Here is a 72,089-nt window from a genome sequence, read left to right as displayed (position 1 = left end):
TAAATAAATTAAAAAAGAGCACTTATAGGATGATCTAACTCTTTTACCAAAAAATATCAATAATCTATACAAAAGAATGCAAAAATTTGACATCAAAATCTTACAAAACAGTCAATAATTAGAGATTTATTAAAGATTAAAAAGATTTCAAAGAAGATCCAGTTAATCTATAAACTGTTTAATTCATACAGAGAAATTCATTTTTTAAATGAAGTTATATAATAATTCGATTAAGTCTTTTTATGCAATTTAATTTAGTACTATTTTGATTAAATGCAAGTTTTCTTTCTTTTTTTTTTTTTTTGGAGAACCTTACTTTTTAATGGCTGTGGACTTTGTTATTATAAAAGTAAATAAAAATGTTAGTTTCAGTTTAAATTTAACATTTTGTTAGATAGATGGAGATCACAAAAGTAGATTGAATCACACTTTACTAAAACAACCTCGATAAATAGGATAAATATCTCTTTATTTTGAGATGGGCTTAAATACTTTTTTGGTCATCATTTTTGTAGTGTTTGTTGCGGATGGTCCTCATTTTAACAGAATGTTTAAAATGGTCATCATTTTTACCGAATGTTTAGAATGGTCCTCATTTCGCAATTCGTGTTTTATTTGGTCCTTTTCTGTGGCACAGTTTCTATTAAGGTGTGTTACGTGTACTGTACAGGTGGCTAATTAACGTTAATTTTTCAATTTAGGGGAAATTTTGCAATTAGGGAAATTTTGTTATCTTCGTCTTTCTTGAGTTCAGATTTGTAGAGGAAGCAGCTAATACTTGTCATTTCATCATTGGATTGCAGTTGCACTCTTCATTTCAATTTTTTAATTAATCATCATCAACGAGGTAAGTGGGTTCAGGATTTTCTGGGTTGTGTTTGCTCGTGGGTTAGGGTTTTCATAATTCTATTTTTGGGTTTGTTTATCTTTCGATTGTTGTGATGTTCTGCATGGTTTCTAAATTACTTCCATGATTTTGTGTAGTTTGTGTCTGTAGGTGGGGTTCAGTGGGGTATTATTTTAGTTGGTTTGTTTGTCGGTTGTCGATGTTGGTGTAATGGTTCCCATTATTTTATTTGTAATTGATTGTAGCAGTGGTCCCCCATTGCGTTAAAGTAGGCTTAATAATACATCTTTTTTATCTGTTTAATTTACTTTAGGGCAATGAGTGATGATAGGTTCAATGTTATTGTCCACCATTGTGGTGAAGTAGAGGCCCATGAAGAGGCTGCTGAAGTAGAGATTGGGGATGCCAGTGGTCTGAATAGTGATGTTGAAGTGGAAGGTGAAATTGAAGTGGAAACTATGCCTGAAAGTGATGATTTTAGCAGAGGTAGATTTGAAAATAGAGCACGTCATTTAATCAAGTTATCTGATGATGAATAGCATTCAGAAGAATTACTTAGTGGGCCAGATAGCGAGAGTGAAACAGCTGGGGATGAAGAAAATAATGATGAAAGGACAGGATGTGGTCCATTCCAGACATTTGTAATGCCAAAAAGTATGGCGGATTACAAATGGGAAGTAAGAACTGTTTTTCTAGACAACAACCACTTCAACAACCCCTAAATTGAAAAATTAACGTTAATTAGCCACCTGTACAGTACACGTAACACACCCTAATACAAACCGTGCCACCTATACAATGTTTCGTTAATGATTTAAACGGCGTTACAGTAAATGACCAAATAAAACACGAATTGCGAAAATGAGGATCATTCTAAACATTCGGTAAAAATGAGGACCATTTTAAACATTATGTGAAAATGATGATCATTCGCAATAAACACTACGAAAATGAGGACCAAAGAGATATTTAAGCCTTTGAGATGAATTCAAGAGAGTTTGTCTTTACATAATTTAATAGAAAACAACTATCAATACTATATGAATAAATATAGATTTTTAAAAGAATTGTAAAAGAAAAAATCTTTCGGTAAGATAATTAGTTTCGGTATATATTATTTATTTTGACTTAGAGTTATTGGCGAGTTATTTTAGTTTGTTTATAAACTTGTTTGAAAAACAACATATATCACTATCAGCTACCTGATCAATTTTTAGTAGGAAAAATTATTATACTGCATGTATTAGGTAAAATTAATTGCTCAATTAACTGAGAGATATAAATTAAAATAACTTAAAACGATTTAAATATTATAAATGTTTATAATATATTCTATTTTGACAATAATATATTTATAACTAGTTAAATTTTAAGTCTTTTTAGTTCATTTTGAACTCTTCTCATTTTTCTTATAATGTGATTTTTGTGAAGATAAAATCTGTCATTAAAACTTAAAATAATTAATGTAATTATTAGTACTAAATGATTTTTTTTATTAAATAATGTAATATTAAATGAGGTCAAATAACGAATTTTATTTAAATATTAAAGACAAAATAGTCAAAAAGTAGTAAACAATACCCGACTTAATAGTATCGTATACAAAACCTTATATATAAAGATAAAACTATTTACCAATATTTTTTTTTTTGGAACAAATTAGTTTGTAATCCAGTAAAATAAATATAATCAATTTCAAATAATTTGCCAAACATAGCGGTTTGATAGACATTATACTTGGTGTAAAAAAAGAGTACGCATGATATTTAGTTAATAAAAACTAACATAACCCTATGTGTATACATTTTTTAAGTATGCGTGTTATTATATTAGTAGGTGATAATATTGTAATGTTATTAAGTTAATATATAAATTAAAATTATATTTATTAAAAATGAAGTGAAATATATGATAACAGATGAAAGAATAATCATTAATAAATAAAGATGAAGAGAAGAAGCATAGACATCCAATTTTATAAAAATCTTGTAAGAGTAACGGTCAATTCTTAAAAATTTAATAAATTATTATATTTAAAGGATAAAATAGATATTTTAAAATATGGATACAGAAAGGAGAATCTCCTTTATATATGATATAGATAATCTACAAATTAAAAAGTTGTTAGATGTAAATTGTTTGTTGATCTTGAAAGCTATAAAGCTAAGTATATTAGAAGTATTAGATAATACTTGTTCAAGAAATTCATAACTAAAAAGTCATATAAAACAATATATTTATGACTTTTTTTATATAATTTTTTATTTCATAAATGGAAATATAGTTGTAGGTAGTGACGTCAAGTAAGTTTGACCAACAAATTGAACTAAAAAGTTTGTAAATCAAATTAGATCAGAATAAAAAATGGTGGTTTTAAGGTTATTTTTTGTGCTGTCCATCTTGATTGCAACTTAAACGAATCAAGACTGAATTGACTCGTTATGTATAATAATAATATTATTTTAAAAATAAAGATAATACTATTTAAGAAAAATACATATGTTATAATTTATATATTAAATTATTATACCTAAAATTAAAATCTGAATTCAATAATTTATGTTAATTTTTAAAATATGTTTATAGTTAAAGCGAATCAAAATATTTTCTTGATCCAACGCAGAGTTCAACTAGTAAAAAAAGGTTATCAGCTTAGAATTTTAAAATCAAAGTATGCAAATTTAAAATTTTAATTATCCTTATCTTGTAGGATTTTATTAGGTTTGGGAGAAATTCATTATAATTTTCCACTTTTATGTGTGGAGTGTCAATGTGAACACCCGAAAAATAATTTTAGACTATAAGTTTAAGTAATATTAAGTACAAATTCTCCTTGAAATTAAAGTTAATTTTTGTAATCATATTTTATTAATATTTTGTCTCGCTAGTTATTATTTTTTAAATATTTTGTTGGGTTATATTTCATATTGGAATTAGTCAAAGATTGTGGTTATATATATATATAATATAGGTCTTACAGATATAAATCATGTGACATAGTTTTTCAAAAAAAATTTTAAGACAGTGAGTTATGAATCTTTTATTTTATATAGTGTTTAACTTTGTCTTTCTCGTCTAATGTGAGACTTTGACTCAAATTATAATTATTCTCAACAAATTTATTATTGTATTTAGTTTTTATTGTCTTAGTGGTTGAATTGAATCTTTCGTGATTATTCTTTAAAAGACCCATAAATTGTATATTAAATTAAAAGTAAATATTTTAAAATTTTTTAGAATATGCTATTTATTATTATGATTATTTCACTCTTAAAATGATTTTTTATAATTTTAAAAATCAAATATTATTAAATCAGAAAGTATACAATAATTTTACGAAATATGTGAATGTTAAATAATTTTAATGCTAATTATTCATGTTATATGGTTCAAATTTCTTCATGTTAATCTTATGAAGTAACGAATCTTCAACAAATATATTAAAATATCAATTTTTAAAAATATATACAAATTTGAAGAAACCAAATATATAAAATATTATAAAATAAAAAATATTTTATATGTATAATAACTTGTGTGTATAAAAACAGAAAGTTTGATAATACTCTTTTTATCATTCTATTTATAATCGTTTCCGTTTCATGTTTCACAATAATTAGAGATAAGACAATTTTATACTATATAAGGGGAGTGTAAAATTTACTTTACAAACCACTTTTCTGGGATTTAAATTAGGTTTTATAATAATTATTTTTTAATCTATTTTTTATAAGATTAAAACTAATTAAGTATAAATATTTGTACAAAATTAAGTACTAATATTTATATTAAAATTTAGTGGTAAAATTCATTTTATTAAGTCATTTTTACTAAAAAAATATTAGTATAACATTCATACAAATAATAAATTTGGTCTCAAATTGGAGAGAGACAATATTATTTTTTATTCTAAAAAATAATAATAATTAACAAAACATGTATTAATAATATACAATAATGTAATATGTTAAAAAGTCATTTTTTAATAAAAAAATTTAGTATAATATTTATATAAATAAAAAATTTGGTCTGAAATTGAAGAGAGACAATATTAATCTATTTTAAAAAAAGAAAGAAAGAATGATTATATTGCTCTATTAGTATAATATTTTTTTAACACTAAATTGTAATATAAATATAAGTATTTAATTTTGTAAAATAATTTATACTTAATTAGTTTTAATCTTATAAAAATGGATTGACAAAATATTTTAATTATTATAAAATGTTGTAAACAAAATTGAATCAAATACATGTAAATATGAACGAGATTGAATCAATGAAACATATATGAGAATTAAATTGAAATCAAGACAGTGATATCTGATAGTGACACTCACATGTGACATTGTCCCTCTCACGTGGCATTGCCCTGCCACGTAACATTGACAATGTCACATGACACATTAGGAACCTGACCTGTGTCAACAATTTTTTATGCAAATTTTTTTTTTTAAAAAAGACTATATATAAATTGACTTATGATATGTCGTTAATAACATTAGTAATTCTTGTCAAAAAGGATTCCACCTTTTTAAAAATTAGATACAATTGATATATTTTTAAAAGTAAAAACTAAATTGACACACCTCTACTCTACCAAAATAGAAACCATTCGAGTAATTAAATCACAAAATTACGATAAAATATTTTAACAAGTAAAACAAATAATATGTAAAATGTGATCATCGTAACTATGTCGGTGTAAGTGAGCTTAAAACATAAATAATGTAACTCTATTTATCTAAAGCATTTGATAATCTGTATGAGAAAGGAAGTTCCTTATCAGGTTAAAAGGTTATTTTCATGATTTTTCTCATTTAAAAAACATTTAAATGTATTTTAAATAACAAAGTTATTTTATACGAAATAAAATATATCAAAATGGTGTGGTTAAAGAAGCTATCTCACCAAAGAGTATTTTTTGTAGAAAAAAAATGTTCAATTGACAGAAATAAAACGATAACTTTAATTATAAAAACACGAGTAAACCAAGCATAGTATTTATAATTAACGATAACTGTGATTTTTTTTTCTCGACATTTCTTTGACTTCATGTAATTCGTATAATTGCATGCAAAATATATTATATATGTGTTAAAGAGAATGAAATATAGCATATATTAGTATATAAATTCGAAAAAAATAGAATGAAAAATATATAAAATAGAGTTATTATAAAGTTATTGTCTGGTTTTGTTGTGTTGGTTCTTACAAAATTTACAGAAGCTACGACAGCAGTTAGGTATAGAAAGTAAAACTTTGAAGGGACAACCTAACAACACAACAGATACTCTCCAATGAATTGTCATTTGTCGGCACACACTCAGATTATTCACTCCTTTGACTATCAATTCACATCAGTTAACGATCTTCTTGTTTCCTTGCGTAAAAAGAGTCATCCTTTGATAGTGAAAGAAGGTAACATTATTTTCACTATATAATTTCACATTACTTATTTCATTTTCTATTTTACTCTCTCTCTTCACTGTAAAATATTTATTACAACATACTAAATTCACTTATATTTATCCATCATGTACTAAATTTACCTCAATTTATCCATGATATTCAAATAATATTATTGTTCAGTTCAGAAATATATATGTTCATTTATTCTTCCGTTCCACTCAAAAAATTTATGTAGGTTTCAAAAAGTGAATAACCTTGTAACTATAAATAATCGTTCTTCATAAATCGTACATGAGATTAGTTCGTCGTGCACACCCTTTGGTGTGTTACATCAAAGAAAGAAATAGGACAATTTGAACATTCTGATTTCTAAATTTCTGATCCAATGTTTAAGAAATATTAAGGGTGTGTTCCTTTGTGTAGATAGATATGGGGAGAGTGTGAAGATGGATTTGTGTAGATTTAGGTGAATGGATATTTGTGTTTTTTTGAGTGGATTTAGAGGGTAAAGTGAGTGGATTTGGAGATAATTTTTATGAAAGTTAGTGAAAGATTTGATTGATGTGATAAATAAAATTATATGTTAAAATAGATATATTTATTAAGTTACCATAATACCCTTGTGTAAAAAAAGATAATGATTTTGTAATTTGATGTTATAAAAATAATTATAATTAATTAATACGAATTAAAAAAATATTAAAATTATATAAAATTTTAAAATAAAAAAAAATTAAATTTTTATGAATGTAAAAAAAAAATTACACAATTAAATTTTAAACAAAATTATATAATTAATTTTTAAACTAAAGTTAAATAATGTTAAAAAAAGTTAAAAAAATAAAAAAAAAAAGTCAAAAGAAGTCAACAAAAAGGTAAAAAAAAAAACCAACGACACCGATGTCGTAACCGGTGTCGCCCCCTTTGAAAACAAGACACCGGTTACGTAACCGGTGCCGTCCCTCTCTCTTCTCAGCACAACACCGGTGCCCACACCGGTGCCATCCCAACCTCATGCAACAACACAACACCTCACCACCCTCACCTGCTAGTGCCATCCACTCACCACCCCAGCACCTGCCACACCCCCTGCAACACCACTCACAACACCGGTGTCCACACCGGTGCCACCCCAACCTCACGCAACAATGACACCGGTGCCTCGCTCACCACCCCTCACCTGCCAGTGCCACCTATCACCACCCCAACCCCGCAACACCAATCACAGCCCGACCGCAACACCTCTCATGCAATATTGTACTGCGTGTGAAATGAAAAGCGAGGGCAAATATGGTAATGTGCTCATAATACTCTCTAATCTGCTCATTCTATGGTGGATGAAAAAAATTGTGGATCCCTCAAATCCGCAGTCACTTATCCGTCCAAATCCATGCAATTGAACACAACTGTATTCATTCATCAATCTGCGCTCGCTAATTTCTTTGAACAGTATAATCAATAACAGGCCTTAAGTATTATTTATTAAGAATGACAATAGCTCAAGTACACATACTATTTATTCATTACATGTCTCATTTATAAAAAAACATGTTTTTTTTGGGTATCCGTGAAAAAATATTTTTAAATTTTTCTTATAATTACAAATCTATGGATATCCATCCGGTGATGCTTTTACATTTTACACATTTTAATTTTTAATAAAATTATTTAAAAACAAATATTAAAAATATAAATTTATTAAAAAATTGATTTTGAAATACAATTCAAATCAAACTACTCACTAAATATTAATGAAAATAAATTTAAATTTTCTAAAAAATAAGATTAAATGAGTAGTACAAAAATGTATATTTAAAACATTATTTTTGTTTAAAAATAATTTCAATTTAATAGGTTTAACTAAAAAAATTGAAATATAAAAAGTCAAATTTTAGATAATTTTTCAATGATTAATATGTATTTCATTAATAATTTTATTTTGATAACTTGTTTTTTTTTTAAAAAAAAAGGTTATATATGTTTTTGATCCCTTAACTTTCAGTGAATTTTGAAATTAGTCAATTTTGAAACTTTGAATCAATTTAGTCCTTTATCTTTCTAAATAGGTGAATTTAGTCATTTTAATCAATTTTTGTCAAGTTTATTTGAATTTATTTGACATTTCAAACGCGTTTCAAAATAATAGTTGACTTAACATTAAAGCAAAAATGTGTCAAATAGTATAAATAACTCAAATACAATATTGAAATGCTTACGAAACATCAAATAAACCCAATAAAGTTTGATTAAAAGGACTAAATCCACATATTTTGAAAGATGAAGGATTAAATTGGACTAAAGTTTTGAAATAGACTAATTTCAAAATTCACTGCAAGTTAAAGGACAAAAAAACATATTTAACCCTTTTAAAAATAATCAAATAAAATTTATTAATAATTATTAATATTTGTAACCGTTATATGCTGAATTCATTAAAAAATATTTATTTGTTATCCATCATAATTTTTTCCTGTAGATATTAGCATATATGATTTTTTTTTGTTATACTATTGCTGACAAATCATATATTTGATTTAAAATATTCTCATTTAAAATCTGCAACTTCAAAAAGTAATTGCTAGTAGAATGTTAATTATTAATTGGAACACCAACCTTAATATGATGTAAAGACATGGAGTGAAGGAGTTAAGAGTATAGGAGAAGCTGTGAGTGTGGTTTCACCATTCATGATGGGGTGTTGGCAATGGTATAAATATAAATATAAAAATAATAATAATAATTAGGTATGGTCCATTAAAGTTGCTTTGGTTTGTGGTGCATCTAACAGTGGAGGTAGCTCCATAATCTTAAAGTCAGTTTCCCTAGGGCCGTATCAAATGCAATTAATAATATCAGCAGAAGAAAGTAAAAGCAGATAGATATATCCCCATAACCTCTTTCAACACAAATAGGATCACTACTTAAGCTTTAATTCCAAACTCATTAAACAATTTTAACTCCAAATTGGAAAACCATCATTGACGGGACACTTATTTTAAGGACATGTCCCACATTTTAAGGCCTTCTACCCTTTAAAAACACTCCTTAGCGAGAAGGATCTTATCTATACATGGCTTTAAATAAAATCTAATTTAAATTCAGTTATGTTAATAATGATTGTATTGAAAATATTTTATTAGGTGTAATATTTAGAGGAAACTCACATTTGACTGGTGATTACGAGAAATTCAAGTATAAAATAAGAGGTCTAATTGCTTAAGATGGTAGGTGGAAAACTTGTCTCAGTTCGGAAAAACAAAACTTCAGAGATACTTCTTAAAGTTTTCAACAATTCAAAAAATCTTAATTGGAGTGATTACTTAAAAAAAAGGTTAAATTGAGTTGAGACCAGTTTACTAAGTAATTAATGCCTTCCATAGGATAATTCATTAAGTATTGTTACTCTAAAAAGCTGTATCGGAAAAACCACATTCAAAGTTGTTTATTTATTAAATTAAAGGGAGAAAATTAAAGAAATAAATTGCCAGTTTATTTACAGTTGTAATGCTTTTCGTGGTTAAGTGGAAAAATTCAGTGGAATTAAATAACAAAAAAGAAAAACGCTAAACGACAACTTGAATTTTGATCACATAGCTTGAAACAGAAGATATCGTAGTTTGCAGTAGAAAGAAAGTTTGGGTCTATATTCTTATTCTGATGAATTGGGTGGCTAACGCGGCATATTAATTAGCAGAAAACCTGTGTTCAGCGTGGAATGAAGAAGAAGAAGAAGCATGACATAAATGTTGGGTCATAATTATTTGTTTCTCTGCTTAGGTATTCCACAGTGTTGTGTGTGTACACAGTCCTTTGTGAGGTAAAAGTAAATTTGGAAAATGCGACCCCACCTATTCGGGGTCTGGGTCTATTTTTTGTGCTGGTGCTAGTTTTGATGGTATGGTGAGGGAGCATAAAATTAAAATCACTATACTCTCTCTCCTCTCTCCTCTCTCTGTGGCTATGAGCAGTGGGAGGAGTTGTTTATAATTTGAAAACTTGAAGGCAGGTAACAAAGTAGGGTGGTGTTCTTCTTTGTAGTTCTTCTGTTTTGTATGGACATGAAGGGATATTCAGTTTCCTGGACAAAACATAAGAAAGAGCCATATTTTGCAGCTGGTCACACAAGAAGACAACAACAATGCATACAAGCAAATGATGATACCGCAGAAGAAACAAGTTTACTAAATCATTCCCTCAAATTGGCTCTTTCCACTTCCCAAAATACTCTACTCCCTACGCTACCTTCCTTTGTTGCTTTCCTCCTACTTCTTACTTCAATTGCCACCGCATTTTCTCACCCCATTCCCTCCAATTCACCATTGCCACCACCCTCTCACCCCACTGCTAACAACACTTTCACACCTTTGCACAAGTTGAGCAGAATCAGAGCTCACCTCAACAAGATTAACAAGCCTCCTGTTAAAACAATTAAGGCATTTTTTCTTTTTCTTTGCAATCTCCTACAATGACACTTCTGCATTCCCCTTCTCCCCATTCAATGATCTATGTTTCTGTTCCTTTCTTGCAGAGTCCAGATGGGGATTTGATAGATTGTGTTTTGTCTCATCAGCAACCTGCTTTTGACCATCCTCTGCTCAGAGGGCAAAGACCATTGGTAATTTCATCCAACTCGACCCAGGGAATGTGACTTTCCTTTGAATTCATACACACATCCACATTCCTCTGGGGAAGGTGGAATTCCAATTTAGCCACTACTCGTATTTTAGTCTAAAGGTTTGATTTTGTGGATTGCATTTTATTTGAGAGACTGAGAAAGTAAGAGGCTTAAGGTTTACAGGATCCACCAGAAAGGCCAAAGGGTCACCCCAATGGGGAAACAGTCATAGAGAGCTTTCAGCTTTGGACTGATTCTGGTGAAATATGCCCTCAAGGAACTGTTCCGATCAGAAGAACAACTGAACAAGATTTTCTACGAGCAAGCTCCATCAGAAGATTTGGAAGAAAAGTACGGAGGGACTCAACTGGCACCGGGCATGAGGTTAGTGCTTACAAATGTATTTTGCTTATTCAAATTTCATTGCCAATTCAATCCTTTTCCCGCTACTGTTTCCGTTTCTCTGAGAAACTTTCTCACCATGCTTTCATTTCAAAGAAAAAAAAAACTCTGCTCTTATTTTCTCAGCATTGCGTTCATTTCAACCGTTTTTCTTTACCATAAAGAAAAGAACAACCCTGTTTTTCTTTATTCATTAAAATTCAACATGGATTGCAAAAACGAAGACATTGAAGGGACTCCACTTGCAAAAGTTTGACTCCTAGGTGCACCAAAAAGTAACGTGGAAATCATTATGCCGCGTGCAATTTCTTTCCAGAAGGAGCTAAAAATTGAAAAAAAAAAATAGAAGTCCTAAGCACACTATAGGAAAAAATGTTCATTCTTAAGCACGCATATGTGTAATTTTGATTTTTGACAGACATCCTGTTGCAGCATGCAGTTGTTTTTGTAAACAGAGATCAATACTACGGAGCAAAAGCAAACATAAATGTATGGACACCCAGCGTAACCGATCCATACGAATTCAGTTTGTCACAGATATGGGTTATTGCTGGATCTTTTGGCAATGATCTGAATACCATAGAAGCTGGATGGCAGGTATGTCAACATCTACTTGTCCAAAAATTCAATCCATCCATTTTTCTTAATAGTGAAGGTGTTGAAGAATGTACTAGGATTACATTTTGTCTTTATCATTTGCTTTAGTTTTCGGTCCTTTCGATTTCTAGCTAAGTAACAAGCATACTTTCCTTCAGGTGAGTCCTGAGCTATATGGAGACAACTATCCTAGGTTCTTCACTTATTGGACAGTAAGTAATGCACGTTTCTCTTTTCTTCTTCTGTTTCTTCTTTAGCCTCATTTCTTTAACATCTTACAATACGTGCTATCTGACAGACGGATGCATATCAAGCAACTGGATGCTACAACTTACTGTGTTCTGGATTTGTCCAAACTAACAACAGGATAGCAATAGGGGCTGCAATCTCTCCAAGATCCATCTACAATGCCAGACAATTTGATATTGGCTTAATGGTTTGGAAGGTGAGTCTTTTTCTTTTTCTTTTTCCTTTTTTCCACAAAACAATTCATCACCTAAAGTCAATCAAAAAGAAAACACCAATTAAGGAGAAAATAGGGTGTGGTGTGTTGTTAATTGAAGCTTTTATGCTTTTCAAACCGTTGTTTGCTTCATTTCACAAGTTAATTACTTTGAGAAAAAAAAAAAAGGTTAAACATGCATAATGAAACTAAGAGTAAAGAAAATCATATCCAAGTGAGGCAATAATTCGTTTACTTCTTTTCTGACCCTTTTCTTTTGAATTTTCTGCATGTTATTGTTATTCAAATGGAAGATTCCCTTGCTTTCCTTGTACTAGTGTCCTTCATGGGGTCGACTCTAACTGAGCCTTTTCCTTTCGTTCCTTTATTAAAGCAGTATTTCGCGGCTGACGCTTTTCTTTTATATTTTGGTTTTGCTCTAACTGGCATATTGATTTGTCTTACCACTTGTTTTTCCTCAGTTTTACTCTCGTCCAATAATATCATTAATAATGGCAATGAACCACTTTATACTACTGAGACACGCATTGATTAATGAAGGCGTAAGGGGAAATTTTTGGTGTTTGCATTTATGCCAACACATTAATGTAGGTTAGACAGTTGGAGTGAAGCTGTAACATACTAAGTTGCATTTTCATTTGGTGAAATAATTGTAAGATAGCATAATGAAATTGTGTGTGTATAGGACCCAAAGCATGGACATTGGTGGCTGGAATTTGGGTCGGGTCTACTTGTTGGGTACTGGCCAGCATACCTGTTCAGTCACTTGAGAAACCATGCTAGCATGGTACAATTTGGAGGAGAAATAGTGAATTCTCGTTCAAGGGGCTACCACACTGGCACTCAAATGGGTAGTGGCCATTTTGCAGAAGAAGGGTTTAGAAAAGCAGCTTATTTTAGAAACTTACAAGTTGTGGATTGGGACAATAACTTGCTTCCTCTTTCAAATATTCACCAATTGGCTGACCATTCCAATTGCTATGACATTAGGGTCGGATCAAACAATGTTTGGGGAACTTACTTTTATTATGGAGGTCCTGGAAGGAACGTAAGATGTCCATGAATATAGTTCCTATTACACAGGCTTCTCTGTTCTAAATATATAAATATTCTTTTTTTATCCCACTTTTTCTTTTGGGGGTTTTTGGTTTCATTATAAGCTTCACATGGTTTGGCTATATTTGTTAATTTTGGTTTTGGGTTAACAGGTTAGAGACAGTTTGTTCCGTTGTTAGAGATTATGTAAATCCACGAAAAATATGTTGTCGGTTTATAACATTAAATTCAGGAGTTCTGTATTCTTCACTTCCTGTTTCTTTCCTCTTCGCAATTCAAATCAACTCGAGCCTTGGGCGGGTAATAGTTGACTTTCAATTGGTCAATAAACCTTTAAATGCAACTTGTCTTTCCCAGATGGAACCTTAATTTTTCATGCTTCTAAAATCCAGGGATAGTTATATTTTACTGCTGGTGAATCCGTCATAGGTGGTTTTGCATGTGGGAGAGCTACAAAGAAGCAAAATACAAACATATCTGCAAGACTAAATGCGTTTAACCTTCTATATCTTCCCTGTTATAGTCTTGCTAAGCATATTTATTAACTAACATGAATATTCTATCTTCTTGGTATATAAAAACAGAATAGTTAATGCATACGCAGTGTCCCCACTTAATTTTGCACTGCAGATAAAATAATTGGTTGAATACTATAATACAGTGAAATCAAGACCAGTTAACAGTGAACCATGTTTTCCCACGATTAAACTTGAAAAAAAAAAGAGAGCTTTAGAAACTGCACATTGGGAAATACAATGCGGAACAAACATTTTTCTCTTCTTGGTTGAATATTGAAAGGGAGATGAGATAATCTGATGATGATTTTTTAAAGAGTAGTTAACAAAGGAATATATAATAATATTAAAGAGACTTAATCTCAACTATATAAAAGATCGATACCACTTATAACTTAAAATTTTTAAAAATGAGTTTATGAGTTTTTATATTATATGTGTTTGATACAGAGATCATACTCATATGAATCGATTACCAGGATTAACCGTAAGTTCTAATATCACTAATAAATTTTTGAGAGAAGAATTCATCGCAAGATACAACACAAATAAAACTAAATCTAATCATATAAGAAATTATCACCATTTTGAATATAAAATCTTTAAGACAATAAATTTAGGTGTATTAAATGATTTCAACTCCCTTAGAGCCGCAGCATTGAACGTATAAGTGCAATATCCATCCGGGGATGGAGAAAATAAATAAAAAAGAGGTTTTTGAAGGAAAAAAATGGTTGAAAACTAACGGTCAATGTCATGATTTTATTAAATCTTAGAGCATCCGAAAGTAGACAAGAAGAGAAAAGAAGGGAGCACATGGGTCTTGAGAAAATAAGTTTATGATGTTGGTAGGCTAGTGTGGAAATGGATGTTGGTGGAAGTGTGAAGTGACAGAAGATATGGATCTTTTGTTTTCAAAAGAATAATGATAATAATATTGAGAAAGGGTAGAATAGTAAGTGAGGGTTCCTTGCGTGACAACAAAGCGATCCCCACCACATTCGATTAAAGAATAAAGGACAGTGATGGTCTACACTACACGGGAATCCAGAACCGTATTATGGAAGACTATGCAAGCAAATGGAACAAACCATTCTTTTTACTACGAGTTAGGGCTTCTTCTGCCTCAATCTGGAAACCCTTATCAAAAAAACATCCTTTGCATACGAAGCAAGAGATGTCGTAGTGTCAACAGAGCCTACAGTAGCAAGCAACAGATACATTCTTTTTTTCTTCCAGGGAAACTATCTGTCCCTTTCCGTACAGTTATGTTTCTGAATTATAAAATTACACTCAACACACTGTCTTTATTTTGCACATGATAAATGTGATTATGTATTGGTTCGTTGAGTATAAGGTTTAGTGTTTTTGAGTCTTGCGATTTACTTTATCTATTGTGAGTGAAAAACAAAACAAAACTGGAGTTGATTAACATGGATAAGAACACGATCCAAAACAAACAAAACACAGAAGGTGGGTACAGCATCAACAACCACAGTTTCTAGCGAAAAGTAAACGTCAAAGAGGCTCCAGCTATGATGGAGGAGGAGACACTTCTGCAAAAACATGTCTGGAGAAACACTCACCAATGCATCATTAGCCACAAAATTTCTTCTGAATCACATTGTAATTATATGCTGCCTAAAACATATAAAATTTGATAAAATAAAGAAAAAGTATTTAATTAAATTAAACAATCAGTGTTTTGGAAGTTAATATAACTTAATGAAATAGTACCATTATTTAGTTATTTTTGTATTCTATTTATATTTATGTAAATTTAAAAAAGGAAAATAAAAAATGTAAGGATTAGTATGTGAAGTGACATGAGAATGCCTTTTTGAGACAGGTGCATCTTGTATGTTTGATATGGATATGGTGCCTTTATTTTTAGAGTGGTCCTTACTTCGGTCTTAATAACTTTGGACACTTGTTCGTATTGAAGATTATGTGGTATCCCAGAAAAATTCTTTCCACCTTTGAATTTAATCAAACTAACAAATAACAATGTGTAATCACTATTCAACTCTACGCACTTTTATGCAAGTTATTTTCTCTTTACATTCTTGAATGAAACCTAGACATAACTGATATATAGATGAATGTTTGGTTATTTTTCATGTTGTTTCTACATATTTTTTAATAAACAGGACAAATTTATCAAGCGTCACATTAAAATAAATTTAATTTAAAATTTTTTCAATTCTTTAAATAAATGAATTATTTTTTTAAATTACCTCGTCCAAATATGTAATTAGATTTTTTTTTGGGTGCATTTTCATCAAGACTTTTTCCCATTAAAACAATTAGATTCTTTTTTTGTCCACTGCAAGTATAAGAAAATTGTGTTTAAAAAGTTCATGCCCCTCGGTGTGGGGTCCAATTTCCTCCACGCCAGAATTCTCGAGATTTTGGAATTACCTTCTCAGTAGGGATGTATTTTTTACATTTTAGAAAGCCCAGAATTTTTACAGGTGTGGAAAGAAAAGCCCCTCGTTATGCTAGGATTATATGGCCCAATAAGTATTGGTATCCTTCGACCCACTTAGCAGAAGCAGAACTAATGGGTCAATATTCGACCCAAATTGCAAGCTGCCCTATAGTATTCCTGAATGACTTAACTCCCTTTCGTACAAGCTTATTAGTAATTAAGTGATACCATCTAAAGCAACCCATAAACTACTTGTCATCTTTCTTAACATTCACAGACCTAATAATTTTATGCCACTGTCCAAATTCCAAACAAAAATAAAAGGCTTTTCTATACTCCAGGAACAATGACACATTATCACAGATAGGGCCAGTCCAATTTATGTCAAAACCCAAACTAAATTTTAGGTTGAGACGTTTTTAACTTAATTAAAATTATTTTATAAAAACATTAGTAATTTATTTTGATGTATATGCTTAAGGAATTTTAAGATGTAAAACCACTTCTTAAATTATTATATCAATTTCTTTTTATATTTCTTTTTACTTGATAATAAAGTCAAGTCTTTACTTTTTTTTATATATATAATAGTTATTCTATTTAATCTTTCCTTTGATATTATTTATGTTTTAAATAAATCATTCAAATTTTGAAAAACTTGCCCATTCTTAAATAAGAAGAATCAGGTTGAAATGTTTCATAGACATTGTATAAATAATATGTATTTGACATGTATGACATAACTATGATATGCATAGACCTCTGTTTGCATCCATTTATCATTTACAAGCAAAACCTCACGATAACCATAAGTTTTTCATCACAAGTGTGAAATTAGGATTCTACCACGTGTCATTTTTAAGTTTTTTTTTGTATTTTTTTTACTTTTTAATTTAAAAAAAAAATCCTACCACGTGTCAAATTGATGTTCAGCCACATGTCATTGTTATGCGAAAAATTTTAAATTGGTCCTTATATTTATTATTTTAAATTGAAGCAATTTCATCTCTTCCAAATTGAGACCAAATTTAACCTTTATATAAATATTAAAATCATATTTTTATGATAATAAATATTTTTAACCAAATTAAGTTCATTAAAATTTATATTTTGCATTGAACTTTATTTAAAATTTGTTTTAAATATTTATATATCAATAATTTTTTGACAAATATGTTAGATTTGGTATAAAAACAACTTTATAAATTCAAATATAAAATTTTAAAACAGATTTATAACAATTACAAAATTCAAATGTTTGTCTAGAAATTCTTAAAAGATATTTTAAATAAAGTTCAATGCAAAATACAAATTTAAATAAACTTAATTTAGTTAAATATATTTAGTATGATAAAAGTATGATTGTAATATTTATATAAAAGTTTAATTTGGTATCAATCTGGAAGTGAAGAAATTGCTCCAATTTAGCAAAAAAAAGACTAAATTGAGACAAATAATAAATATAAGGACCAAATTAAGATTTTCACATGACAATGTTATGTTGCAAAATCATAAATTGACATGTGGCAAAGTTTTTTTTTTAAATAATTCAAAAAAAGTTAAAAAAAAAACTAAAAAAAAAACTAGAGCTAACACGTGACACAAAATTAACCTCCTCAATGTTGCACTATCGAAAAAGGTCAAATTGGAAGACATTTAAAAAAATAGTACTCAATTGATACGACTTAAAATCTGAGGATCCAATTGAGATTTTGGTACAAAAACGAGATTGTTCCGAGGATCAAAGTAAAAAATAAAACAAATAATAATCCTATTCTTTGTTCCTTATTATACTTATTTTCTAGGTAAAGGTAGTGATCTCTTGAAAAAGTTAATTGGATTTATTCTTGGTTGGATTATAATGTTCAATTGTGTATTTGGACAAGATAATGATATTTTGACTCACTTTCTTTTACTTACTTTTAATTCACTATTTCAATCACCCTTAAATTATCACATCATATCGCTAAAAAAAAAATCAAAATACATAATTGAATGTTGATTGAAATGGTGAATTAAATGTGAATAAAAAAAATAAATTAAAATATCATTATGCATTTGAAAATTTTGTTATTAATATGATTTCAGAAAAATAGCTATGTAAAAGAAAGGTTACACAGAATCAATGATCTAAAAGTGGTTGTAATTATACAGTCCAATTTTTGTGATCCAACAAACATACCAACTTATTTCCTAAATGCATGCATCTTTCAAATTTATGGTATGAAATTATGAATAGTCTATGACATGACTCTTATCTTCCACCTCGAAAAAAATACTCATCAAATATAATTAGATATAATTAGGTTAGGGATCATAATTTTCTGGTGTTACTGTAAAAGTTGGATGAAAAATAATACTCCCGTTAATTTTTATCACCCGTTAATAATGTGGTTTTTAAAAATAGAAAAAATAGTTCATTTCTATAAAATTCTAAAAATGATATTGACTTGTTCTACCTTAGTAATAAACATATAATTTCTGAATGCAGATAACAAAAAAAAATATTAAGAAAATAAAAATGAATAAATGTATGAATGAAAATAGAGGGAATTATAAATAGTACCATGTCATCAATAAATCAAAGTATCATATAAAAGAAACTTTATATGATAATGGAATATGTAAGGTGAGGTGCCGATTGGGGTAAATTTGTTATTCCTTCAAAATATGAAAGAATTCCTTTTATTTTCTTTTCCAAATGATAAATTAACTTATTCCTTTACGTCTTTATTACCAATAGGGTTTCTAATAACAAATACAATAGTAAATAAATTGTTTTTAAATCACAAAAAATGAAAGATTTATTCATTGAAATTTAAGTATTTTTCCTTATTTTCCATATTATGAATTATACACTTCTATTCAAACATTGATTTTTGCAACCAAATTTTACAATCTTCAAACATGTTATCAAAATAAGAATGCTCTTGACTTTCAATGGTATGACCATGTGATATTTGACGAGTCTTAAAATTAGAAAACACATTATGCTCAACTTTATTTTTTTACTCATTGTGAGACTTAGACTTATATTTGGATTTCCAAAATATTTTTCTCAAGTGTGAGCACTTCACATTACACTTCTTCCTTGAGCTTTCACCACGAATATCTTTCTACTTGTATCATTGTTTATCTTAAAGGAACATATTTATTTGATCAGAAAACTTTCAATATAAGAACTCGTTTAAGTCGGTCACACCAAGACTAGTCATCGACTCTGATATCACTAATGGGTTCGAAGAATGATCATTAGGAAGACATGACATTAATAGACATGAACTCAACCTATACATAATGGATTAACAACACAACCAATCAAAAACCTTAAAATAATGAGTTTATAGATTTTCATTGTTATATGGTGTTTACATTTCTTACTTTTACTTAATTTGAAATTTAAGCTCATGCTTAAATTATCAATAATATTGACCAGTGATTTATCGAAAAATAATTCTTCAAATACAAGACTTTTTTTGGGTTAGTAAAGAATTAATTTAAATTAATAATAGAGTATTCGTGTGGAACATGACTATTGTTAATCTTAATTATATGAACGAGGTTTTATTCCTATGTTTATTGGTTGACATTTTTTTTTATATTCCTAATTATTTGTTTTTATACAATGGTGTACTCTTCTAAAGTTAAATATATTAAATTAGAGCACCATTAGTGTTATTATGGATGCAAAAAGGTTCATACCAAATAAAAGTTGATGGAAATATATTTTATTATAAAACTTACACAGTGTTCAGTCTCCAATATTTGAATCCAGGTAACTTATTTAATTTTTATTTTGATTATGTTTGGAATATGGAAGAGGGGTTGTTGACCTAGTGAAAAGAAAATGGATCAAAATGTTTATTAAAATTTTATGGTGTTATTTATTTAATTATTTTTTAAAGGAGTCATTTCCAAAAGGTGCCTTTTGATATGGTTAAGCATTTCCGTCAAACTTTTGTGCTTGTCTGTTATTTCCCTCTTATTACGACAAAGTATAGTTAACTTCGATTTCAAGATCTAAGAGGGTGTACTAAATTCAAGTGTTTGTTGAATTGAAAGGAGAATTTAAACTGTTAAAAAATAATTTTGGATGAAGTTGAGATAGGCATGGTCCTCCTATTCAATAAAAAAACTATGGTTAACTTCCGACATAGAATTTAAGGTTTAAATATTAGTTTGCTTGGTCGCTACTGAAAGTCAATCATCGCCCACATAACTAATTATGATAATTTTATAGATATTTCTCAATTTATGGACAAGATAAAAATTATCATTTTATCTACCCTAATAGGGTATTACCCATCATCACCTGACTAAGTAATTTATTTTGCTCGCACTTTTTCGGAATGTTAGTTTAAACTTTTTGGGCTATACACGGAACGTGAAAATCGACTCCAGGAACAGCCATACCTGTTATGGCTGCGGTAAATCTCTCTAATAAATGACACATGCATGCAACGCTTAACTTTTTTTTTTTAGAGGTAACACGTAAGGAAAAATAACATTGGAAGTAAATTATAAATTACTTGGTAATGTCTGGTTGTCATTTTCATTATTTGATGGAAGGAGGCATATGTAATTTGTTGTTTTCTCTTTGTAAAGCAATAGATGAAAGATCCCATGCACATGAGAGGGGGGGGGGCACAGCCAGAGTCTCCGCTACACATTGATCTGCATGTGCAGCTGTTAAGCACCATTAAATGCAACCCTCTGGTGAAAGAAAGAATTTTTTTTTTGTACAGTCTTGAATAATACTGAGGGGTGAAAAATTGAGAAAACCTGAGAGGCTAAAAGCGAGGAAGAAACTGAGCACATTAACGCGGTTATATTTGGTGTTGATGACACGATGGTTGTGTGTTGTCAGGTATTGAAAGCAGAGGAAAGGGTTATGTGCGGAAAGTGTGGTGGTAGTGATTGGTAATTGCTTGCCCAAAAGTGTTCTAGACTTGAATGGAGAATGCTCGTAGTTGTTGTTCACATGGTGCGGGCCAAGATAGTTAGTTGAAGGAAAGCAAGCCAACTCAGTTCCTTTTCCATAATCAGCAACAATGATAATGGAAGGCTGAAAAGGTACCTAGTGATAGTCTACCTTCCTGCGCAATCTGACATCTCCCACTTTTACTCTTTGGCTTTCAGAGTTACACCACACATTAATATTATTGCCCTCTTTTCAAGAATTCATGAAAGCAGCTTCTTATGGAAACCTCCCCCTATTTGATTTTATACCATATAAGGATACGAATGTAGGCCCCCTCACATAACCAGTGCAGTTAAGACGGTGGCAGAAGCCATAGTTTGTGTGAACTCAGTAATAAAAGAAAAGGAATCCTGTCAATCAATTAAGCTTCTGTACACTCATTTCATTTTACCTTTTACCTTATCCAATCAGGATACTCAAAGTACCTTTACACTTTCCCAAATTACACTGACGTTAATCACTACTACTAACTAACTCATTGATTAACCAATCAATATAACTAAAAACATCTAACACATATATATATATATATATTTTTTTTCCTGAAAAACAAAGAGGCATTAAATTTGAATGGAGGATTGATTCCTTGGAGGGAGGTAGGGTGCTGCGGAGGAAGAGGAATAAGCAAGGGATGAGGAGTTGGAGGAAGATTGTAGGAGCAACAACTGAGCAGGGGTGACAGAGGAGGAGGAATAGGAGGAAGGTTGAGATGTTTTGGGTTTGGGCTTGTGGGGCTCAGCGGCTGGTGGAGAATCGTGACGAATTTCTCTCAATAATGCCGCAACATCTTTCATCGTGGGTCGATCCTCTGCACGATTACTTGTGCACAAGAGGGCAATACCAAGTGCTTGTAGCATCTCTTGGATTTGTGTGTCTGGATGGCCTTGGAGCTTGGAATCTAGAACCTGGATCGGGTCCTTCTTGCTCTTCAGCTGCTCCCTGACCCACTGAATAACATGTTGCCCATCCGGGAATGATGGATCCACTGGCCTTTTCCCCGTTATTATCTCCAGTAGGACCACTCCAAAGCTGTACACGTCGCTCTTCTCTGTGATTTTCAGCATGCAAGCATACTCTGCAAGATTCCAACCCAACAAAACATTATATACTCTCCACATGTTATCAAGACACACAGGTAACAGACATTTGCTGTCTGTAAAGTATTTCAACAACGATTAATCAGATTAGGTTGGACGCATTCCCTATTCCCTCTCTGTCACCCCTCATCATTTGGCTTTTTTGCCGCCACCATCATCATGTCTTTCACTTCTCCAAACACAAACATTACGTCTAATTATTATAGATGCATGCAGGGGATTTGTAACTTTCTGCCACCAAGTACATCAGATGTACATGTAATCAAACCCAAAAACCAACAAATCACTAAACATCAACCATAATGAATGGAAAGCCTTCACAATGGATTATTCCCGTACGGTCCCCATTCACCAACGTTCATGTGGAAAACTCAAATTCTCACTACCAATTTCAAATTTCTTATCCCCTTCGTTCACCGGTATTATCTAATTAAAATCAACACTCTCCTTATTTACAAATCACCACATGTATATATCACTGGATAAACTTGTTAATCAATGGAAAATAAAAAAAAAAACTTTTAACTCAAAAAAAGATGAAAATTAATTGACTTACCGGGAGCAATGTAACCGTAGGAGCCGGCGAAATGTGGATTAATCGAAAAGGAGGCGTGATCCTCTTCCACGAATCGAGCGAAACCAAAATCCGCCAAACAGGGCTCATATCTGTCTCCTAATAAAATGTTCTGCGCCTTGACGTCCCGGTGCAAGATAGCTGGCACGCAATCATGGTGCAGGTAAGCCACGCCCTCAGCCACGCCCAAGGCTATCTTGAGCCTCGTCTCCCAATCAATTAATCCTGTGCACCCCTCGTGTAACAGCGTGTCCAGGTTACCGTTCGGTAAATAATCGTAAAACAGTAACTTTGTTCTCCTGTTGGCCCCCCAACCCAGCAGCCGCACGATGTTCCGGTGACGGATTCGCGCAAGCGTCGCAATCTCCGACGAGAACGCTGCCGCGGAGAATTTCTCCGACAACCGGAACTTCTTCACCGCGATGGCGAGTCCCGTGCTCGACAGGTCCACCCTATAAACGACGCCGGATCGGCCTTGGCCGATGACGTTGCCAGCAGTGAGACATCTCGCTACGTCAGAGATGGACAAATCGAGTTTCTGGTACAGTGTCACTTCCCAAGGTGGGGCCATGTCCACGTCGCTGTCCTTTCCATCTAGTTCCACGTCGTTTTCGCGGTCCCCTCGCCGTTTCGCTGCGACGACGACGTACAGCGCCGCCATGAGTAGCAAGCACGCGGTGCACAGCAGGACCACCATAGCCACGCGCGCTACCCTCGCCCGTCGACCCGACCTTCCACCACCATCGCCACTGCACTCGTTGCCGGAAAAGCACAGCGCCGGGTTCCCCGCCAGCACACTCAGCGGCAGCTTCGCGAAGAAAGGCGTGTCCGGAACTCGTCCCGAGAATTTGTTATTCGAGATATTGAGCACCACCAGATTCTGCAGACCCGCGAGATATTGAATGTTTCCGCTGAGAGTGTTGTGAGATATGTCCAGCACCCCGAGCTTCGTCAACCCGGAGAACTCCCGAGGGATCTCGCCGGATAGTTGGTTCAGGCTCAGATTCAGAGCGATTTCCAATGCCGGAATGTTGCCGATGCTGCCGGGGATATCGCCGGAGAGATTGTTGCTACTGAGATCCAGTAATTGTAATTTAGAACAAGACCCAATTTGACTCGGAATTGAGCCAGAGATTCGATTCTTCGAGAGAACTAGCTTGGAGAGCGCGGTGAGTTCGCCGACGGTGGGGTTTAGTACACCTTCGATCATGTTGTCGGAAACATCGAGAAACTGAAGCGAATTAAGCCGGCTCAAACTTTCCGGTAGGTTGCCGGTGAGAAAGTTCGAATGTATATCTAGAAATGCGAGATTCCGGCAGCCGGATATCTCCTCCGGGATACCGCCGGAAATCCGATTATTCCCTAGGTCAAGGAAATTCAAATTATTGAGATTCCCAATCTGCGAGGGAATGTTCCCGGTGATGTTGTTGTCGTTGGCTCGGAATCGAATAAGGGAAGAACAATTCCCAATCTCAGAGGGGATTCTCCCTGAGAGGTTATTGGACAGGAGCAAAAGCTTGTTGAGATTCTTGAGCTGGAATATCCCTTTGGGTATGGGACCCGTTAATCCATTCTGTGACAGATCAATAGCCTCTAGGTTTTGACAATTGGAAAGGGAAGAGGGAATGTTACCTTGCAGCTTGTTGTGCCATAAGAACAAGAGCGTTAGATTCGCTAGGTTTCCTAATTCGGAAGGTATGGTACCAGTGATGAGATTGTTGTCAAGCTCCACATGTGTGAGTTGCTGACACTTACCCAGTTCTCCTGGTATCTCCCCCGAAATCTGGTTCACACTGAGTTGGAGCTCTTGCAATGATGTCAAGTTCCCGAAAGTGTTGGGAATGCTTCCGGTTAGTGAGTTCATTGACACGTCAATCACTGACAACTCCTCACAGTTGCCAATCTCGGGGGGCAAGGTACCAACTAGGTTGTTCTGCCACAGTAGAAGGTTTTCGAGGTTCTTAAGGTTTCCCAACTTGCTTGGTATGGATCCAGTGAGAGAGTTCTCGTAAAGGTAAATGTTTTGAAGCCCTGTGCAGTCCCCAAGTTCAGGTGGTATTTCACCGGAGAGTAAGGAAGTGTAAATGGCAATGGTTTCAAGGTTCTTGAGAAGGCCAAGAGTTGGTGGCAGAGAACCTGAGAGGCTAGTTTCAGCAAGACCCAACATCACTAAACTGGAACAGTTGCCGATTTCTCGTGGTAGAGGACCCTCCAGGTTCTTGTTTCCTCCTGCTCTTATGACTTGAAGGCTCTTAAGGTTGCCGATGGTGGTAGGAATTTCCCCGCTGAGTTGGTTGTCATATAGGATCAGCTTCTGCAAGTTCGTGAGGTTCCCAATTGCAACTGGAATGGAGCCCACGAGGTCATTGGAGTTGAGATGGAGTTCCTCAAGTTTAGGCAAGTAACATAGCTCACTTGGTATTTCGCCACTCAAGGCATTGTCACTTAAGTCCAAGTAGCTGAGTTCCACAAGGTAACCTATTTCTTTTGGAATTGAACCCGTGAGATTGGCTCCGGCTAAGATCAGACTGCTTAAGGAAAGCAATGAGGTGAAATCAGTGGGCAGTGTTCCAAGCAAATCCACATACCTCAGATCCAGCTGTACTACTTCGTTCTTGGTGTTGCAACTCACTCCATACCAGCTACATGGGGTGTCTTGAACTGGGTCCCAGTTACTCAATACCTCCAGGGACCCGTTTAGGGTTCTCCTCCATGATAGAAGAGCCTCCCCTTGTTGATTCACTGCAGCAGCTGTGAGAAAATGGAGTGGGAGCAGAAGGGAAATGCATAAGAAGAAGAGGGTCCATGGATTTACAGGCATTACAACTAAGCTACGAACTCCAATGAAAGAACACGCAGAAAGGTTTGAGCCTAGGGAGGAACAACGGGAAGGAACCAAATCATGTCTTGTGGGTTACTGTGTTTATAAAAAATAGAGTTATTATATACAAATTAAAATAACCCAGAATCTCCGGATCCAAGAAACAGCTAGGCCATGATGTTTCTGCAGGGAGAAATGGAATTTTAGATGGTTGTGTAGAAGTATTTGTTTATGTTGAAGTGGAGTGCAGGGGTGGGTGGGTAGTAGAAGAATTATAACAGTTTAAAATCTTGAGAAGGAGTAACATAACAGAGATGGGATGGGTGGGTGAGTGCCTTTCTTTCTAAATATTGTTTCAATATCAACCGTTTATCTTTTTTGATGTGGTTTTGTTATAAAATAAGCTCTCATTTTCTCATGGATTTTTTAGTGACATGGATGAGACGAATTATATCCTAAAAATATGGGCAGGCTCATTTTGTCTACCACGACACATTCTGTCCTTGGCCAACTAGTTTTGAGTCTGACTCTCCATTTTGTATTGAAAGGTATATTTAGTTAAATCTAAATATAACCTAATTAGATTTAAGACCTAATATTTTAGGCTTATGCGATTGATGACCTTATAACCTCTTAATGATGGCGCAAAGAAACATACGGTTTTCATATGATAACGACAGATTTGATACTCTTCTTTCAACAGGAAATACGCTGGTTTTATGTGTAACATCATGTGAAAGTAAATATCCTTATTTCTTAAACTACTAAATTTCTCACTTTCCTTTCTCGTACGAATTTCTTTCCTCATTTCGTCCTATAAAACACTTTCAACTTAATTTTAAGAGAGGGGAAAAAAAGAAGATAACTTCCATACTCTCCGGGGGGTCTTTGAGTACTGGAGTAAACGCTGCTTCATAAAACCTACACAACATATCATAAATAGTTTTTGTTTTTTCTTCTTTTATTTTGAATTAGCTGCTAGCGGTGCATTAATCCGCATAAAGCTTTACCCTTTTTTTGCTACAGGCACAGGATGCAGAGTCCGTATGCAATAATTTATTACCAAAATAATCTTTTTCCCTGGTTTTGAAAGCAAAATGAAACTTTGGAATAAAGGGTCTGCTATCTGCCATGGATCTCAATCAGATTTGAATTTTTATTTGTTTATGCAGAATATGTTTTGGGAGTGGACTTGGGTGCTATGCTGCTACACTCTCTCTTGCGATTCAGATGTTGCTCCTATTTACCCTGTCAAGCATAATTAACTTTGGATCTGATCCATACTTACAAAAATCAAACCCCGATAGGATTCTCATTCTCATGAATACAAAAACCTGCTCCATTTCGCAAAACTTGTTCATCCATGATGCGATCTATGACACCCTCCATTTGTCCTGAGAATCTCGCATTATTTAAGATCAAACCCATCTCAAATGACAAACATAAACCAATAGCACCGCTAAAAAATTGTCACCATACACCCGTTCGATCTTTGAACTAACTTGAACCCCATTTGTTAATTTAAGCAGGAATTAAAAAGAAAAGAAAGAAAAGTCACGTGGTGTCGCGTGACATGAGGGGACTTGTAGAGCAGAAAGGAATTGAATTATGTTATGTGGTTGACACTTGGCAATGGAGTGATATACAGAATTACAGATATACTGCATGCCCTCGTGATGATGCAGGAGATGAAGAATATTATAGTAAAAATAATTTGACAAGTGCGTGAATTGGGAATCTAAGCACGAGGTAGATGAAAACAGGGGCAGATGAGAGAGAATTGGAGTGGTTAAAAGGTGGCGTAGGACAGCTTTATGTAGTAAAATTCGAGAGAAATATAGGGTCCCTTTAAGATGTTGATGCCAAAGTCCACATCTTAAATTTCATTTTCCTTGTTTTGTTTGTAGGATTAACCTCTAACTAGGTTACTCCATGGCGACTAATACACCTAATCTGTGTGACACTTGCTTAAGAGTTCAACCTCAGAAAAATGGGTGATATTTTGTTTTGAGGGTGTGAGGAAATAAATGATTGAGGAGGCAATGATACAGCTAGCTAAGGTAGGAAGCAAAATGGGGTTTCATTTATTGCACTAAGAATAAGAGTGAGTGGGTTTGATTCTGTTGTCGCGCACGGATGGGACCTTTCTCAACTGCTTGCTTTTTGGCTTCGCACCTAAATTTCACACACTTTCTTCTAAATCCTCTTTAAATTTTCCATTCTTTTTTATTATTTTCATTTTCTTCTAATCTTATCTAATATTATATAAATTCTTAATTTGGTCCTGTTTATTGTGTCAATATTTTATTATATTTTAGATAATGGAATTAATTATAAATGTAAAGTGATAATTATAGAAAAAATATGGTTTTCAATTCAAATAAATTTATCAAGTTCTAATTTTGGTCTATGTAATTTTTTTAAGGATAAAATTATAATAAAGTCGACGTTCCAAATACACAATATTTTGGATGTATGATGATTGATCTTGTCGATGTTCTAGGATCGGAATATTGGCATCCATCGTGGGACTGATAACGAGATTCAACATATGAGTCATTGGTCCCTTAAGTCCTTCATTGGAGATGATCAGTCCCACATCGCTTAAAAATCGAAATCTAAGGTAGTTTAAATACCTCTTCCTCCAATTTCATCCATTGAGGTTCCTTTTAAAGACAAAATCATGTCAAAGTTGATACTCCAAAATGGACTATACCTTAAATGTATAGTCATTGACTCTAACAATGTCCTGGATTGCATATTTTAAGCATTATATCTTGCAAAAATTTCATCTAATGTCATCTTTTAAGTTTGTACTTCATTTGTCTATTCTTTTCTAATCATATATTTCAAATAAGTTATGTTCATATTAAAAAGATTTCATGTCTTATTTTAGTGTTTAAAATTTCAAAGTAAAGTTGTATAAAAAAAAACGTCATGCATAAAGAAAATGACAATTGCAACATTATGTCGTTGGAAACAACTTACTTACCATATAATAATGAAGTGTGAAGTAGCAATTGTAGTAAAGAAGTTGAAGACAAGCATCTAAAACATATTAAGTAGTTCAAATGTATTCAATAATTCAACTCTTAACGAAGCCCAAGTTGGATGCTCCAACTGTTAGAATTAATTAACAAATTAATTCTATTAGTGACTTATTTGAAATATTATGATTGTTATTTAATAAAATTTAAAGATTTATTGGTTATTATTATGGGAAGTGATAATAAAATAAGATAAAGATAAAATAAAAACCAACTTGACAACTTGATGGACGTTGATTTATAAAAGGGATTGAGGTTCTGTCTCTAAAATTGAAGACAAGCATCTAAAACATATCAAGTAGTTCAAGTAGTTCAAATGTATTCAATAATTCAACTCTTAACGAAGCCCATGTTGGATGCTCCAACTCTTATAATTAATTGACAAATTAATTCTATTAGTGACTTATTTGAAATATTATGATGGCTCAATTGTGATTTAATAAAATCTAAAGACTTATTAGTTATTATAATAGGAAGTGATAATAAAATAAGATAAAGATAAAATAAAAATCAACTTGACAACTTGATGGACATTGATTTATAAAAGAGATTGAGGTTCTGTCTCTGGCCATAAGATTCTTTTCACAAGGTTCTGTCTCTGGCACAATTGTGATTTAATAAAATCTAAAGACTTATTAGTTATTATTATGGAAAGTGATAATAAAATAAAATAAAGATAAAATAAAAATCAACTCGACAACTTAATGGACGTTGATTTATAAATGGCCCAATTGTGATTTAATAAAATCTAAAGACTTATTGGTTATTATTATGGGAAGTGATAATAAAATAAAATAAAGATAAAATAAAAACCAACTTGACAAGACGTTGATTTATAGAAGGGATTGAGGTTCTGTCTCTGGCCATAAGTTCTTTTCACAATAACATATCAAGAACGTGTGAGAAGAGAAAAGAAAGTCAAAGAAATAGATTGAAAAACAGTGGTTGAAGAGTACAAAAAAGAATACAAATTAAAGAACGCATATTCACAGAATCTTTCTTCCATGGATCAAAATTAGTACTCTATTATATTTTATTGTATGAGAATCATGTATCTTAGCATCTTTAATTGATTTACACCAATTTCATAAAAAGAAAAATGAAATTATGTAAAACGAAAAATAATCTCAAGCTCTTTTTTTAATGTACAAAAGAAAAGTGAATATAAAAAAAATAGAAAAAAGTCGCCGCCAATGATATTATACATCTTGACAAACAAGAAATTTTAAGGTTTCTTTTTCATTTCTTTATAACAATTATCGACTATTGTTTATCCAAAAAGCAAAAATTTAGTGAGATTAAACCTTGTATCCGTTGTGATCTAAATTTTTTGAGATACATTCCAATATCTTTTTTGTAAACATCATTGTGAGTAAGTTATGAGTGATTTAGTTGTTAAAAAATATCTGTGAGTAAAATTTTGGAAAAAATTGTAAAATAATATTGGTGTGTTTAGTTTGAAAAAACTAATAAAAGAGTATTAATGTTGTAAGTCAATGATGACCTCAGAATATATCGAATTGATATGGAACTTAACTTGTGGATCAAGAAAAAATATGTAATTTTCAGGTAAGACAAACAAGTACACGATTTTTTGTTTTTTATTTATTTATTTCATTTGCTCTTTAATTTCTTTGACTAAACCTTAAGTTGTGTTTTACCCCTTATGAGAAAACGTTTTAATTAATCATTGATTATATTTTTTTATCGTATCCTCATTTCATACTAAAATTTATCAACTTAAGACTTGTTTACAAAATATGGAATAAAGTTTTTTTCTATTTAAAATATTCTTTAAAAAACTTAATTTAACTACTTATAGTATTTTTGTCATTTACATATTATTTTTAATCCTTATAAAATGTGGGGATTTTGGTTTTAGTCCTTAAAAGTTTTTTTTATTATTATTTTCATTCTTCCAAAAATTTTAATATTTTTTTAGTTTTTAATATTCATTTAAAAATATACGAATAACATTTATTTTACGAATCTTAAAAGTTATTTTAACGATATATTTATTAACATTATATCACACCAACAGTATCTATTACTTAAAATGGAGATTTAACATTGTGTTAAACATAAGTATAGTTAATTAGGGCTATATAATATAATATTAAGAATCCGAATTAGCATTAAGGACAAAAAGCAAAAAAAAAAAAATCTTACAATAATTAAAATAAAAACTCACTTGTTTTACATGAACAAAAGACATATTTAGACTAAAATTTAAATATTTCAAATAAAATAATTATTAACTATTAAAGCAAATATTTTTTTTTACATTTTTTCATAACATAAAATTGAAAATTCATGTGAAATAGATAATAAATATAAAGAAAAAACATAGAAACATAGTCTATAAGAATAGAATATAATGTATAGTCAGTTAAATCAAATCAACCTGATTTTAATTGATTTCAAGTCATTCAAATCAGTAAAAAAAGTAACTTTAACAAATCCATTAAATATAATTGATTCTTTTCTTAAATCTAAACTAATTCAACAAAGACCAATTTATTAATATTTTTCTACCATTGGAACAGACTACAGGATTAGAAAAAGTGAAAGCAGAGAATAAATTATTTTCTCGAAGAATAAAGGGAAACACTACATCAATACAATTCACAAAGGATTATTTTTCACTTCCCACGTGAGAAACTCAATCAATCATCAGTGATATTTTTTATTCTTTTAAAATGAACATTTAACAAGTCTAATAAATTATTGAGATTTAAAAGGGATTTATTTCCTTTCTTTCTCTATGTCTGGAACTCTACCCATACTAAACGTTTGTGTTTCTTGTACTTTTTCTCACAACCCCTACAATATAAATAAGCAACATTCCAAACATACACACTCTTTGACGTTGTACGCCCTATACTCCTTTTTCTTATTTTCACTCTCTCTTCCTTCCTTTCTATTTTTCAAATTTATTTTCTTTTTTCTCTGTGAGATTTCTTTACCATACCTTATCAATTTTAAAATTTTACCACAGCTAAAGATTTGAGAATATCATATTTTGAAAAAAAAAATATTTTCTCTATAGATTTGTATTCTCTTTCTTTTATGATTTTGTTACCAATTTTGGTGGGATCAATAGAAAAAAATATCATTTGTCATATACTAAAATTTAGTTATATTTAGATTTATGTCCTTAAATTTTGAATAAGTTTATGTTTGAATTAGAACATTATTTAAAATGAGGAATTACGGTAAAGAAAGTTGTTTATATCTATTAGAATTCGTGACGGGACAACGAAGCAAAAATAAAACTTGCGTGGAGAAGGTCTTAAGACGATACCTTTAATTACATGTGGAGAAATGATGTGTTTTTTTTCAAAATATTTATTTTTCCCAAAAATAATAATAAAAAAATGTACAGAAAAAACACATATTTTTTTGGTTTTTTGGGTCCGACAAAGATTAATCATTACTCCTACTTATCTCCATTCACAATAGAGAGAATTAGGGTTACGAAGTTCTTTATGGAAAACCTATTTGAGAAAAGATTTAATTTTTATTTTATGAACTCGACAAGGATTGGCTTCATTCCTACATTATTCATAATGAAAAATTAGGGATCACGTTGTTCTTAAAGAACTTGTTAGAAATTGTTGATTTGATTTTTTATTTTTTATAATTTTGAAAATATTTTTTAATTATTTGGAAATTAGTGTCATGGAGAGAAAAATTATTTTTTATGATTTTTAAAATAAGATATTTATGAATAATAGAAAACAATATCCCTAAAGTAAAAGACCGAAGTTAAGTGTAAAATAAAAATATAATAAAATTTGGAAATGCATAACTGAAACGAAAAAATAATGACAGTGACGGCTTTATAAACTTCAATTTCTCTCATTTCTATTAATCTTACCCTTTTGTTAACTACCTTTTCTCCTTCTTTGTTTTCTCCTCTCCTGAGATTCTTGTTTTTTTTTTCTCAAAAGAGGTAAAAATGGTAAAAATAAGGTGTGTCTGCATGAGTGGTAATGAAAAAGAAAGGAAGAAATATATAAAATATTTTCTTTTTTCCGATTTCATGTGACACATTGTTTCTCAATCAGGAACGAAGGATAGAAAAACAAAGAATGAAGACAAAAATATGTTAGGTTGTTGGGCTCATGAGAAGGAGTGTGATAATTACAAACTAATTGGGTTCTTCCTTCTTCTTTATTTTCTTTTATTCATGTCTCTTCTTTTTTTCCTTTTTTTACTAAAATTAAAGTTTGTAAATCTATGAAGAAAATTTTATTTTACATTTTTTATTTACCATTAATTACAAAAAAAATATTATTTTTTATTTTTTATTTTTCTTTTCAAAAGTAAATTTATTCACTAGGATGAAATTGGGTGTTGACAATATCTTTGATAAAAATCAAGGATAAATGATATGAGACTAGAAGTGACATGGTCACAATATTTTGAATTCTATGTAGGGAATGTGGTTGGTTAAGAATTTATTTGATTGCCTAGATTTTAATGTTTATGAGTTTTGTTTTTTGGTCAATGAGTGATTGTTTAAAACATTTTGAATTTGATACTTGCAGTCATATGTCAATCTAGAGACTATATTAGGCATGTTAATTGTAGAGTTTTCTTGAATTGAGTTTTGAATATGGTTTCCATATTTTTTTTTATGATTATTTATGCAATTGATATTAGAATAAACATGCATATTTTGAGTTTGGGACCAAAAATTGGTTATATATGGGTAAAAGATAGTGTTTGACCAAAGTTGTATGATATAAAATACATTTGAAAACATTTTTGAAATTGATCATTTTTTCTTCTTATATATTTTTTTTAATATTTTCGTTCAAGTGGAGGAATTTCGCTTAAGCAAAAATAGAATAGAGATTCATACCTATTCTCGATCATATTTTCATTTTGAAAATATAGCTAAAAGTAACTTTTCTTAACCATGTTTTTTATCAAGTGAAGAATTTGTCGCTTAAGAAAAAATAGTACTGTCACTTAACTATATCTTTGTCCAATCTTTGCTCAAACAAGTAATTTTTTCGTATAAGCTAAAAAACTGATCTCTTAGACTAATTGAATATGTATGTTTTTATATATGCAAAATAAGTATTAATTTTTATATTTGATTGATTTATGGTTTCATTTGAAAGAGTTACATTGCATTATAATACTTAATCAAATTGATGAGACTTGTATGAATTTGAGACTATACATATGAGATTATGTGTGAACCATTGTTTGTCAATTAAGTATTAATGCCTATGTTATAACATATATTTCCTAGTTTCACTAATGGTCTAAGTGACATGAATTAAGATATAGTGTTACGTAATCCTACGGATTAGTCACATGACACATCAATAAAACTAGTTCATACTTTTATATAATCAACCTAATTAACTTTTTGCGGGTCAAATGTGAGAAAAAAATAAAACGGAACAACATATATCAACTATCGTCTTTGCATATTAAGGGTGTGTGTTTGCTTCCAAATATGAATTTGAGGAAAAGTGACTGAATGGATTTAAGGGGATATAGAGAGAAAAGAGAGGTTCTTTGTTTTAAAGAACAAAGAGGTAAGTGTAAAAGGATTTGAAGGTAAAGTTTGTCAATGATTTGATGAATGTGATAAATATAAAATAAATTTTAATAGATAAAATTGTTAGATTAGAGTTTTATTCCTATTATTAAAATTTATAAAATAAATTTAATTTTTATTATTAGTTTTAACATTATTATTATTATTATTAGTTTTAGTATTATGATTAATATTATTAATATTATTATCAATATTATTAGTTTTAATATTATTATTATTATTATTATATTATTAATTTATTATTATCATCATTATTATTATTAATATAATAATGATTATTATTATCATTATTAATAAATAAAAACATATTTATTAAATTGTAATTTAAAAAAAATCGAAAAATATTTAGATAAATGGGTATTATTGAGTTTTTTTTTCCTCCCATTCTCTTTATCCATACAAAAATAAAAATATTTTATTCTTTCTTAAATTCATTTACAAAAATAAGTTCTAACTCCTATAAGAAAACAAAGTTTTCATTCTTATTTATCTTCGTAAATTTCTAGAAGAGCATGAACAAATTAATTTATAGTAGTTTGCTACCATATACGAGCTAGCCATAGAATGTCCCATCATTGGTGAAAGCTATGTATGCTAACGTTACCAATGTACCATATGATAATTAAACATCACTGAACATTTAAATAGTTTAAATCGACAGTGATATACTGTCGCTTGACATGTACTATACTCATCAAAGTCACACAATAAAAATAGAGACCTCTTTCACTCTCAACTCATCATCTTTATCTCTAGTGTTGCATTTTTCTCAAGAAGTGAAGCAAGTGGAAAATAAAGCATATTTGTATGAAAAATAAGAAGACAAATATAAAAATTAAAGACAGATTAGCTTTTTATTTTCTTAAATCTTTTTTTATTTATTATTTTTACTTCTGTTCACTTTAATTTTTACAATCAAATGGATAAACCACTTGAGAAGTAGTGTACGGTTTGGATAGTGGCTAAACTCGGATTTGCCCCATAACCGAGGGAAGAAAGAAAGGGAGTATACAAGGTAATAAAACTGTTAAAACGGATGATCTGGCTCGATCCGATTTGATCTATTATAAGTTGATCACTTAGTGAGCTAATTTAATCTAGTTCATTTATTAGTGAACCAAAAATATTCGAATCTGACCCGGTCCACCACGAGTTGGCTCACAGGCTCACTTAATTAAAGAAAAATCAATTTTTTTTATTTTTTCTGTCAAAATTAAATTATAATTATAATTAAAATATAAATAAACTTTAATACAATTCAAATACAAATCAAAATCACAAAAATATAAATTATCTATGTGTTGGCTAAAAAAAACAAACTAACATGACCAAAATACAAAACCAAACTTAACAAAAAACACTTGTTTGACCATTTATTTGTGGGTTGGTGAGTCAATCCGGCTCATCACGAGTTCAACCCGGGTGAGCCGGGTTCTAGGTGAGCTGGGTCAAAAATAAACTTGTATTGAAATTTACAAAAAGAATTCAACCCAATCCGATCCTATGATGAACCGGGTTGACTTGTGAGTTCCAACCCATTTTGACAGCTCTATGATATAAGAACCCAATGAAATGGTATTTGTTTTGAAGATTTTTTTTTCATAAAAGAAAAAAAAATCTATTTAATAAATCAATTTATAAAACTTACTTTATATTAATTGTTAAGATTAGACATTAATCTATGCATTATAGGATACTCTACTAAATAAAATTTGTATATGTTAATTTGTTAACAAATTTCGTAATTTTTTAAATTAGATTTTTTATTTATCTATAGGTTCGTTTAAATTTATAAAAAAATATATTTTATTGTTTTCGTCTATAAATATTTATGAAAAGACATGTCTATTATAGGCCGAATAAACCTATACTACACTGAAATTGACACATTTGATATGGTTGTGGTTAGGCTTTGTACGTTGATTGTGAGAACAACTCTGTAACCATTTATAATTTTTTTTATTTTTGTCGCAATTTGTCGAAAATGCTAGAGGGTGGAATATTGAAAACGAGACATTAATCAATAACCACTAGCTGATTTAAAGAAATGGTTATGGCATGTAACAGTACCACACCTACATGTCCTTTCCTTTCTATATAATTATTTGATTTGATTTGCTCGAGTTATGTATGGTCCTTTTCCGCGTTAAAACTTACTATTAATATTTATATTGATTATGTATTTCATATAATTAATTATTTATAAGTAAAAAACTATTTATATTTTTTATATTTTCTATTTATTTTTTATTTCTCGTAAACCAAAAATTCTACTTCATTCTATCTTTCTCTATTTTCACTCATCCGATTTCTTAAGTTCCAGTTAAATACATTTTATTTTGTAAGCAAAGGCAATTACACTAAAACAAAAACACTAACTACTATTCGTCATTAGAAATTTTCATTTAAGATTTTTTTAATTTTCACTTTCTACAAAATTTTACGAAAATTCATAAAAAAAAGCTATAATAATAATAATAGGTGAAGACCCATATTAATGTGCTTGTCCATAAATGTCACACTTATTTCCTTTTCCGAAATTGCAAACACTACTTTTTTCTTCCACATTTGCAAAATAATGTTCTCTGGACTCCAATTACGGTGATTGGATTGCATAATTAAGAAATACTTAAAACTCGAATCACACAAACATAATAGTTGTAACATCTCAATTCTTAGATTTTACCAATACTAATAAAAAAATATTTATATAATTATATCACGGCATGAGCACAACCAAAATTATCAAGATAATGTAGTTATCTCATTACTAACAAAGTTTCAAAACCAAAATTACCAAGATAATGTAGTTATCTCATTATTAACAAAGTTTCAAAAGAAAAACAATTATAATCAAAACTAATACATCATAATATAAACTCTATTTATTCAAAACTAGCTATTGATCTTAGTTTCTCTTTCATAAAGTATGACAGGATGAATTTTATGTCTATCGAGCTCGACTTCTGTGGACACTCTAAACAAGAACCTCCTTCAATTCTCACCTCTAACCCATTTTCTCTATTTGATTTCAAGGATTAGTAGAGTCGGGATAACCTTATTTCAGTTCCTATCATTAATACATCTCACACAAACCACAAACCAAAATGATAGTTTTCCCTCTTGAGAATAACTAACTTCACAACTCTTACATACAATCATTTATCATCCATACAACCTATAAATAAACTCGGAAATAATTTATTTTTGTATAATGATGTTTACACCTATACAGTGGCGGAACTTTAACAAAAATTTTAGGGGGCCAAATTATATTTGTTATATATAAATTATTTGTTCTAGTTAAAAAAAGTTTTCATAACGATAGAATCCAAAAAATATGACAATAATATATATATATATATATATATATATATATATATATATATATATATATATATATATATATATATATATATAAGAATAACATAAAATTTATCATCAACAATAATATATTAAAAAAAGCAAAAGTTACCTTCCCAGTGTCACGTTCTAAAGCATTTCCAAATTCATTATATATAACTTTAAGAACCTTAGAGAGTTGTTTTTCATTTTCTTCAATTTTTGGATTCTCATAAAGTTTCTAAAGTTTATATGACATAGATGTACTTTTTTCATCTTCATCACAAGCCTTCCACCTGGAAAAAAGAATCAATTATTTTACTCTTTACCATAATTTTTCTAATATAAATTTGTCACCTCTCACCTATTTAGAAAATATTAAATTATGAATATCATAAATTAAATTTTAAAACCAAGACTCAATATTTTAAGAAAAATAATTATACGACTTCAAAGTCTAAAATAACTCTATCTATACAAAGAAGAGTTTGATCAACAATCAGAACATGATTTTATGATCTCTAACAGATAGAGATATGCCTAGAGCCTAAAAAAGGCACATATTGCTTAAAAAAAAGAGTAAAAAATGAATTTACTCAAAAGAAGAAATTGTTCAGTCCAAAATGTTCCTTAACTCCTTATTTTTTTGCTGGTGCAATTTGATTTTGAAAATAATAAGAAATTGATGATGAAAATTGAGATGAAAATAAAAGAAGAGAAAAAGATGGAGACAGAAAAAAAAACCAAATAAAGAAATAAAAGAAATTATAATAAAGAGGAAAAACATGATTTTTAAATTTAAAAAAGTTTTTTAAAACTAAATTAATATAAATAAAATAATAATATATAAAATATATTTTTTAAAATATATAGAAAATTAGAAAAAAAAGGAAAAATATGTTTTTGGTCCCTCAAGTTTGACTCAAATTTGGAAATAGTTCTTGGTCGAAACTTTGTCACTGTTTGGTCCCTGTACTTTCAAAATCATTGTTTTTAGTTCCGATTTTTAGATGCCATTAAGAATAACAAACGGCGTGCCACGTGTTATTTAATTTTTTATATAAAAAATAAAACTAGCGTCAGTCTAGCCCGCTCTTTCCACAAAAATTGGAAAAAATATGTTTTTGATCCCTGAAGTTTGAACTTAATTTGGAGATGGTCCCTCATTAAAACTTGGTCATTGTTTAGTCCATGCACATTAAATAATAATTATATAATAATAATAATATTGTACTAATAATAATATTATTATGTAATAGTAATATATAATAATAATTATATATAATTAATAATAATATTAAAATAAATAATAATATTATAACTATTATTAATAGTAATATTAATAATAATTATATAATAATAATATATCAGTAATAATATACATAATAATTAATAATATTAATATATCAGTAATAGTATTAATAATAATAATTAATAATATTATTATTTATAATATATAATAATAATAATAATTAATATTATATATTATTAATAATAGTAATATTATTATTTATTATTAATATTTTTTTAATATTAGTAATATTAGTAATTAATAAGATTATATAATAATAATAATATTAATATTATTAATAATATAATTATAGTACTGATATATAATTATTAGTAATATTATTAATATTATTACTTATTATTAATATATGATAATATTATTATTAAAAATTATATAATATTATTATTAACAATTATATAATATTATTATTATATAATGTTATTATTATTAATAGTAGTAGTATTATTATATTTTAATAATGATTTTGCATGTGTAGGGACCAAACAATGATCAAGTTTCAATCAGGGACGATTTTCAAATTAAGTGCAAACTTCAGGGATCAAAAGCTTACTTTTTCTAGTTTTTGTTAAAAGCGTCGGCTAGCCGACACTAGTTTTGTTTTTATATAAAAGATTAAATAACATGTACCACCCCGCTTGTTATTTTTAACGCCGTCCAAAAATAGGGACTAAAAACAATGATTTTAAAAGTACAGGAACCAAACATTGACCAAGTTTTGACCAGGACCCATTTTCAAATTTGAGTCAAACATGAGGGACTAAAAACATATTTTTCCCAAAAAGAAAAAGTGTTAGGGGAGCCATGGCTCTTCTATGTCAACACTATGTTCCGCCATTGCACCTATTGTAGATTCTCAAGTAGGTATTCACAAAGTCCCACATCGAGTAATATGTAAAAGAGAGTAGCAGAAAAAATATTATAAAAGTAAAGAGTTGGTTTTGGAGTTGTCACCACAACTCAATAGGTCTCTTGGGTGTATGAGGGGACTTGAGTAGTTGTGTGTCATTGGAAAGTTTACAATTTTTGCTAAAAAAATTGTACTATAAAGGGTTTGCAATTTTGGTCTACAAAAATTACACTATGAAGGATTTGCAGTTTTGGTCCATAAAAAATTGTATGAAGGTTTGCAATTTTTGCCCGAAAAATTGCACTGGGGTGATAATACTTCTTGTTGAGTGTTTGTGGATGTAGGCCTTGAGGTGCTGAACCATGTTAAATTTTCTGTGTGCTTTTATTTATTTTTTTGCTCTTATTTGTGGGTGTGCTTCCGCGCTTGAAGAGATTATTATTTTTAGTATGTGATTTCCCAACACCTATATGTAGTCAAATTTCACAGTCTATTCAATTGGTCCCTTTTGGTACCCTCACTCTATTCTAAATTATTATTTGACATAAAAACATGTAGTTAAATGGTACCATTAGGGGCTAATTGCTCAAACCTCAATCTCTTCAAACAATTTCTCACAAAATGAACTAAACTCAACACCAGTGGCGGAACTTGGACAAAAAATTTAGGGGCGCCAAATTAAATTTGTTACATATAATTTTTTTTAGTTAGAATTTTTTTTTCATTTTTCTCTTCATTTCTTCGGCTTAAAACAAGCATACATAATAGTAGAATTCAAAAAAATATGACTATCATTCGTTATTATATCATGATATAAACCATGAATACCATTTTGATAAGCCCTTCGTACCTCATCAATTTGATTTGGTGGGTATTGTTAAATTTGAGGACGTTTTTCCCGGATCGTGTTCTAATAAATTTTTAAATTCATTATATGTAACCCTAGGAAATTTAGAAATTTGTTTTTCATTGTCTTGAATACTTGCTTCTCATGAAATTTCTTAAGTTTAGTTAATGTAGATTTTTTTTTTCCATCTTATCACAAGCCTTCCTCTTTCAAAAAAAAAAAAATCAATTATTTTACTCTTTATCATAATCTTTCTAATATAAATTTATCACCTCTCACCTATTTAGAAAAAAGAAAATTTGTATTCACAAATCACAATTATCACAATGCAAAACATAGCAAAATTCATATAACTTTAATTAAATAAGCAACACTATATAAATTCAAAACTTTAAAAAATTTACCATAGGCAACAAAAAACATAAAATCTCTAAATTTCATAATTAAGGGTTATAATAATTTGGGAAAATTTATAATTAAGGTTCATATAAATTTCATAAAACAATCCCTAAAATCAAAATTAGGATTTATACTCATTTGGAATAAACTTAATTTGGGAGAAACATCATGAAATGAATCATAAATTTAACATATATAAATTATAATAAGATACTAACCTTGATATGTGAGAGATCATCCGAGAATATATACTTCAATTTCAATCTATGTGTTCCACAATCTCTGTTTTCTAATCTATCTCTTTGTATTTATTTCTTCTCACACATTTTCATGATAATTTACATTATGGAAAGTTCTTATAGATAGAAAAAAAAAACTCTAATCTCTTTTATAAATCAATGTCTCCATTAAACTTTTTATTTTATCTTTTATTATAATTTTTTATAATATAAACTTAATATAAATAATATATAAATATAATTTTAGAAAATAAATAAATATATATAAAAAATAAATTTAAAAAATTTTGGGGGAGCCTTGGCTCCCCCCTGTCATTAAGTAGGTCCGCCATTACTCAACAAATCAACCAGCCACAAAGAAAAATCTCCAATTTTTCACATTTAACACAACTGACTTCATCAATTGTAGTTACAAATTCAAAAACACTCATGTCTAACCAAAACTATTTGCTTAACAATTATAAAATGTCAAATCAAACTAACTCTCCTTACTTCTTTTGAGCTCTCAACGAAACCTTGACCCTTACATCCTAGACCCTTACATCCTAGATTCCTCCAACCGTTCTAAAGACATAAAAAGAAATTATAATTTAATGATTTGAACACACTTTTGTATGTATAGAGGATCAATAATTTTAAACAGTTTGTTTGAGACACATGCAACATCCAAACACATATTATCTTAAGAAATATAGCAAAATTAGAACTTACTCTATAAGAAATTGATGGGTTGAAAATATTGTCCTTACCTCTAGGACCACATAGACGTGTTCAAATCTTCAAGAAGATGAGAAACATAGTTAGGATTTTAGAGATATGTAAGAGGGTTGGTTACCAAAGAACTATCCTAAGGAATTAAAAACTTTATGAGAAAAATGAAAAAGATTATGCTGAAGATCTATATTTATATGTGTGTCTTTGTTTTTACTGATTGATTATAAGACCTCTTTTCTCTTCTAATTATTTTATTATTGTAATTATTATTATTATTATTATTATTATTATTATTAGTTTTTTTGTCTCCGAATTGTTATGAACCATAAATTTGATAATTTCTATAATATAGTAAAAAAATCATTAAATATCAATCAAATTTAAAAACAAAAATGATTAATGATTTAACCATAAAGCAAAATAAATGTAGTAAAAAAATACATATAGACACTAATTTTACAAAATAAAAACTTACAAATATTGTGAAAACAAGAAGTGTTTGCATTAGGAACATATGACGTGAGTATCAAAGGTAAGAATTATGAGTCATTCGTATGTTCCAACAACTTGGGTGTGAATGAGACATGGTAGAAGATAAAGATTACACGAGAAATGAGTCAGAGAAAATGAATCTGACGTGAGAAAGTATGAATGATAAAATTATTAATAGTATTTTTCACGTTTTTCCAAACATATGGGTTGTAATTGACTGATACTACTATACTCCATTTTACTTCTGCATATAAAATGTGTTAACTGTTGATGTAAAGGACAAATGAAGATGGTAGAATATAGATACTTTGGGACAATAATTGAGTCTTCGAACTTTAAACCAGACGGGAAAAAGATCCAATCAATGGTGTATATCCCAAACCACTGAGCTATGTAGGTAGTGGAATACTAGTACTAATATTTTAAGGAAATTATTCCCACATCTTAGTACTTTATTTATGAAACCCATTTTCTCTTTTGTTAAGCTTATTAAATGGCTGGGTCTGTCCCAGTTTGCTTTCAATTCCTTGGTCATTTTTTGGAGATGTTCTTCTCTTGCTTCAAGATCAATGACTTAATGTATCACCCTTTTCGTCTTTCGGCTGTAAAGTATTAAGTGGATCATTGATTAACTAAAAAAATTGACGACACAAAAGGAATTACGAGACCATATCAAATTCTTTATGCATTTGAATTTGAAGGTCGATTCTTGCTTCACCATGACATGTATGTGGCTTCAAACCCAACGTTATATGTTTTTCAACGTTAAGTTATCATTATGTATGCATGGCATGCACAGAGAGTGTAGAGATACAATATTTTCATACTTCACATTTTGATCCAATCTTTTCATACATTAAGTGAATAAATGGATAATTATACATACATTTTACAATGGATATTTTAAATTAAATTAAAATAATACAAAATTATTTAGCATGAAAACAGCCTTACGAACATTATTTAGTAATGGCTTATTCAAGATATAATGAAGAGAGACAAGGCATCCTAAGAAGACATCTTAGTAAAGAGAATACATTATAGCAATCAAACATAAGTATATTTATAGACTCTACACAACGGAAAATGTCAATAAAAAATTTGCGAACGCTCTATATAATCAAAGTTGAAGGGATTTTAATCAGTAGCGTGTTATCGAGACTACCTCGTATAGTTAAACCACACAGTAAATTAATTAATTGATATTAGTTGTTATCTTTATTAAGCATCACAACAGACTAATTAATAAGTTTAATTGCAAATATATGTTGAACATTGTGAATAATGTGATTTTGTTTTAACATATTATATATATATATATATATATATATATATATATATATATATATATATATATATATATATATATATATTATTTCGGGTGTAGGGATCAAGCACCTACTTATACCATTCCAATTTTACTTTTTTCTCCTCAATTCCTCCTCTCCAAGTAATCTGCTAAAACTTCTTCTCCACGCAATCTTCTGCCTAGCTCGATCGGTTGAACAGACGATCGGTGTACCTGTCTAAAAGGCTCCGATGCTTAAGTCAGTTAGGGGACCGATCGGTCAATAATCGTAACAGCTATAATAAATGCGAATTAAAGATCATCACCAACTTACCTTTGGGCCCTATTTATAGTTTCCGACATGGGCCTGTAATTATGGCTCCTTAAGCACGACCCAATGATCCCCTAATCATGATTACTGACTTGTTTAATTTTAATTAATCCCTCTGATGGGTCCAGGTTCTGTTTGGCCGATCGACCGATGGTCGCTTGGCCAGGCGGGTTATCTTTGTGATTTAACAGCTTTAAGTAATGAGACGCATTTAATTTGTGTGATCGATTGACCGATGGTCCTTTTTACAGACTTGTACTTTGACCAGTGAAATGTTTCATGTGTGTGGCCGATCGACCGATGTTCCCCTCTAAGGGTTGTTTTATCTGTGTGACCGATTGACCGATGCTCTCCTTGATAGGTTGTTTCATCTGTGTGACCGATCGACCGATGGTCTGTTCAGTGTGCAAGCCCTCCCAACCTTGTTCGATGGACCAGTGGGCTTGCGATGTCGATGGTCCATACAGTATATATATATATATATATATATATATATATATATATATATATACTATATTTGTTAAATGAAAGAATATTTTTTATTAATATAACTATGAAACATGTTATCTTCTAAAGTATTTTTCATTAATATTTATTCTATTACATTATACGCTATGTTGAGTAAATCATGCAACCGTGTGTCTTTTCTTTCAAGGATTTAACTAACGTCAGATTTTAATATTAGTTTTAAATGATTAAGAATAAAAAATATATTATAATATCAAATTCTATTTTTTTTCAATCCTTAATGCAAAAAATATATAATTCACCAGTCCCACTAAAATGATTAAAATTAATTAATAATATTAAAGATGATACTTTTATATAAAACCCGAAGGAATTAAGGAAGATTAATTTTAATTATAGTTATTTAAAAATGAGGAACGATATTATAATAATTATAATAGTTGAAGGGTGTAGTGTTAAAGTGGAAATAAAGTATAGCACTTATCCCAATTAGTCATACTAGGTTACTACTAGCTAATACTTTCGTAGTTCTCGAAAAAGTGCAGAAATTACACCCACACAGGTGTCCAAATTCCATGGCATTCAGAATTTGATATTATAAAATTAAAAAATGTTTAAAATTGAAGAAGTTTTCTTTTATATGGTGGTGAATCATTATCGGCATTTGGGGTGGGGCAAAAATGAAGAAATTAGAAATAGAAGAGTATTACATAAGCAAGAGACAAAAAGAGGGAAGAGTAACGTGCAGAAGGTAGATGGTGATTGCTGAGTGAAATTCAATGTCTAGTATTTTCCAAAGCCTCTTTGTCTCATAAAAATATGTGAATCACATACTTGTGTCTGCAGGAAGAGTGTGGTTTTTTGTTTCAAGAACAACCTTTGGTTTCTTAATTATTTTAATGCATTGTGTTCCTTTCAAATGTTAGTTCAATACGCTGCAGTTTCTGACGCACTGGGAAATTTCAATTATTCAATGTATTATTAACCGAATTGGTCAATAGTTCCAGAGTAGAGTCCACCACATTCTGCCGCATCATAGGTTTTAACACCACGCCAATGCTAGAATTTGTGTTCCAATTTAATTCAATGTTTCATTCTTCTCGATATGCATGTATTCGGTTAAATAGATTTTTAGTTTTTAACATTTTTTACGAATTTGAATTTCATCTTTATTTTAAAGTTGGTTATAATTTAGTTTTTAAACTTTTAAAATATAATATAATCATTATAATCTAGTTGTTTTAATTTTTTTATGTATCAAAAAGAATTTCGGACTAATGCTTCATTAAGTGCTTCACAATTCAACTTTAAGATTTTATTTATCAATCATCTACCGAAACAATTTTGCATACCTCCACTACATTTATCACACGAACAATTTAATCCAAATTGCATTTTAACTTACATTCATCGTAGATTTCAATTCATACGATTATACATACAATCAAAAATATAACTAAATGGTTGTACATTCCTATTACATATTATTCTTTACACAACGTCACAATTTAGTTATTTTATCTACACAAAGAAAATTTCAAAAAATAATTAAAGCATAACACTATAATCACAAACAGGTCAGGTAGAGACCTGTCTTGAGCATATAGAGGCTACATGTAATTGAAATAAGGCCTAATGCAAAATATATATATATATATATATATATATATATATATATATATATATATATATATATATATATATATATATATATATATATATATATATATATATTACTTCAAAGAAAAATGGGTAGAAATCGAACATACATAAAAGAGAACATTGATCGGTAGGTTGTGTACTATTCGCAATGACCAATACTACAATTTTAGATTTTTAAAAGAACTAAGACGGTATCAAAATTGTAGAGACAAAAGAGAGAACACTTAAAGAAACAATATTTAGAAATATAGTGAATTTTTATAAAATGAACTCGACTATTAAAAAATCCATTTATTATTTAATATTTTTAATAATAATATAATTTTCTTATCTAATTTTTAGATCTCATCCATCCAACACGAAATTGATAAACATTTAAATATTATCATAATTAATTCATGTGCCACTTCTTTTAAAAGTAAAAAAATATTTTTTAGAAAAGATAGTAAAAAAACATTTACTTAAAGAATAATGTATACATAAAAAAATAGTTATGTTTTTTAATTAACATTTTGAATAAACAAAAAAATAAAATTTATTTGATTTAATTTAGTTTTCAATTAATAGAAATTTAATTGAAATTTATTAAATATTTTAAGTAATATAATATAAAATTTAATAAAATTTAATATATGTTAATCGGATTTCAAAAATAGGTTAACATTTTAGCTAAAATTTTGTTTTAATTTAAATTTTAATAAATATTCTAATCAATATGTTTTTTAAAAAGTATTAAGTTGAATTAATAAAAATGAAATTTATTTCATTTGGTTCAATTTTAATTTAATAAAATATTAAAGAAATATATTAAATATTTTAATTAATTAAATTGAAAATTTTAATATAATTTAGTGTATTTTAAATTCTTGTTTAACATTTTTAGTGAAATTATGTTCTAAATTCAAATTTAATAAATATTTTAGTTAGTATTTTCTTAAATTTTAATTTAAACGAACATAAAAATTTATCGATTTACTTGAATTTTAATATAATAAAAAATTACTTTATTAAATATTTTAGTTAGTTAAATTTAAAATTTTAATATAATTTAATATATATTAACCAAATTTCAACACGTTAACATTTTTAATTAAAATTTTGTTTTAAATTAAAATTTAATTAATATTTTAATTACTATATTTTCTTAAATTAGAATTGTCAAAATGGGTAACCAGACTCAATCTACCGTGGGTTGATCACTTAGTGAGCCAACCAAATCCGACTCACTTATCAGCGAGTCAAAAAAATTTGAACCCGGCCCGGCACACCACGTGTTGGCGGATTAAAAGAATTGGCTAACAGACTCACTTAATTAAAAAAATATAATTTTTTTATCTTTTTTCAGTCAAGACTAAATTATAATTCTAATTAGAATTTAAAAAAACTTTAATACAATCCAAATAGAAACCAAAATCACAAAAATATAAATTATCTATGTGTTGGCTAAAAAAAATAACTTAGCATGACCGAAATGCAAAACCCAACTTAACAGAAAACACTTGTGTGACTCTTTATTTGCGGGTTGGTAAGCCACCAACCTGGCTCACCATGAGTTCAACCCGGTTGAGCTGGGTTCTAGGTGAGATGAGTCAAAAATCAATCCGTATTAAAAAAATTTCACCCCAACCCGACCCGTGGTGAGTTGGGTTGACTCGTAGATTCCAATCCATTTTGACAATTCTATCTTAAATATTAATTAAAATTAATAAAAAACAAAATTTAATTTTTTTTGTGTAGTTTTGATTTTTTTAAATTAAAATAATGATAATAAAATAACATTAATATTTTAAAATAATACTGGATTTCAAAATTCATTTAAAGATACCATAAAATTTCAAAATCCGATTAAGTATTTTTTCTTATTTCAAAATTTGGTTAAATAATCTTTTTAATTTTAAAATCATAATAAATACTTTTTGGATTTTTAAATCCGTACATTTTTTTCTTCGGGATTAAATGAAGAGAGGCTCAGGGATGTTACCAGAACGAATAACATATGGGTAGTAGGTTCCCGTACCATGTTCGTTGGATAAATATCATTACGATTTTTACGTCTTGTATCCATATCTATATATGTTCGAGTATTTCATTACGAGGATACCTGTCTATTTTTTATTAATATCCACGAATATGTACAAGTACGCGGGTATTTACAAGAGAAATATTTAATATTTAATAACAAATTTTAATTGTAAATTCAAATAAAAATACAATGCATAACATTTATAAATTTCAAACAAAGTGAAAATAAGTTATCTAATTAGTGTTGAGTAAAAGTTTACAAATAAATAGATATTTTTAAAAATCAATTGATAAAAAGTAACCCATTCAAAATCGATGTGTTGATATTTTAATTTTTTTAATTTAAATTAAATTATAGCGAGTACCGGTATCCACGGGTAGGAATACTATGATATTTGTACCTGTCATATTAACATGCGGGTATAAAAAATACTCGTACCTATTATATGCGGATATCCATTTTTAATATCCATTTTATACCTATTATAGATTTTATCAGTGAATACCCCCACAAGTACGAATTTTTTGACATCCCTAGAATAATATATTTTTACCTGCTTAGTCAAAATTAAAGGTTAGACCATTTTGAAATTTAAAAAAGTTTAGGAGTGTAAGAAGAAAACTTAGAGGTGCATGAAGAAACCCCACATGTTTAATGCCACAATACCTGAGAACCCATACGTTTGTTGTGGGGTTTTGATATTTACACCACCTTAATTAATAAGTATTTCCCTGTACTTAAGCCCAAAAGAACAAAAGGCAAAAAGATACTAAAGTCCAATATCATATGTAATAAGGTCTTATGCGGATTGCACACTATTGTTTTGAAGAAAAATTTACAGTATTATGTACTACACTGATGGAAAACATCGTACTTAATTTAGGTGATAAATTTATAATATTTTTAATAAAGATGTGTATAAGATTTAAACAATAACGAAGATGAGATGACAAGATTTAGTTTAAGGAATAATGAAAATGAGGTTGAGAAAACAGTTTTGATAGGGGCAAAAACTGGAAAAACAGAAGAAGAGTATTTTAGTAAAAAAATTATAGACAAAAAGGAGGGGGTATACTTCTTAATTTGGAGGGTGTGCATATAAAAATATCCAGTACTTTCTAAAAACAAATTTTACCTGTGCATGTATTTCAAAATTTAATACATTTTAATTGGAAAACAGATTTCACTTTTTCTGTACTGGAATTCGAAATCCAGTACTTTATAGAAAACAATAATAAAAATACACTCATTAGTTTAAAAGGAAGATTTTTCTTTTTTTCATGATATATGGATTTCAATTTATTGGCTAATACTTATCAATTTTTTCTTATTAAAACTTGATTGTTGCATGTAGTCCAAACGATCTTCTGCCATTCGATTGACTCGTATCTAATTTGAACCAACAATCATTTGAATTAGTTTATTATATTGAGAATTTTTCCCACATATAAAAAATAAGTAAATCATAAAGATACTGTGTTAAGATTTACTACATTAAAAGAGAGATTATATTAATTTTAGTAAAATATATATAATTCAGAAAAAAAAAACATTATAATTTAAACATGATTTATTTATGTACGATAACTCCGCGAATTAAATTCTACTCTACTTTCATGTTTCAGTCTTTACATCCTATTCAAGTATGTTTAAAAAAAAAAAATCATATTCCCGCACTTACATAACCTAACGACTAAATGAATCTTGGCCAATTTAAAAACAGACCCTTGTTTTTGGTTGGGAGAAGATAAAAAAAAGTCTCTGGAGAAAAAGCAAAGAAATTGAGGGATTCAAAAGTCTGGAATCGAGCTCAAGATTCGGACTGGGAGTAAAAATGGAGTCCCCAATCTCAATTTGCGACGCAGAGATCTCTCTTCAAACGAAAAAAGTCGACGCTTTCACCGCTTCTTTTTCCGAATCTCTTCATTCTCTCGTAGCCATAGCGCAAGAAACCGCTCGCTGCCAAGGTCCTTCACTTCCATTCAGTTCTCTCATACGCTTTCTTCTCACTTATTAGGGTTTTCACTCGAAACTTCACTACCTTTGTCTTAGGGTTTCCGTTCTCACTCTTTCTCCTTTCTCCTCAGTTCAACTAGACGAGGCAAAAGCTAAACTGAGAGACACTGAGGATGATTTGGTCAAAGCACTTGCTGGTGACTCCAACTTTTTCTATTCAATTTTAATTTCGCATTTCCTTTTTAATTTACAGTTGATTCTTTCGACCATCAAATAACTGCCTCTATCTTTACGTGCAGTCAAGACTCGCAAAGAGGCCAAGCGAATGGCTTTGGTGGATGCTATTGCTTCTACAAAGGCCAGCGTTGAAGAACTCAATGCAAGTATTCAGGAGCAGCGTGCCAAAAAACAAGAATATGCTGCAATTATATCTCAACAATCTCTTGGTAATGCTGCAACTTTCTTGCTGGGATGCTTCTACTTTATATGTATTATCTTTCTTTCTGGATGCTTATTTATACTTATAGTTATTTAATCTAATCAGTGCGGTAAAGTGAAGGTACTTAACATTCCCTTATTATATTATGTTGTGCAAGAACTCAGCAGTTAACTTTGTTGGTTTTCTACTATAGTCATCACGGTCAGACGTGTTTGTAGTTTGAGATCTTTTCAAGTCTACATGTTTATTTTGTTTGTAGGGCTCGTCTTTTTGTGATGACGAAATTATATGTAAATATGAACACGATATGTCTCTGTGATTGCTTAGAATCATTGTGGCATTAACGTAGCCAAGTGCCAACTTGCAATGGCATTCAAATTACGTTTATTGAGGTTGTCACACCCTATTACTGACATTTTTTTCTAATAGCTACTTCAACATGCAATCTATCTTCTGTTTCCTTTTCTGGAAGCATAGAACTTTTTAGGACTGGAATTATCAAGCAGTCTTTAATATAATTTTTAATGTATTAAGTTTCAACTGTTGTAAAAGAAGTTATATGATGGTTTTCTCATTTGTGCCCTCTTTCCTTTTGGAATTGTGTTTGTACCTTTGACCTTGTATATATCTGCATTGTTCCACTTACTATTGGATATCTGCATCAGGAGATATATTATAAACAATTCTAAGCTAATTTTTCCTCACCTCTCTTCTCTTTTCGACTATAAAAAGCTCTGGCTGCATCTGAAGGGAAATTAAATGAAAGCGTTGAACAGGAAGATGAAACACAAGAGGTCATTTCCTGGTACAATAGGGTCCTTGGATTTCATGTAAAAGGCGGACGTGGTAATTGGTTGCATTAATCTTTTGTATAAGGATTGTTTTTTCTTCTGAAAATTGATCCCCTAACTAGTTCGTCTGCTCTTCAGGAGTAAAATTCACATTCAAGAATATAAATATGAACAATCCAAATGAGGAGTACTTCTTTACTATCCTCCATGAAAAGGATACATACTCATGTAAGTATAGTATCTGATTTTGTTTATGATCTTAAAAGTATATAGATATACTTCTGGAAGTCTGAATTTTGTCCTTCATCTTTCAGTATTAAGTTGTGAACCTTCCCTCAGCGAAACCAAAGAGTTGATCCATGAATTAAACAACACAAATGATTTATTTAAATTTGTCAGAGTAATGAGGACAAAGTTCCAAGAAGCAGTGGCACAAGGTACAACAATGATCCTTTCCTTCTTTTACACGAGTGCAGTGATGAGATTGGAGAGTTCTGTATGTTGCCAGAGGAATTTAGCACTTAAATTGCAAATTAAGTTTATTGGGCCTTTGTCCAGTCTTATTATTATTTTTTTTAAAATTGAAACCATGATTACTGAAAACCAGGTGAACCAGCTTGCTACTTATCTGCCAAACCAATAAGCCTTGGCCAATTCTGAAAGTTTATCCCTAGCCATTGTTGTAGACATGGCAACCAATGTTTGGAGAAAGGATTTTACTTGGATCTCGTGCATAGTTATTAGGAAGGATTGATCTATCTATATTTGCGATCATCTCCTTAGTTGGCATTTGTTTTAAGGTATCTTATTACACTTCCAGTAATCACATTCCTAAGAATATTGTAGCTATGAATGTTTTCTTGGATTTTTTCAAAACATGTTTGTTTACAATCTTAATATTCCGAGGAATATTAACTAGAGGTTCAAATGATTTAAATAAAAATAAAAGTAAAATTTGAAGTTAAAAGAATTCTAGAATATAACTTCCCATACTCTCAGGGGAAGTTTCACACCTCTCACTGGGAATAAAAAAGGTGCAAGAAAAAAACGTGCAACTTTCTTAGGAATCAACAATACTGAAGGATAATTTTGCAAAACCCATGGCAAACATGAGAATATTATGTGCCTATGTTTACACTCAAAGGAATGAGCTTATATTCTGTTATAGTAAGACACAACCATTTGAATGCTGCTTATTATGAATGTTATTTTTTAAAATTACATAAAACAGGGAGTTTAGTCGAGACAGCTGGTGAACATGAAGAGTCTGCTTTTAACTCTGCATCTGCTCCAGTTTTGTCAATGTCATCTGTTAGAAGTGATTTTCTGGGCAAGGAAAATGAACATCAAGTTGAGCCTACAGAAGGTAATACAAAAGTTGGAAGAAAATATGTTCATAGAAGGCTAAAAGCAGTCTTATCTCCTGGATCTGCATCATCTGTTCGCCAGTCTCCTCGTTTGATGGTATGAGTTCTCAAATTCTTTATTTGTTGACTTAAAATTCTTGTCTCATCATACAGCATTATCCCCATTCAAGATCATTCTCTTCACAGAAGATTCTCTCCTGTTGTAGTTGACTATTCACTATTGACCATCAAAATGAATCTTTTCTTATCTATTCTTGGTGTCATCAATCAATCTTAGCTTAGAGAAAGATGATAATGCTTACCTGACTCAGAATATCCAATTTTATCCTTGATATATGTGTGCTGTAGATGCTGAGAGTTTTATATTAGTAATTGAAATGTTATGTTTTGAATTGGCTTAAGTGACTGGAGTTGACTTTGGCCCCATTAGTTTTTTAGATTGGAACTGAATTGGGTTTTGCCTATAAGTTGTAAGTTATAACAAGGACTGAAAAGAGGAAATTCTTATGGACTTGATTCTCTTTCTTTCTCTCTTATATTTCTGGTCAGACGGAAAAGTGTATGAGGAAGGGTGAAATATAGGTCTTATAACAATTGACTTTGGCCCCATTAGTTTCTTTCTCTTTTATAGGTCTTTTTCTGGATCTGAAATATAATTACCATTCTTGGAATAATTGCTGCGGTCTACTGTTTTATGTGCATTGGCCCTTCAGGTTCCTTTTGGATTTATTTTTATGGATGATGGTTTAGAACGATGGAGGGTTTTATCTTCAATTCATTTTTGGGTCCTGTGGTGCATAGATTGGATATAGGGGGTTGCTGTAATCTCTATTTTGACATCATTTAATTGAGAATAAATTGATATAATTCTTGTATATATCTATGTATGCATACAACAGCAGCCAATACCTGTTTCGATTATACATGACAGGCTAATAAAGAAAGTTGAGGGGAGGGTGCTGACTACGTCATTTCTTGATACAGACCGAGATCTCTGAAATTCTCTTGTATGCATAACTCTTGACTCAGGGTTGCCAAGTGCTAACAAATTGACACAATTCTAGGCATTTCTGCATTCTAGATGTCTCATTTTGTACATATTAATCAGTTGATCTTCGCAAAACGGGTCAAACGCTAAACTGTATTGGGAGACAGGAGATTTGTTGTAGTTTAAAAGTTGTAGACATCTTGTAATATCCATTTTTCTTTACATTGTTTAGCTTGTTGCTAAACTAGTTAAGTGAAGCAATGTATTCGAATGGGTCTTCATGATCGTTTGCCCCTAGTGTTCAAGAATTTCTTTACCCGGATATTCCAGATTCTATATGAAATAGACTCACACCACAAGACCCAGGATTCGTTAATATTAAAGTTAAGTAGAAATAATTATGAATTATTGAACGAAATAACCATAGGTGTTGGGCACAACTTGAGGAAACGTAACATTGAATTACAAGATCAGAACTTTTCTTGCACTTTTTGCCTGGAGGAAGAAGAGACAGACAACAACACACCTTTTGTTATCTTTCAGATTCTTAGTTTTGATGTCGAGAAAGTGTTATTGTTGGATTGGAATTCAAAGAGTGTTGCGGGTGGATTGTAGAGTATTTCTTTGCAACGTAAATATGCTTTTAAAGGAAAGAATTTTGGTGAACCGTGGTGTTTGATTCATTTGTCCGTGTTTTTATATTTATGGCTAAGTAGATATAAATAAATCAAACAAAGATTTAATTGAAATTAAAGAACATTATTCACGAAAAAAGATTAGAAGGTATTGCACAAGATTGGAAACTGATTTAATTGAAATTAAAGAACATTATTCACGCAAAAGATTAGAAGGCATTGCACAATAATATCTAAACCACTTTTAATGAATAAAAAAAAGGATAATATATGGTGAAAGAAAAAAAGAAGTTTGACAACAAATGCAAAAGAGAATCTTAAAATTTCAGAGTTTTGAAATGTAATTGTTTAATGAGTGTGATATTTATATGTCTTACCAAAAAGTCAAGTGAAATTATTGAAAAAAATATATCAAAATTTGTGTTATAAGGTGCGGAAAATTTAATCAAACACTACTCAATATTTAATCTTATAAAATAGTTTTCTTGATTAATTATACGAAGTCCTTTTATAAAATAATAATTATATTCAATAAAATAAAACTAGTATTGTTTTAAAACACCTAATATAATTTCTATTTTAAATAATTAATCTAAAATTTAAATTCAATAATGTGACTCATGTTTTCAAAATATAGATTTGTTTTTATTTTTATTTTTATTTTTATTTTTATTGATTACACCAACTTCATGTAAATTTTTTAAGTATCTTATTAACTCATTTATTTAAGTAAATAAAATTTAAATCCTGAGCTTATTTTAACAAAAAAATGAAGTTTGAATTTGAGTCCTGTAATTAATTTATGATTTAATTATTATTCTTTTCAATTTTCATTGGTACATTTTGTTTATTAATATTTTATTAGCGCACATATCCATTCTAATTTCTAGAAACTAAAGAAAAATTAGATTAAAATATACTTTCCTATTTGTGACCATGATTTAAGATTTGAAAATGAAGTCTTCAACAATGAGAAAAAATGTAGCTTTTTTCACAAAAAAGTTTGAGTGCCAGATCAAAAGTGGTATTTTGAAATTTTAAATTAAATAAAGGATATAGTAAATACGGATACAAAAGCTATTAATATTAAACTAAAACCTACTTGAATACATTTAAATAATTGAACTTAAATTTGCGCAAACATATGTATGCTATGTTAGATAAACGAGTATGTATGATAAAGCATTTAACGAGGTAGGTTGAATAATTTACAAATAACTTAATCTCTGAAGTTCTACTATTTGCTCTCTCCTAAACAGTAGCACCTTTAGGAATTCTTCAGATATTCCTCAAATTTCTTTTTCGTAGTTTTACTAAAAATTGGGGCAATTTATTTGGTAACTAATTTTGTACAACATGTGATCGTAATGGGTGCTACTTAACGTGAAAAGATAGTTAATTACAAATATTCACACGGTGTGGAAGAGTATGAGGTATAGAAAAAGGGTAAGAAACAGCATCAATTTGGGGCTTGACGTAACCGTTTGTGAAGCAATGCATAGGTTTCATTCCATAGCTTTTTTGCTTCTGATTCCTCGTTTGCAAGACTTGAAGAGTTACTCTCGTTACAATCTGTAAAATATTTTCCACTCACTCCTTCTGTTTTTCCACTTAGCGCAACATAACACGTCGTTGATGCTCCCTACCAACGTGCATTCATGTACTAATTAATTAATTAATTAATCAATCAATCATTGATCAAGCACTAAAACATTTACAAACCTGTGATATCGATTTCAGTAACTTGGATGCAATGAAAAACAGGGAATCTGCATGGAAATAAATTTTGTTGGCATTTAGTTGCTTTAAGACTGTGAAAATTACTTTAAGTATGCAACTTATTTAATTAATTACCCGTTATTAAGCCCTTATGCGCCCTGATAATCCCCGTCTTTACAATCCCTGGATGCACTGCGTTAATTGTTACATTTGCATTCCTTTCCTGTGATCACACCCAAAAATTAATTAGAAATCAATAACACAGTTTTTAGAATTTGTCTTAATTTAATAGGCGTGGTGTTCACGATTCCACACAAATAATAAAATATATAAAGAAATAGAAAGTTTGCTGAGTTAAGTTATGTGTCATTTTCTAACCTTCAGTTGTCTTGCCACTGCCTTCACATGCAGAATTGTTGCCAATTTTGACTGAGCATATGCGCGTGTGCCATTATAACTGCGTTTGTTATTTAAAAATAATTAAGATGATTGGTATCTAAATTTATTAAGGAAATAAAATTTGATCAAAATTTTGCAGAGAAAGGGAGGAGTGGTATGGTGATTGTACTTTTTTCCGCAGAGCATGTCGTTGAAACAAAACGTGGATCTTTTCACCCAGCTATGAATCACAGAGGAAACGTTTATTATTCTTCCTTCAATACCCGATTTCTTTGCAGTATCTATCATTTTCTCTAGCAGCATTTTCGTTAACAAAAAATGTCCTGCAATTTAGCAAATAATATGGAATTATTTTCTGCAATTGACTACAAAACATCATCAAGAGAAGCGTTGACTATTAGAAAGAGCCAGCTTGCTTTACAATAAAAAACATTAGAATTATGCGTTTCAAAACATTTCTAATAAAAATGAGGACACTCTGTTTGAGAGTTGACTTTGCTTCTTTAACTTGTGTGCACGCGTTTGTGTCGTGGTTAAGAACTGCAAGAAATAGGTGAGAATGGAGAAGTACCTAAGTAATTTGTAGCAAACGTCATTTCGATTTTCTCTTCGGAGAACTCCAAGTTCTGAGAGTACATTCCTGCATTGTTTCTGTGCAATAAATATATTCCATTCCAACTTTTAGTTCTTATGTGGTGAAATGAAGGAAAAAACATGATAAAAGTAAAACTTACATGAGAATATTAAGGGGCAATTCTAAAGCTAAAAACTCTGAGCAAAATCTCTGTACAGAGGCAAAAGAGCTGAGATCGATCTCCAGCAGAATAACCTGAGCATGAGGACTCTCCTTTTGGATTTTCTCTCTCACTTCCCTCGCCTTTTTCAAGTCCCTCGCACCGATCACAACTCTCACTCCTCTTTTTGCTAGCACTCTTGCTGTTTCGGCTCCAATTCCAGAAGTCGCACCTTCAATTCAAAATTCAACCACACATTACAGCTTCATTAATTAAGTTAATCCCACATACTTTGAAAACAACAAGACATTTGTTTAGGTAAAGCGTGTGTGGTAGATTGCTACATATTTAACATAATCCTAGGTAAAAAAAAAAACAAAAAAGATGGATAGAGATGTCTGACACTGACAAAACAAATGTAGATTCAGCAAGTACAAATGAAAATGCTGGTGACACTGTAACAGCTTATGGCTACACATATATATAATATCATAAAGAAAGTGGCGAGTAGAAAGTTTTCACGAATATTCTCAATTAAGTGATGGACAACACCATCGCTCTGATCAGATTCTTGAAAAACAGAAAGGAAAACCTTAACCGTTTTTCATTCTTAATTATAGACCACAAACAAACGGTCACAAGTGCAACTGGAACCGTGATATGTAACCATTTTTCATGATACATGTGATGTTGTTGTATGGTGACTTACCAGTGATGAGAGCGGTTAGATTTGAAGGGAGCAAGGAAGAGAAATCTTGAGTGACTTGTTCAGCTGTTGAATTTGAGCCGAAACCACTTGGGCCAGCAATGCCTGCTAAGTATCGTAGTGTTGCCTTCATGGATTGCCCTACTTTGGAATCTCTCAAGGACAAAGCATTCGTGTCTGCAACTAAAACCCACACATACCTTATATATATGGTAACTCATACCTAGGTTGTGTTTGCTCATAATTTCTTAAACATGTAAATATGGATCAGGATCGTAAACATAGTAAGAAGAGTTGTAAAGTATGTAATTTTTTTTAACCTCGTTTTTTATTTAATTTTGAAGTACTCATTTAGAACGTGGACTTGGACCAAGCCAAAATGATAAGCAATTATTAATATATTAATGAAGTTTTTTATAGCAGCAGCTGAGGTCAGAGAGAGTTTTGTACAATGGTTAGTGAAACGTAGTTGAGTTAGTGCATTGAATTGAATGGCACATAGTTTTTTTTCCTATTAGAGTACCCACTAATTTTGAAGTAACATAATTGATTGTGAGTTGAGACCACCCATGTCGGATGGTCCACAAACTATGTGATTTGAACCTACCAAAACGGTAGATATTAATTAATTATATCACCAGGTATTTGCAATTCCTTCGGACATTTCCCCTTTACTTTTCCGGTTTTCATTTCTCATAATTACTGCTGTCCTTATTAAGTGGCTTGCATTTTCCACTGCCTTCTGGACTTTGGTGTTTTTTTGCTAAAACTTTCGACTAGGTAATAATGAATAATTAAGAGTAACAATGAATCATTAATTATGTCAAGATTATTTCTCAAGTAAAACCCAATTCTTACGTGCAAATCAATGATGTTTGGTACCTGTGCCTCCTCTTTCTATTTTCTTTTGTTCTGCACAAGTATTCCTCCGCTCACTTTTCTTTCATCAAAAATATTATATGACTAAGTTTATTTTGTTTCTTCTAACATATGGTGACAGAACCATATCATGCGATGCTGTATGCAATTGAAAGGACAAAGAGAAGTACTAGACAACAAGATCCAGTCTCAATTGCTCAGCAAGATACGTGATCTTCTTTGCCTAACTTTTTTTGAAAGTCCCTTAAGGAAATAGGTTTTATTTAGTTCAACAAAATCAAAAATTTTACTGTCACATTCACATATTCCACTAAACTTCCTTTTTCTCACTCTTTTCCTTGTTTTGGGTTACAACTATTATTTCCAAGTTTCAACAAAAAGATACTGTTGGTATATATCCAGTGTGCGGTGCGACATAAACATAGCTTGTTGCACCAAAAGTCACGTCCCTCTGCACGACCTAATTATATATTCTACTTCTTACGATACGTTAACGTCAAGAAATACACAGACAAAACAAAAGGTACAAAAATGTGTTTTCATACACTCTAATCTTTACCTTCAAATATGTACATTAGATTATCTGTTTCTTACTTTTTCTTTTTCAATGTAATAAAAATCAATTTATATTTTTTTTTTTTATCTTTACCAAACTTAGCATCCGAATATATTTAAGTAATATAATATAAATATTTTTATAATATTAAAAATCTGATTTATCATGGCTAAAGCAATAAAGAAACAAGCTTATTGCTCTAATCATCAACTCATCCCAAATCGTACACAGTTCCTGTGTTATTAGTTTTGCATTTGAAATGATTATATTTGAAAGAAATAAAAATATAAAGAAAAAACTTATATAATTTATAATCTATTATGTTTTTTCTTAAATATCTTTTTGACTTTGCATTAATGATGGTTAGAAAATATTAAGTAATCACATTAATTAAGTCTTTATTTAAAAGTACTTTTCCTTTTCTTGCTCTCTAACTCGAGTGCACAACCAGCTAAATAAAGGTATTCTATAATATAAAGAAAAAAACCATCACTGATTATAGATATACTAAAATGGTTTCTACATATTACATTAGTTGCAAATTTCACTTAATGCACCCAGTGGTTAAAACTTTCTTTATGTATCTTCCACCAAACAATTTTTTTTTACTAAGGCCCTGAATATAATATAGAAAAAGTTAATCGTCACAGTGACCGAAATGTTTTGGATCCGCCAAGGTATCTAATCGTTCGCCAACACTATGAATGATTCGTAGAAAAAATGGTGCAACTTTTCAGGAAAAGCGAATGAATTTGTCTTTTTTTTTTAATACCTGAATTGATAATGAATAAACCATAGAAATAAAGTTGCAAAATTCATGCACGTCAATTTGCTTTGTTTAACGTTTTTTTTAGAACGACCCCTACACATATTTTCTTCCATAAAAATTGACCCCTAGTTCAAATATTATTATTAATTTTGATAATTGGTAAAACAAGATGAGATTTTGAATTCATAGTTAGATTTTGGGAAGAGATTAAAGCGATGGTAGAGTTAGTCTGAAAGAAAGAAGAGCGTGGCAGTGACGTTTTCTCTTTATGTATGGAAGGGTGTGAGAGAATGATGGGTGGTGTTGGAGGTTTGACGGGCTAAAAGGAAGGCATTGAGAGCGACCCTTGAAGTGCATAAGGGTCCCATTTTGTTTCCCTATTTCCCAACACCATCTTATCACCTCTTTCAACCACCACTTACTTTCACACGTCATCATCTTCATTCCTCTTCATTCTTTCATGCCATGCCACCCAACACATCTTCCTAATATCAATCATCACAAATCCACACATATATACCACATGCATTATGCATACCTCACATACATCCTTCCATCATTCAAAACCTAGACTCCCTCATTATTATGCCTTCTTTTCCTAACAAAATACCTCCACAACTTCTTTTTCCCTTTAGCTTCACCTAACCATTCAAATAATGTGTTGGAAATTCAATTATGAGTTTAAGTCCTACATTGAATAAAAATGAGAAAGTTGAACACCATATAAAGATAAAGATGAAGACCCATAAACTCATCGCGTTAAAGTTTTGGGTTAAGAGTTGTGTTAATACCTTATATATGGGTTGGACTCATGCTCATTGGTATTATATCTCTTCGGTAATCTCCTCTCAAAAGACTCAACACATTTTTCGAGATAAAAACTAAATAATAATAATAAATCATGTGCAATGCTTATATACACTTCTTTATTGAATGACTTAACCTTCAAGCTAATTAATTAACCTTAAAGACATGTCACCTACAAAATTATGACTAGCTTCGCAACGCAATTAGTTTGAAAATTTATCTCAGGCACCTCATTAACACAATACTCTAACTCGCTAGATCAAAAGGTGCTTTTTTTCTATTAAAATATAATGACGTATCATAAATTCGCAATTCAAATTTGTCACTTTCTAATGTTTCTATTAAACTAGGTTTCGCCTCTTTCTTCTCCACTCTTTTAATTAAATGTAATGAGCAGTCTAATTACTTTCATCATTCATCAAATAATTACACATGCCAATATTGTTAATCATTCCATAGTACAACACTTTTGTGATAAATTAGTTCGTCTTATCCACTACATACCACAAAAATTTATTTTGCTAAACTTATTGTAAATACGCAAAGTAGCATAACCAAAAAACGGAGACCGTACGCTTAGTTCAAAAACACGTTACTGAATAAAGTTTAATCCACATCGTGTAAGTTTAATTTTAATATGAAAATCCTGATAATCTATAATTAAAAGTGTATTAACATATGATATTAAAGTTAATTTGATTTCAAATGAATGAAAGACGGGCCTAGTGTAGTATCCATATGTATGAAAAACGAAAGAGTCTAAAATCAAAAACAGAAAAACAAGAGAGTAGTTTATCTATTGGTCAAATTAAGTTGATACGATTATTTCCATTATTGGTTGTAAGCGTGTTATATAATAATTAGTTTATCTATAGAAAGTGCAAGTCCTTTCACATTTGAGGTTTTTGCATTTCAGCTATCATAGCCTTTCTCTTTCTGAAAGGATAGAAAGAAATATTAAACCCACCACCCTATAGGGATGTCTTGTCTTCTTCTATGATTATAGAACTATATATGAACATATTAAGGTCCTAATTGTGTTGATTATTGCTCCTATCAAATCACCAACACCTCCACTTTATGGATACTGAATATTTAAAAGTTACGTAGAACCGCACAATACCTAATCTAGCCATAGAAGATGGAATTTTTCATACACAAAAAAAATATATATATAAAAATTGTTAATCTTATGTGGGTATTTTCAATGATAACGATAGGAACACGAATGGGATGAAGAAATATTGACAAAATACAAGTGACGTGTATGTTACCTTTTGATATGTTATATTTTTTCATATAGGATATGGGTTATGGTTATGGCATGGGCATAGTTATGGTCATTGAGAGATTGTGGTTCTATATGGTTATATAACATTAGTCTTACACATATAAGACCTTAGACACCACTTTTACACCAAAACCTTAAGGCAATGTTGTTATGGGCCTTTATTCTTATATAGTGTTTAACTTTGTCTTTTCTATCCAATGTGGGACTTTGACTCACACTTGGACTATTCCCAACATCTCCCCTCAAGGGTGACCCCTTTGGTTATGGTTATACGGTCAGTCACTTCGGTGACCCCTTTTTGGTTATGGTTATGCGGTCAGTCACTCCGAACCACTTCGGTGACCCCTTTTTACCACTGATAGGTTATATATTTTCTCATATATGGTTTATAGTCATGGTCATGGCATGGGCATAGTTATGGTCATTGAGAGATTGTGGTTCTATATGGTTATATAACATTAGTCTTACACATATAAGACCTTAGACACCACTTTTACACCAAAACCTTAAGGCAATGTTGTTATGGGCCTTTATTCTTATATAGTGTTTAACTTTGTCTTTTCTATCCAATGTGGGACTTTGACTCACACTTGGACTATTCCCAACACCTTTGACGGGAAAAAACAACATAGTAGGTCTAAACGAGCACAGGGCCCAGCGTCACAACCTTGTCCGCTACAATAATAGTCAAAAATTGAGACCTGAATATGGATACGCCTTGAAGAAAGTTGAGATTTAACAATGCCGACAAACCCTAAAACTTTCCCTCCCATCAATCATAATACATAACTGCTCGTGTTTTCTTTTCATCCATATGAAGATGAAAGATGAGATTACTGAAAATAGAGAGAATGTGCACGTTATGCATCATTTTGATTTGTGGTAGCCTCACGTGTGACACACGAATGAGAGTTTGAGAAGATGGACCCATGTCACACGAGTCAATCACGGAACATATGGATGTGGTGGGCACACCAAGAATAGATTGTTAATTAAGTGCTACAATGTGTATTATTATTATTATTATTAACTTAATATAATCTATAATATGAGAGATGTTTCCTAGTGTTGGGGACGCTTATGTGGTAAGATTTGAAGAAAAGGTTGTTTGTCTTTATCGTCTTGCAGCGAGTGTAAACAAAAAGAGCATGTTAGCACAATCCAAGGAGAAAATTAAACTGTTGATTGTAGTTGATTGGGGATAATGGCATGTTGGCAACACAATAATAAAATAATAATAATTAAAGAATAACAAATAGTTCTTAAAAACCCCATGATTACGTGAGTTGTTCTATAAGAAGATTGAATGGTGGGTAAAGGAGGCATGTGAATTGCAAACAATATTATGTGTTTGCCATTGCCCAAGTGGGTTTTACTGTGCAATGTGGAGAGTCTGTGAAGAAAATAAGTTGGAGTGGAACAAAGTAACCAACAACAATGCCTGCAATATCTGTGATCAATTTTTTTTTCTCTCTTTTTATCAAATACAAAATGTTTACTGATTTTATTCATGACTAATAATTTTAAAAACTCATCACATTTTAATATTAATCTTTGATGGTTTTTTCTTCCTGCACCCAAGGATTACTACTTGCGCTCCCATCTTAACATTAAAAGGACTAAATTACCCTTCTTTGCTGTACCATGTAGCTGTTCCCACTGGTTCATTTTCTTCTCTACTGCACCTCCACTACACTCTCGTTTTTTTATTGCACTCTTCCAAAGAAAATCCTATTCCATGTGCTCTAAAAAGTTTGTTCAGAAAATCTTGTTTAGGAATTTCTGCTTCAGAAAGCACCACTCATATATTATGGAAAATTTATTTTGAAATAATTCGGAAGTCACGGTTGATGAAAGGTAGAATGATGATTTTATAAATAGTGAGAGTGGATGAATATGGGGGTACAAGTAGTAATTAGTTGTTTCGGCAAAACGTCAGGCCGATGCTAAGCACAGCAACCGAAGGCTTTGAGAATAAAGCTATTCGGGCAAATACAACAGAAGGCTTCTTGTATTTACACCAACAATTTTACTACATACACTGCCTTATTTCTTTCTCTTAATGTGTACCCATTTCTTTTACGTGTATTTGAAAATTTATAAATTTTAGACCAAGAAAATTCATCTCTCTTTTAATCATAATATATATATATATATATATATATATATATATATATATATATATATATATATATATATATATATATATATATATATATATATATATATATATATATATATATATATATATATTCTCTTATCATGCATTACTAATACTGTGATTTTATCTATATGAACAACTATCAATTTAAATAATCATACGTTGACATATTCACAAACTTAAGAATTTTACTCGAAACTAAGTCAAACTAAATTGAAATTACCAACTCTTCAATTTCAAAATAAAAGTGTGATTTAAAAGTAAGATACAAACACATAAAAAAAAATCCAACATTTAGATATCCGGAAATCATCATGCTAAATTATCCATAAATTTTAAAATTTTAATTACTTATCAAAATATCTAGTAAAGAATTAATTGAAAACAATTATTTGTAATTTAGAATTTTTATTAATAATAGATATTTTTATCAATAAATTATTTGATAAATGGATATCAAATTTTCATTTTAGACTTACCATTCGCAATAAATTCACCACTAATTGAATTTTTTTTCTTAAATAAGTTGGTAGTGATTTTTTTTAATTTGTCAATAATTAATTTTTTTTGAAAATTTGTTAGTAAATATGTTGTTAATTGAATTTTATAAAATTTTTCAGTAAATATATTATAAAATAAACGGTAATTTTACCACAAAATCCAAATTGTTATAATGTAATTGGGGATGGATGAAAAGTAGAAAAAAAAAAATGAAGAGAAGGCGGAAAGCAATAGAGCCAAAGAAAGAAGAGGAGAGGAGGAAAAAGAAAAAGAAAAATATGAAAAAGAAAAACAAAATATAATCAAAAAATTGTCAATTATTTAATGATGAACAATTGTTGATGAATTTTTGTTGTTGATATCAAGTAAATTTTTCTGAGTCAGTAAAATGTACCGATAAACAATTTATTGACAAATTTTTACTATCAATAATATATTCATGATTTTGATTTATCAATACATTTTTACGACCACTAAAAGATTTTTTTTCCTCATTTTCATTTAATTACACTTCATAAACTGAATGATCCAACATCTCCCGATTCAAATAATTCAACTTGAAAATTACTAATTTGGTTATAAAAAAACTTCATTAAGAATATCTAACTTAAAAAACATCATTGAGAAACTTAACTTCAAAAAGAAGACTTCAAGAACGAGTGCTCTAAATTTCCTCTTGCTAGATTTGTTGAAATAGTCCCACGAGAGAAAGAAAAGATACATTGTCGAGAGTCAAATAATCCGAGACTCAAGGGTTTTTCTTCCTCCACCCCCAATTTTTCTTCCTACAGCCCCAACCTTTTTATAATTCCACTGGTATCCTTTTGGTTTGTAGTTATTGGCTTTCAGAAGCTGGAGTTACCGGCTTTCAGAACTCGGTGTTACCGGCTTTTAGAATCCAGTTTTATCAATTTTCAAGATACGAATAGTGGCGAAACATGAATAAAATTTGTAGGGGTGCCAAATTTAATTTTTTTTATATAAAAAATAATTTTCTAGTTAAATAAAAAGTTCTTCATTTTCTTTACTTAAACCATTTTTATAGAGTGATTTACGTATGGACTTTTCAATTTCTAATATTTCTAAATCATTGAATTCACGGAACAAAGGTATTCAAATTTCTAATCCAAATCAAGGTTATCCAACTAATTCATTATGTATAGCAGAATTTGTAATGCAACCCAAAATATATCCATAAATTTTACCATTTCAGCAGAAAACACAACAACCTTTAAATTTCATAATTTAAGATTGTACTAATTTAGGTAAAAATATAATTAAGGTTCATGCCAATTTAATAAAAGAATTCCTAAAATCATAATTAGGGTTCATACTAATTTGGGTAAAACTTAATTTAGAAGAAATATCATTAGGAGAATAATAAATTTAAGATACATAAATCATAATAAAATATTAATGATTTATAACAGATATTGAGATAATCATTTATCTCCTTACCTTTTCTTTTTTATTTTAATACTTTTTTACTCAATACCAACACTTAAAAGGATAAATGACGACGATCTTCCAAAGCCCAATAACGAGTGAAACCAAAAACACATAAGCATCAATATAAAAGAAAACCCAAAGTAGAGCGCAATACTGTTAAAAAACACCCTATTTTGATGTTGTTAAGCCCAACTAATATATTATATGTACTATAAAATAACTTTTTAAATATTTTGTTAACCCATAATTATACTACACGATCAACGATTAAATTAAAATTAACGTAACATCTATTTCACTATTTATAAATTATTACTATATTTGTTTTTATTTTTATTTAACCTACTCAATATGTTTTGTTAAAATCTTTATTTCACACTAGGAACGGTGTGAATGAATTTGTATGAAATACTACAATTTGTATTTAGGGAAATGTAGTAACGTTTCTGTGTTACAGAGTTTTTTATTAATAACAAAAGTAACTTTTAAAATTGAGTCGCCAAGTCCACTACAACAACGGTCCAATTTTATGATACGAGAAAAAACATTTAAGTAAGATAATGACTATTTTAGTGTTTAAAATAATATTTTTAAGATATAAATACGATTTAAAAGGCAAATAATTGTATAGAATAGAAGATAGTGCATCTAACGAGTTTTTTTAATGCACAAATAAGTGAAGAATTTTGTAAGGAGAGATATTGAAAATAATATAATAGCGAGCTATGGATTTTGCTGATCCAGAATTCTCACGTATAGCTAGTGGCGTGGGAGGCTAGAGAACACTTCTGCTCTTTATCAAACACGTAATCCTTTATTCACCACATACGTCTATATAAGCATTTAAATTATTGAAATGTGTTGAAAATAGTTCATGTGTGAGTCAAAAAATTTTATATTGGATAAAATAGACAAAGTTAAATATTATAAAAGAATAAAGACCCATAACACCATTGTTTTAAGATTTTGGGATTAAAATGGTGTCAAATACCTTATATATGTGTAAAACCAATGTCATATATACATAAACCCATAATCTTTCAATGACCATAACTATAACCCATATATAACCGAAATATATGAAAAAATATATAAATCCAACACTGATATCAAAGTCGATGGTTCGGGGTGATTGACCGTATAACCATAACAAAAAAGGATCACCGAAGTGACTAACTGTATAATTATAACAAAAAAGGGGTCACCGAAGTGACTGACCACATAACTATAACCAAAAAGGGTCACTCATATATATCATATAAAAAAAAAACAAGGGACTCACCCTTGAGAGGAGATTGTTGGGAATAGTTGAAGTGTGAGTCAAAAAGTTTCACATTGGATTGAATAGACAAAATTAAATATTATATAAAAATAAAAACTCATAACATCATTGCTTTGAGATTTTGGGATTAAAGTGATGTGAAATATATTTCATTTAAGTAAAACTTAATTTATGAATCTTATTAAAGAAATTAATTTATGGTTTATTATGATAACTTTAATATTAAATAAGGGATATTAATTTGTCATATTAAATAAAGGCTTAAATACCTTTTTGGTCATCATTTTCGTAGTGTTTGTTGCGAATGGTCCTCATTTTGACAGAATGTTTAAAATGGTCATCATTTTTATCGAATGTTTAAAATGGTCCTCATTTTCGCAATTCGTGTTTTATTTGGTCATTTTCTGTAATGCCGTTTAAATCATTAACGGAGCATTGTACATGTGGCACGGTTTGTATTAGGGTGTGTTACGTGTGCTGTACATATGGCTAATTAGATATTTGGGGATAAATAAGTGAGCTAGGATTTTGGTAAGGAATGTTTGGGCAGTTGGCGAGTTTTGACAATCTTGTTTCTCCATTCCCACTTGGTGTTGTCGCAATCTTCTTCTTCCTGCAATCCCATTATATAGGTATGTTACGATCCCAATCTTCTTCCTTTACCTTTGGTTGTAATCGTTGGAGGCAACTGTGATGTATCACTTTGTGCACTGTTGGTGGTTCAACGAGAAATGGATTAACCCCGATTTGTAGCTGCGGAGAGATGGCAGCTTTGAGGATGACAAGAACTCCAAAGAATATTGGTAGAAAATTTTGGGTACAATCTGTTTTTATTTTTGTGTTAATAATAAATTGGTTTTAATTTTTGGTTTATTGATTTACAGAGTGGTGGTTCCAATAATGTGGGCTGCAAATTTTTCAAATGGCGGTGTTGATGAAAAGGATGTCATCATCATGATACAAATGAGGTAGATTAATGATTTGGAGAAGTCATTGAAGGTTGTTGAGAAGAGGCTGCAATTAGTAATAGGGTTCACTTGTGTTGTTATTGTATTATTCGTACTGTGTGTTGTTATTGTATTATTCGTACTGTTATTGTGTGTAATTTTTTAAAGTTCAATCTGTTTTGTACTATTGTTGAATGAAGAAATGAATTAGTTTGATTATGTTGATATTAGTCCCAACATGTTCAAAATGACACCTTAATCCGAGCATTGAAGTAAGTGATATTGATCTAAGCTTGGGAAAAATTGATCTAAGTCTGGAAGAAGTTAAATTCATAATATTAATTCATCCTCATCAAAATGCACTATATAAATGTTTGGCAAAAGTAAAATTGAACAAGATTTAAGGAAAGTCAACATGCAGTACATCAATAATGAATTCTACATCAGAAATTCCAAAATATGTGAGGAAGTTGAATCTGTCCAGTTTTCATTTTTACGAATAGTTTTCCTTTTATACTTTTAAAATATGAATTTGTTCTTTTATTCTTCATCAACATACCTTTTTAAAAAAAAAATTAAGACTAAAAAAATTTTATCATATTCTAATAAAAAATTGAGACATAAATACTAAATGAAAAATTCATTATAATCAAGCCACAAATAAAAATTAGTTATGAAAAAACACATAATACAATTTTTTTTTCTATATTCATAAAAAACGAATATACAAAAGGCTCGTGAGATGGTCCACTTTTGCCCCTCTTATGCTCCACCCCTAACTCTATGATCCCTATTTTTTTCATTATAACACTATGAATGGAAATACGTAGAAATAAGATCAATATTCTTGTCGAGTTTACCAAATAGAAAAATAAAATCATTTTCTCAAATAGTTTTTTTAGAACTACATTTTTCCTGATTTTCTATTTTGGATGAACGAGGTACATATTTATTGAACCCATAAAAAATATCTTTTGTTTCTTTTTTAACCGTGTTTGTTTATTTTGAGGAAAATTAAATATTTTTAAAACCACATATATTTTTGCATATTTAATTAAAAGGTCTTAGGGCGCGTGTTGTAAAGTGTTAACATCTTACCTATATATGTGTAACCGATTTTCGGACCCATAATTCAATTTTAATATACTTTATCTTATCTTTTCGATTTTTCGGTAATTTTGTAGAATAAACTACGAGCGACTCAAAACTCTGGTTTTTTTAAAATAACTATTTTTTTTATTCGCCGTTTCGTCACGATTTTGATTACGACACACACATCTCTTACTTTTTATTTTACGCACTTTCTCATTTTGTGAATCTTTATTTCTTTTACTTTTAACTACTTGTTTTAAGTTTTATTTCATTTTTACTCCATTAACATTTTATTTATATATATATATATATATATATATATATATATATTTTGATTACGACACACACATCTCTTACTTTTTATTTTACGCACTTTCTCATTTTGTGAATCTTTATTTCTTTTACTTTTAACTACTTGTTTTAAGTTTTATTTCATTTTTACTCCATTAACATTTTATATATATATATATATATATATATATATATATATATATATATATATATATATATATTTCCTAAAAGTAATAAAATATTTAAATTAAAATTAAAAGTAAAAACTTTTTAAAATTATAATAATAAAAAGTGATTTTCTATCTTTTCTCTTTTGTCTATCAGATCGCTCATGCCGCAAGACATTTATTTTGAAAATATTATAAAACAGAGACAAGAATAAGACAAATATGAGAATAAGAACATGACAAATATGTACATCTTCGATCCTTTTCCTATCCTCATCTGTGATTAAAAAAAGAAAATATTTTTTATATTTATACCCATATTCAGAGAATTTCTCATCAAAATCAAAATGAGTTTGTAAATAAGCAAGTTTATTTACATCATCCCTATGTGTATAGCATAGTGAAGTGATCACATGGACATGTTAACCTATGAGTATTTGTTTGCTATCAAACGTGTTTTAGTGGTTAAATGAGCTATCATGCTCTTTGGTCCATAGTCTGATTAGTTCGCAAAAAATAGAATGAGATTGAGTGGTCTACTAATTAGGTTGAGAATTTTGACTCATCCCATTGACTGATCAGTTCCATTTTTTATTTTTTTTAATATATATATATATATATATATATATATATATATATATATATATTAAAAGAAAAACAACGAAAGTTAAATACATTAAAAATATTATATTATAAATTAATATTTTTATTGTAAAGTGGATTAATAGAGTATTTTTTCTTCAAAAATAAATAATTAATATAAACAATAAATTTATATTTTATTATTGAAGAGAGGATAAACTAAAAAAGTAAGGAGATAGAATATAAAAAAATATCTTAATTTTGTTCTCTTTATGTTTTGTAAATATTTTTCTTTAATTTTTATTGTATTTTAATATTTATTAAAATTGAATAATTTATATTATAAAACAAAGAATTAATTATATTTTTTTCCAAACCATCAACCATGATGCAAAATTGAATTCCTTTACAAAATTTTAATATATTTTATTTCTTAAATTTAAAAAATAACCGATATAATTATTTAATTATTCTAACTCAATTATGTTTATGTCTCAAATACATGTCATATTAATATTTGACTTGTTTACACGATTTAACATATTTTTATTTTGGATGTTTATTAAAAATATGTTTAACATGTAAAAAATATAATATAATTGAGTTAAAAAATTAAATATATTATTTTTAAAATTTGAGGAATAAAATATATTACAGTTTGAAAACAAAACAAATTCTATTTTCGGTTAAAGTTATGGAAAAGAATATAATATTAACCCTGAAATAAATTAAAACTTTTCCTAATTTAATTCCTATGCAATGAACTCCGAGAAATTTGAGGGTGACGGCGTTGGCAGGAGGTGTAATCCCCGGCACCGCTAGTGGATGCATGATAGATAAGTGGTGGCATATTAGAATGGCAGCATTGGTCGACACATGAGTTGCAACCATTGGACATAAGGTTTAAGTGGATAAAGTCAACCTTTGTTCCTTTATAATGTGTAATAATCCCTTGTTTGAGAGCAGGTTGAGTGGTGCAGATGGCATTCATCAAATCTTGAAGTGGCAACAGATAAACGATGAATGACCAAACTACGATCCTTTGTCACCTGTTTTGGAAGTCCACTTTCTATCATTGCCTCTTTGACCATAAAAACTGGTGGGATCATCATCACTCATTTGCATACCACTTGGCAGAATATCAGTGTCACACGTCATTATGATGCATTTATATG

The 72,089-nt window shown here is 30.0% G+C and overlaps 4 protein-coding genes across 4 annotated transcripts; 2 read left to right on the top strand and 2 right to left on the bottom strand.

Moving 5' to 3' along the window:
• Nucleotides 1-9,936: 9,936 nt before the first annotated feature.
• LOC114178859 lies at nucleotides 9,937-13,641 on the top strand. Its single transcript, XM_028064984.1, has 7 exons — nucleotides 9,937-10,692; nucleotides 10,788-10,874; nucleotides 11,058-11,258; nucleotides 11,709-11,873; nucleotides 12,032-12,085; nucleotides 12,172-12,318; nucleotides 13,022-13,641. Exons 1-7 carry the CDS (start codon nucleotides 10,312-10,314, stop codon nucleotides 13,397-13,399), a joined length of 1,413 nt encoding a protein of 470 aa, XP_027920785.1. The 5' UTR covers nucleotides 9,937-10,311; the 3' UTR covers nucleotides 13,400-13,641.
• An 8,012-nt stretch (nucleotides 13,642-21,653) lies between these two features.
• Nucleotides 21,654-26,223, bottom strand: LOC114178200 (LRR receptor-like serine/threonine-protein kinase). The gene is made up of 2 exons (XM_028063967.1): nucleotides 22,973-26,223; nucleotides 21,654-22,394 (listed from the first exon to the last, which is right to left on the bottom strand). The coding sequence occupies exons 1-2, from the start codon at nucleotides 25,809-25,811 to the stop codon at nucleotides 21,880-21,882; spliced, it is 3,354 nt and encodes a 1,117-aa protein (XP_027919768.1). The 5' UTR covers nucleotides 25,812-26,223; the 3' UTR covers nucleotides 21,654-21,879.
• Nucleotides 26,224-50,088: 23,865 nt separating this feature from the next.
• LOC114176569 (kinetochore protein SPC25 homolog) lies at nucleotides 50,089-54,252 on the top strand. The gene is made up of 8 exons (XM_028061649.1): nucleotides 50,089-50,373; nucleotides 50,494-50,559; nucleotides 50,662-50,808; nucleotides 51,534-51,647; nucleotides 51,731-51,820; nucleotides 51,907-52,029; nucleotides 52,824-53,056; nucleotides 53,891-54,252. The coding sequence occupies exons 1-8, from the start codon at nucleotides 50,241-50,243 to the stop codon at nucleotides 53,906-53,908; spliced, it is 924 nt and encodes a 307-aa protein (XP_027917450.1). The 5' UTR covers nucleotides 50,089-50,240; the 3' UTR covers nucleotides 53,909-54,252.
• Nucleotides 54,253-55,738: 1,486 nt separating this feature from the next.
• LOC114177206 (short-chain dehydrogenase TIC 32, chloroplastic-like) lies at nucleotides 55,739-58,421 on the bottom strand. The gene is made up of 8 exons (XM_028062470.1): nucleotides 58,144-58,421; nucleotides 57,435-57,666; nucleotides 57,272-57,351; nucleotides 56,870-57,023; nucleotides 56,680-56,758; nucleotides 56,437-56,524; nucleotides 56,305-56,351; nucleotides 55,739-56,224 (listed from the first exon to the last, which is right to left on the bottom strand). Exons 1-8 carry the CDS (start codon nucleotides 58,271-58,273, stop codon nucleotides 56,042-56,044), a joined length of 993 nt encoding a protein of 330 aa, XP_027918271.1. The 5' UTR covers nucleotides 58,274-58,421; the 3' UTR covers nucleotides 55,739-56,041.
• Nucleotides 58,422-72,089: the final 13,668 nt, after the last annotated feature.

Source organism: Vigna unguiculata, chromosome 3, assembly GCF_004118075.2.
Source record: "Vigna unguiculata cultivar IT97K-499-35 chromosome 3, ASM411807v1, whole genome shotgun sequence".
Classification (NCBI taxonomy): Eukaryota; Viridiplantae; Streptophyta; class Magnoliopsida; order Fabales; family Fabaceae; genus Vigna; species Vigna unguiculata.
Note: the sequence above shows the minus strand (reverse complement) of the source record. Positions and strands in the feature narration are given on the sequence as shown.

Excerpts from the sequence above, each read along its gene's own strand:
- LOC114178200 (XM_028063967.1), bottom strand. The coding sequence starts at position 25,811 with ATGCCTGTAAATCCATGGACCCTCTTCTTCTTATGCATTTCCCTTCTG. Across the intron at positions 22,395-22,972 it reads CTACGGTTACATTGCTCCCG|AGTATGCTTGCATGCTGAAA; the intron begins GTAAGTCAATTA and ends GGAATCTTGCAG.
- LOC114177206 (XM_028062470.1), bottom strand. The coding sequence starts at position 58,273 with ATGAAGGCAACACTACGATACTTAGCAGGCATTGCTGGCCCAAGTGGT. Across the intron at positions 57,024-57,271 it reads GTTTGCTACAAATTACTTAG|GACATTTTTTGTTAACGAAA; the intron begins GTACTTCTCCAT and ends GCTAAATTGCAG. Across the intron at positions 56,352-56,436 it reads GCATAAGGGCTTAATAACGG|ATTCCCTGTTTTTCATTGCA; the intron begins GTAATTAATTAA and ends ATTTCCATGCAG.
- LOC114178859 (XM_028064984.1), top strand. The coding sequence starts at position 10,312 with ATGGACATGAAGGGATATTCAGTTTCCTGGACAAAACATAAGAAAGAG. Across the intron at positions 10,875-11,057 it reads TCAGAGGGCAAAGACCATTG|GATCCACCAGAAAGGCCAAA; the intron begins GTAATTTCATCC and ends TAAGGTTTACAG. Across the intron at positions 12,319-13,021 it reads TTGGCTTAATGGTTTGGAAG|GACCCAAAGCATGGACATTG; the intron begins GTGAGTCTTTTT and ends GTGTGTGTATAG.
- LOC114176569 (XM_028061649.1), top strand. The coding sequence starts at position 50,241 with ATGGAGTCCCCAATCTCAATTTGCGACGCAGAGATCTCTCTTCAAACG. Across the intron at positions 51,648-51,730 it reads TCATGTAAAAGGCGGACGTG|GAGTAAAATTCACATTCAAG; the intron begins GTAATTGGTTGC and ends TCTGCTCTTCAG. Across the intron at positions 51,821-51,906 it reads TGAAAAGGATACATACTCAT|TATTAAGTTGTGAACCTTCC; the intron begins GTAAGTATAGTA and ends TTCATCTTTCAG.